This window comes from Crocodylus porosus, unplaced genomic scaffold, assembly GCF_001723895.1.
Source record: "Crocodylus porosus isolate Cpor-Errol unplaced genomic scaffold, CroPor_comp1, whole genome shotgun sequence".
Lineage (NCBI taxonomy): Eukaryota > Metazoa > Chordata > Crocodylia > Crocodylidae > Crocodylus > Crocodylus porosus.
The window spans coordinates 58,865,978-58,938,066 of record NW_017728886.1 but is presented as its reverse complement, the minus strand read 5'-3'; the positions used below and the strand labels follow the sequence as shown (position 1 = coordinate 58,938,066).

The window sequence follows — 72,089 nt, the reverse complement described above, 5'->3', positions numbered from 1 at the left end:
TATGCATCATGTCCTCTACATTTTTAGACTAATAAAGTTTTATTTTTTCTTTAAAGAGTGGGGAGATTGTGTGGCTTTAAAGGTGAAGAAATACTGTCTCTTTCTTCTATCCATTATACAAATAATATGGTCATAAATGAGGAACCTGGTTTTCTTTGTTTAAAAATTGCAAATTCTCTGATAAAAATCACAAATTCTCTGATTAAAAAAGCAAAAATCCATGATTAAAATTAAACACCACTATATATATAGGTATCAACTGAACACAATGTTTTATTTATGTATTTAGAATTTTAGAGCAATTTAGAAGCCTACCAGTGCTTCAATCACTATAATAAAATAAATTCTAAGTACCTATACATTTTGGTATGTGATTTGGGGTTTTTTATCATGGAAAAGCAGAGCTCTACATGCCTAAGTAGATCTTAGGGACCTAAGTAGATCTTCAAGTCTGACCCCCTGCCCTGGGCAGGAGAGAATACTGGGCTCTACATTCACTTACCAGGATGCAAGTCCAGGCCCCTGGCTCCCAACCCATAACCCCCCTCCCTCTCGCCCCCCAGCCCTGCTGAAGGGGGGCCCCCAGTTGCCAGGACTATGGGGTCACGGACCCAAGTATGAAGCCCCCTGCCCCCTGCAGCAGTGCCTGAGTCCCAGCTGCTGCCCACAGGAGGAGGCAGCTGTTGTGGCAGAGCGGAGCATGAAACCCAGCTCCCCGTCCCCTGCAGACAGCACAGGTGAAGTGGAGCCCGTCAGTGGGGGCAAATGGAGGCTGCCTGCTCTGGGCTTGCATTCCCCACCCTCTTGCCTTCTCCCGGGGCATCCATGGCCGAGCAGGTGGGGACACAGCTTTGCAGGGCAGAGTGGAGCTGAGTGGGGAAGCTTCTTGCCACTGATGGGAGCTCCACACCACCATGGCAAAGTGCTACCTCCCCGCCTGGCAGCAGCTAGGGGCACAACTCCATGCCGCTATTCTCACTGCTGCCAGGAAGGCAGGGGGCTCTTCACCACAGTGGTGCAGGGGTCCTAGCAGTGGCCTTGAGCTTCCCCACCTAGCCCCACTCTACCCTGCTACACCAGGTCCCATCTGCTGGGCCCTGGAGGCCCCAGGAGGAGGGCAGCAGGGCGGGGAGCCTGAGCCTGCACTGGGCAGCCCCCCCCCCATAAATCTGGGGGTGGTGTACATGTCCCCCGTGCCCCCTCCAGGACTGCACACAGTGGCAGGGAACAAGTACGACTCCCTTCTGCCCCCCGGACAAGCTGCCTGTGTCCCCAGCCTGCTTCTCACCAGGGCCCTGCAGCTGCACATTGTGGCCCTGGCCCCCAAGCCCCACATACCACCCAGGCTGGGCAGCAGCCCCAGCCCCACCCAACTCCCTCCCTCACTATCAAGGGGCCTCAATCTCCCCTCCCCACCCACCAGACCTTCAGGAGCTGCTCTCCAGGCTGCCTGGTGGTGATGGGCATGTGTAAGCATGCACATACACATGGAGCCCCCTGCCTTACCATCCTTCTCCCACTTCCGCCAACCCTTTGCAGGCTGGAAATCTGCCAACCTGTGGAGACTCTTTGCAAAACTGGAAAATATGTGTTTCTCCATTGAAATAAAAAAGCTGTGCTTTTCTCAGTTAAAAGGGAAGATCCAGGGGTTTTTTTTCCCATTTTTCCATGGAAAACGGAAAATTCAAATCCCTGGTCATAACCTAGATAGTAAAGTTTAGACAGGAAAATGTGTGGGAGGTCATTCTCAGCAAGTACTCCTCAGTTCTGGAACTCCTGATGTCCAAGCCTTGACATCTTTCAGAAACATGGTAAAACCTTCCCATATGAGTAGGCATTTATCAAACAAAGCTAAGCTGAGTTATTGTGTAGCTGGTCTTTGTTTTACATACAATATTCTAGTTCATCCTTTAAGTTGTTCTGTTTCTTACTGTAAACTTCTCAGTATTTTACAGGGGAAGGTGGCCTAGCCCCCATGGTTTTGTATTTTGCCACTGCCTGTGCATATCAATTGAGTGGTGTGGCTGTCTGAAGGCAACCTTGAATACATAAAGGGCCATATTCTTTTTCTGATCTATTAGTCATTGAAAGTTGAGTACTGGCTCCTATGTTTAAATTGCCTGAAAAAGCACTTCAAGTTTTCTCTTGGGTCTCTTGGGAAATGGCCTTCAGAGACAGGTATTTTGCTTTGAGAGAGATGATATCACTTTCTGTGCTATAAGGTGCAGACTAAATGCAAAGGGCCAAAATGTTTGCTACTGAAGTGGTCCATTTAATCTAAGATTTTTTTTTTCTCTTTAATGAATCGTTGTTTAGAAAGCTATTTTTCTTCTGGTGCTGGCACAGCTGTGCTGTTCTGTCAATTATCAGCCTTAAATGGTAGAGCTCATACATTTTTGTCTCCAGCAAATTCTACTATAAACTTCTTTACCTCTTCATTAATGGCTTCCTAATGTACCTTAGTGAAAGATGGATATCACATACTCTCTTTAAAACACTTCATTCCATAGATATTTTATATTGACAGCTCCATGTTCCACAGCTGGCAATCTCCCAGACACAGAAGCACATTTTTGTCTCTTGTAGACCTACCATGACTAAATGTTATCATGACAATTTCATACTCGAGGTTATCATCATATGGCACGGTAACAGCCACTTGTCAACCTCCTATATATAGTACAGAGAGGTAGTGGAACAGAAAGATAATGCCACAGCATAGAATTCAAAAGCTTTTAACTTAGTATCAAATCACACACATTAAGTTCACCTCGGGTTGGCTTCCCAGTACGGAACAACTGTTGTACTATACTGATACAGATGTTCCAGATGGTGCACTCTATGTAAGTTCATACTGTACTGTACATATTTCAGGTGCCTGCAGTATTACTTTATAGTTTTTTTTAGTAACCTATGCATTTATCTGTCTAGCTATATAAACTCTCTTGCAGTTCCAGGTGCACATAAAGCTCTAATTAGAGTTGTGCTTGAACAAAAATACACACTAACCATCTCCATCTCTGGAAGGTAGAAATATATGTGCTTATGCCAAGCTGCTGAATCTGCTTGTTACTTTGCAAAAGTTATGATAGTGGGATAGAACTTGCTTTCAGTTCAGTTTTCTTCAGTGGTACACAAAGCAGATTCTGTCTATTCTTCTTAAAAGTTATAGCCAAAATAATGTGTGACTGGTTGGTAAAATTTATTCCATGGCATGATATCCATAGCATAATTCTACTGATGTAAATGAAACTAATCCTTCTTTTACTGATTCCATTTTCTGAGAAATTCATTCTTTTTTTTCACCCCAAAACTACCAGATATTTATAATCTTTAATGAATGGGAATACTTTAATAAGAATGTTAATAAAATGTTACACAGATTAAAAATATTTTGGAGAAAAGTCACAGAATTTTAATTCTTTACAGCTGAAATAGTTGAGTCCCATTCCCATTAAAAATGCATTTGCTAAAGATGTATTTTCAGTTCATCCCAAAGCAGTATTTTTCATGTATTATGTCGAAATGGACTCATCTAGAATGCATTTAAATAAAGCAAACAGAATTGTGAAGTATGTTTAATTAACAGATAGAATGTTAACAGATATAGTAACTGAAGGAAAAATCAGAAAAGAGATAGCAACACCATAAAGATAAAAAATTTCAGTCAGACCCATAATGAAAGACATGATCCTGTTGGCCCGTAAGGAAAGATACAGGTCTGTAGAAGAAGTGCACTGGAAATCAGTGCTGCTAAAGGAGATGTAGTTCATATCTCAAATGCTGACAATTCAGAATAACAATTATTTCTAATCAGTGCCAGGTTTTAAAATCTTCAATATTTGGCTCTCATCAATACATCAGATCAGCATCTTTCTTTCCAACAGGATGGCATTTCTGAGAAAGACCTCAATTCTTCCATATGTTCCATCAAAAAGAACATTAGAGATTTCTTAATTTCTGGCTTTTCATGGGTACATTGGGAGAGAGAGGATAATGTGGCTGGCTAGTTCTTACAAGTGGTCAAAATGAAATAAACACATAATAAAAATCTCTGTCACCCAATCAGATTGATACAGATTTCCAATTTAATATATGTATACATATATCAAGTTTAAACCATATGCATTGCATTCCTTGGATGACATATTAGCAGACAATTTAATAGTAGTTTAATGGAGTACAAAGCCTTCACTTCCTACATATTGCAAAGTTCTTGAGCAGCTTTCATGCAGTAACGTCACTAGAAAATTAAAAAAATGTATGGTGGGTGCGTATGATTGAGAAGGAAAAAGTCCTTTATTTCACTTAGGAAGGGATATGGTAGCTAAGCAAAGTAAAAAAATATTGTTTTGAATAAATCTGGATTACTTGTAAGTTTGAGTCGTTGGCTTTTCAGACAGGCTGTTGGCAGAGCACGTACTGCTTAGACTGAAATAGTAAGTCCCAGGCCTGCAGCATCCAAGGCTACATTGTTTAGACATTCTCTTTTAGACTCACAGTTTCTATGAGCTTAAAATCAAAAACAAAAATCCAAAGCATTGTTCTCTTATTTTTGTTTTTGATTTTAAAGGGAATATATGAACACTTCACACACTGTACCTATCATTAAGGACTAGACTTTAGATTCTTCCACTCACAGCGCTGTGCCACTGCAGGGGAAGCAGTAAAGTGCCTTCCCCTGACCTAGAACCAAATAAAGCTGCTCTTCAGCCATTTATACCACCTATTTGCAAATGGGCAGGGTTTGTTTCCTCAGCAGCAGACCAGGGTCAAAAGGAAGTGGTAGAGACATGACCTTAGACTGCAATGTCTTCTGAAGAGTGACCACCATTTACTATGTGATTGCACAGCATCTTGTTTGGAACTTTTATCCATAACTGCACCATTATTCATTTAGTCAAACATGCTCCATTTTAAATAGTTCAGTGAACCATAAAGACGTATTTTTCACAAAAATTGTAATGATTTTTCAGCCAGCTATATTACATGATAATAACAAGAGGCTTGGTTTTATACTGCTTCCATTTTCGAAACTGTCAGTAAAGCCAACAGAAGTTCTATGTGTGAAGCAGTCACAGAACTGGTTATACTATACTACGTATCCACTGATCAGTAATTTGGTTAAAAGAAGCTTGTGGGGAAATGCCACGCCAGCTTACCAGAAAAAAAAGGGAATTATGTAACCCAGGGATTAGGAACAGATCAACTGTCAGAAATTGGGTTCAGCCAACAAGCTTCCCCATGTTCTTTCTCATTATTGTTGAAATAACCATTTGTACTCACACCAGATGCTTGTTAATCAAGGCCAATTACCCTTTTTTGCTCAGAAAATTTCCAACCAGCAAGATAAATGGTACAAATGATACAGAGGTCAACCAAAGCAGGAGCACTGGGGACAGTTTTGTGTGTATACAGCCAAATAAAAAGCAGACCTACCAAGGACACAGAGCTAACGATCCCAAGTGTACAGCATTTTATATATTCCAGTGTAATGAGTTATACTTGCTCGGGTGACTCAAAGACATTTGAGTTCAGATATTGTTTCAGTCACTTAAGGTGTAAGTCTTCATGTTAAATTTAGGCTAATACTGTATGCTGACTTTCATATTCAAACATGTCCAATATTCATTGGAAAACACCGTAAAGAGAACAGTTTTACACATAGTGGTATTAAACAGGATGAGTTTCTTTCCTGCATATTATATGCCTTTTGAATTAGAGGCCAGAACGTATTGTGCAATAAAACCTCTATCCAGACCCTGCCTGAGGTTCTGTCTCTTCCCTTTCCAATTCCATGGCAAAAATTCAATAACCCGACATCTTAAAAACGGCTATTGCACATCTTAGACCAGGCTAAAAAGCGGTAAGATCCTCTCTAATGTTCTGTTCCTGTAACATTTGATCTTTAAATGATGTAAGCTAATGCCAGGCAATCTGATCAAATGTTGTTGAATTGCAGATATATAATGACTAGGGAAAAGAAGTTTAAAAAAAAAATGGAAAAACCTAGCATATCTGGTGATTTGCTGGAATAATGTTTGAGCTGGCAAAGGTCTACTCAGACATTAAAAGTTCTTGTTCCTTAAATATTTTCTCTCAGTAAGATGGTGGATTTGGGAAACTGAAAGCACAGAAATTAATACCTAGCATCCCTTTTCATACCCTTTCAGTGGTGCTGAAATAATTGGCAGGCAAGGGGATTTTGCACTTACAAGTATAAAATGCAGTATCTATCATTGTCTTTTGTTTGAAATTGCCAATAATAATAACACACCCAGAATTTGTCAGTGAACCTCAATCTTACATGCTGACAACATATTCATTCATGCTTCAAAATTATTTTCAGCTGTTAAAAGGATGCTAATCTCTTACTTTATCACACTGCATTTTTCTATTATATTAAATCAATAGTGCTATACATGACAGGCTTCATTCATTCACATATAACTCACAAATACTTTTGCACCTTTCTCGGTTGATGTAAGCTTGTTAATGCACCTTACTTTTGGCCTAAGGGCATCTGATTGCATTGGAGTGAGACTGAATTCATTGTTTATGTCTCTGTATTATCATGCTCCTGTTTTCAGCACAACAGCAAATATTCTTTTCTGAGAGAAGCTAGACCACCCAAAGTAATTTCATTCAAGAACTGAGCTGTCTTCAAACATCAGTAGCCTCTGAAGATAAAAGGTCAGTGTGTTAATTCACCACAACCACCAGATTCCTAATCTTTTCCCTTTGAGAAATGAAAGGCATTTAGAAAAGATCTCCAGTGTATGAAGCTGTCTGCAGCTTTAATGTCCAGACAGGGTTGTCATAGACCTAGAAATTTGAAATTCTTAACTAGACAAAAAGATCCATCTTAATCCTCTTAATACCCCTCATACTTCTCTACTTAAATGTCATGTATTTTGCTTCTGATCTTGTGCATCGTGTAAACTGCACGTTGCATTCAGAGAAAGAAGTATTATATGCTTGTTGGATATTTACCAACCTGCGGCTGGTGCCTGAGTGATACATGGGGCGGCTCCCTGTGGAACTTTAACATGCTAAAAGATGGCAGGAAAGTAGCAAAACCATGGTGAGGAGAATAGCGGGTGAAGAGTTGTTTGGCAGTGGAGCATAGTGCTGATACACACAGCTTCAAATAGGAAAAACTGAAGAAGGGCACTCTCCCAGAATCCCTGGCGCGCAGGTGTGATGTTACCAGTTGTGTTTCTCCTTTTTAGGCTAGGTATAGGCAGTCAAAAAGCTCAAGGCTTGAATCAATTCAGTCTTTACAGGTTAGTCTAAGCTGCAGAGATTAAACTGAGAAACAACAGGACCCACATTTACTTTTTATACAGAAAATGCAGCCACGTGCCTGTAGTGGCTCAGGCCAGAAGCTGGGGGGTGCTAGACCACACCTCTGTGTCATATAGCTATCATGGGCTGTGTGTTTGCTTCCTCTTCCTGCTGCCCCCAAAGTCTCTGGGATTTGCAGTCCAGAATCACAGCACCAGGACACTCCCGGGTTGCTCATCATTTCCTCCTCCTGCTTCCAGGTGTCTCCGGGATTTGTAGTCCACAGTCACAGCCAGCAGTAAGAGTCAGTAAGTTTAGCAGGAGGGAAGCTTTGTACTCAGAGGAAGGTGAGTTTAACTTTGATGTTGCATTCAGGAATCATCTTCTTTTTTGTAATTACCATGCATTCTGTTTTTCTGCAGTTGATACTTAAACCCTTCTTCTCACTTTCACTAACAGTTTTTCTAAAATTCCTTGCAGCTTCTCTTCTGAATCAGCTATTAAGATTATGTCATCATTATAATGCAAGTTGTTCAAATTCTTTCTGCCAATGATCAGCCCTGGTAAATCCTCAATCTTCAGTATTTTTCACTGTACAAATTAAACAAGTTAAGTGAAAAAACACAGCCTTGCCTCATGCCTCTCTCAATTTGGGTAAAATCATTTAGTTTTTTTTCGATCTTCACTGCTGCAGTTTGGTCCCAATAGAGATTTCTTAAAATTTTCAAGTCTTTACCATCAATATCCATTTCTTCCAGCATTTTCATTAACTCCTCATGCTTGACTCTATCTAAAGCTTTGGTATAATCAATAAAACACATGAAAAGGTCTTTCCTCATTTCTATTGCCCTCTCTGAAAGTATTTGAACATTGAAATAGTGTATACGAAAAATGTTTAACATAATTTTACAGGCAAGTTTGCAAATTCAGCCTCAAAATATACTGCAAAATATATTCTATGTACATAAGGCATGAGAACAAGTATTTGTTACATCTGGTTTGGATTTAGGAAGCTTTAAGCAGCCTAACATTAAACTGGAAGCAGGGCATGTAGGTGTTCACTGCTGCTGGGAGCAGTGCAAGTAGCCTACAGTAAGTAACTTGGGAGTGGGGGGAGGAGGGAGTCTGGTGGGTCCACGGGGAAACTGGTAAGTCTGTGAAGTGGATTGATGAGTCAGTGGCAGGGGTGGTAGGGAGCATTGCTCAGTCTGGGAGAGGTAATGGGGGGCTAAAAATAGCCTGGTTGGGGTCCTGGAGATAGGAACAGCACATCCCTAGGGCTGGAGTGAATGGCTGGACTTTTCCAGCCCTGGGGCTGTATTCTGAAGAGTTGGGTTAACCCTTTTGTAGATCAGATTAACCCTTTATCAATCTAAAGTTAGTTCACCTCCTGAGGTGAGTTCTTGAGGTAAGCAAACTTAGATCATGTGTGCCATATTTTCGGCAACTTAAGCCCTGTGAATACCTGCACAGCTGGGCATTTATATCAACCTATTCTTGGTTAGGTCAAGCGAAATGTAATGTTTGTACATACCCAAAGACAACTTTTAGAGAGAATTATATACTGGATATGTTGTAAGAAATAAACATTCCTTATTAAAATAAAACAATGTGAAACATATACAGCTGTGTATCATACAAATTAACACTGAGTCTTGGCAGATGTATCTTAATTCCTTTCCTTTTATAAAAATTTCTGAGTAGCACAATGCTAAATATTGAATTAATATGCACATTGAAAGTATGCCAGCTGGTTTTTTTAACGCTACTTCCATGTTTTGTGTTCCAGTTGTATTTCAAAAATATAATCAAGAGTTCATTCAATATAAACCTATGTAGGACTGGTGTGAGAAATATCAAGGAAATCTAAAGCATCCTTCAATATCACAAGATAAATACTCTTGAATATCTTCAGCTGAGTACAGTGAATCCTCTCTTATGGGATACATTTAGTTTTAGACATGCATTTTCAAAGAGCTGGTAGTTTAATTGTTGGCAGGACTGATTGTTTTCTTTGCAGGAAATGTATGTCAGGAAGTGAATGAAATTACCATGTTCACAAAGATGCAGCAGTTTACATGTTCAAATGAACAATGGCCAGCTTGACTGAGGACTTCCACTATAATTTCAAAAGCATTTTATTTGGGCACATCAATTCAGCATGGATCTTGATTATTTTCCTTGTGAAATAAATTTAAGCTTTATTTATAGGCTCTGGAATTAATGAGATCTCCGAGAAAAAAAACTGACTCATGTACAAGTGCTTTTAAAAGGTTTGAAAACTATAATTTAATCTTGTAATTTGATAAACCAAGACAAATGAGGGAATTGATAAATAGGTATTTCAATCACAATGCTACCATAAAACCATATAAATAATAAACACATGCCAGGTCTAAAAGACACGTTCATTTCAAAGTGCTGATTTAATAAAAACTGGCAAGTTATAAAGCTGATTGAATTACCTCTATATTTATATGTGCTGCTTGCATGCAGTGTTTTCAATTTTAGAGTAAGAAAACTGAATATGACAAAAGCAAAACCTTTTCATACTATTAACAAAAAGAGAGTTTCTATTAGGTATCTTTGTCATTAACCTAATCATTTTTTCATGGCTACAAGTCAACTGTTGCTAGCTTTGTTTCAGTAGTGGTTGTGAATTTTCTTTTGATGATTTAAAAAAAAAAATTCCTGAATTTGACTAATCCCTAAAGAAGTTTCAACTTTTGAGAGTCAAATATCTTCCTCTAACTTGTAGTCAGCATTTTATGAAACAGGTCCTATTGTTATGAAAATGTTTCTCCAGGCTTTTTGTTATGTGCTTTTATTTCTGAACCCGGCTGTTTCTATCTTTGCATTTTACTGTTCAAAGGTCAGGTCAAAGGTATTGAATGTTTGACCATGGCTATGTTGAATGTAAGTGAACCCAAGAATGGCCTTTCTGATTGATCATCTATTTAAACAGTGAGATTGTTATGCCTTTGGATTAAAATGTAACCCAGGGCACTAGAAGACTGGAGCCACTAGCTGTTTGGGAAATATGCATAGAGAATTCTCTATTGCTTGCAGTGTTTGATGTGGGTCTGAAATTCTGTGTGAGCCTTTTAGGTCTTCTTCCCATAACCTCTGTGAATATCTTTTCCTTTGTTTTTGCATTTTCTATACACATCCAATTTCAAAATAATTCTTTTAATACAGTGTAATAGTAAGGAGCTACTGTATGTGCACACAGAACAAATTAAATATGGAGCACTTAACACAGTCTTTCCTAAATGAAGATTTAAGAGAGAAACAAATTTTGAGATCATAATTTTAAATGGGGACTTCCACCTAAAAATTGAGATAATCTGATCTAAGAACTTGTGTCATTCGGTGTTAATACTATGTGCTATTTTTTTCCTGAAAGCTGTTCTTTTAAAAATACATTTGACATTTATGCATGTGACAGTAATAACTGGTCTTACATATTCTTTCCTTGGGGTTTAATGCAGTACATTATACCAAATGTAAAACAAAGGCAAAATCTAATACATGCTGAGAACATCAAGCAGAATAAAGATCAGTGGTAATGTTCACTCCTACCTTCTGCTGTGTCATTATTTTTGCCGTTAAGTAGTTATAAAATAGCATGGGTGACACTAGTATCTGTGCTTGTGCATTACAGTCTCACTTAATGAAACCTACTTGGATGTAACAACTGCTGCTTTTAATGGTTTCTTTTACTTCTGCAGACAAGATTAAGTCACTAAGAGGAGATAGGTCATCATTCTCAAATTATTAATTTAAAAAACTAAAAATGTCTTGAGCTAATTCCAAGGTGGTAGGTCTGGGAATCAGCAAGTTGACAAGGTATTTCTCATGGCTTTTAAAACTGGTATTCCTTTGTACCAGCCAAGAAAACAACAATAATGCTGTAAGTATCTTTTGGTTGGTTAAGTAGAATGAGTCTGATCCAGACAGATTCAGAGAGCCCGGACAGCTCCCACTGAAATCAGATTAAGAAGTAGTGATAAAGTCTTTGGTACTTTGTTTCAGAAACTGTCTTTCATCTTTGTTACCTGGTTCTTGGTTTTATTAGCATGGGAATCAGTCAATGGGAGTTTCAGGATCTGGTCTTATTTTTTTCTACTGAGAATGATGCAATGGCAATTTATAATATGAGTAGTCCTGGTCTTTGAATATTCTTTATTCCCACTCCAAAAATTGCTGAGGACATGACTCCATTCCACCTGCCACAATCAGTTATGCCAGCCCAAGGTGGCTGCAGAGGTGACCACTGTAATTTGGTAATCTTTTATATCTATGTTGCACTTCTATAAATGGCTATACATAATGCTCAGCCATGGAGAAACAGACTTAATCATTTTATATATGTGTGTGCATGTGCGTGCGTGTGTGTGTGCGTGCACGCAAATGTACATAAACTAGTGTTTATGATTCAGGTGCATTATTTAAAGAATCTCCTCTTGGCTAGCTCGAATACATTCCCTACCCTGCCTGTCAGCTCCCATTCAATAATGATAGGTCAGCTTTTATCTCTGATCAGCTCATGGTGACAACCTCCATCACCTACTTAATAGATTTACAAACAAGCACCTCTTGACTTTCTTCCATTTTACCCCTCACGCTCAGGTTGAGCTCTACAAAATTACCTCATCCACCTTCAATTCCTATGTAGTATCGATGCTTACAGGAGGCTATTTCTGAGACCACCACCTATGATGCCATCTAATATTATCTCACTGTCCCCTTGAACTCCTTCATACATGTATATCCATTTCTTGACTTTTTCTCATACTTACTTGGCAGCTCTTTTGGGAAAGGGCCATCTTTTTGTTTTGTGTTTACTTTGTGCAGCACGATGGGGTCCTGGAAAAATCATGGAGCCAGGTCCTCAAGGAATCCATTTCTAAGCACTTGGCGCAAGCCTACATGTGCACTTAAATGTGACTAAATTTAATGTGCATTAAGTTGATGCACATTAAGCAATTTTTGGCAGGTGGCTACACGTGCAGAGACTTGGCATTAAAGCTAGCTCACTTGGTACTAAAGTTAGTGCCAATGACACTATTGTTAGTGCCAAGTCCCTGCAGCCCTGGCATGTGCCCCTAGCAGCTGGGCAGACCAGCACTAATGTTAGTGCAAGGTCACATCTACACTTGAGTTAATGCACTTTAACTAATCATACCTAAATTTGATACCTGCATTTGAAGATATCAAATTTAGACACAAATAGCCTAATTTAACCATTTTTAATGCATATTAAGAGCATGCACGTGTAGACGTGCACCCATAATGTGCATTAAATTAGGCTAAGGTGCATTAATGTATGTCATGTAGATGAGCCCTTGGAGTAGATAAAGGTGATTAGGAACAGTCAGCATGGATTCACCAGGGCAAGTCATGCTAGACGAACCTGATTGCCTTCTATGGTGAGATGACTGTGCCCAGTTTTGGGCCCCCCACTACAGAAAGAATGTAAATAAATTGAAGATAGTCCTGTGGAAGGCAAATAAAATGATTAGAGGGGTACATGACTTCTGAGGAGAGGCTGAGGGACCTGGGCTTATTTAGTCTGGAGAAGAGAAGACTGCGGGGAGATATAATAGCAGACTTCAACTCCCTGAAAACTGGTTCCAAAGAGGATGGACCAAGACTGTTCTCAGTGGCATATAATAAAACAAGGAGCAATGGCCTAAAGTAGCAGCAATGGAAGTTTAGGTTAGATATTAGGAAAAACGTTCCCACTGGGAGGGTAGTAAAACACTGGAACAGGATACCCAGAAGGGTTGTGAAATCTCCATCCTTGGAGGTTTTTAAAACTTGGCTAGACAAGTTTTCCATGAAAATTCTTTTTGTGATTTGATGTAAATGCCTTGAAGTGGAAACATTTCTATGAAATATTTTAGTTTCAATTAACAGTTATTTCTGATGAGAACTGGTTTCATCCTAAAATTCCCTAACAACTCTGTTATAATCTATTTTATTTAATAGGGAAAATAGAACTGTAACATTGGGATCAACCTGAACTGATTTTTTTTGTCTTGAATTTTCCTTTGTGGAGAATTTAGGACATTTTGGGATTTACTTCAGAATGAAAACAACTTTGTAGGTCTTCACTTCTTTTGCGACTGCTGCCTTGTGTGTAGCCCTAGTCACAAGACAGGGATACTTCCCAAGTACTCTATCTTATTCTAAGACCTCTACATGCTCAAACAAAACAGATTCTCTTCAAAAGATAAAATGATATGACAATTTAGATATTGTCTTTGAATGACCTCCAAAATAGATCAGGAAGTGATTACCAAATTTGATTTGAAATGTATGTATTACAATGACTGGAAAAAAAATCAAATGAAATATCCTAATAATAGAAGTCGCCAGCATTGAATGAGATGAGAAATAGGGAAGAGATACAAACATTCCTATTCATAGGTTTATATTGTCTTTTCAATTTTCATTAAGCATGAAAGTCAATGAATACCAAGGGATTTAAAGTATATACATATATTTTTGCAAACCTAACAACAGTAATAAGCCACAGTGTAATAGGGTGAGAATTGATTTTTTTTCTCAAATTGGTATGTAACATTTTTTTCAGTATCCCAATAATCTTTCCATGATTATCTTTAGTTTCATAAGCATTTTGTGCTCTTTACCTTGAGCCATTTGATTTCAAAGCCTGATTGTATCTCTCCAACAAAACACACACTATTTATCCTCTTCCCACTATAGCTGGAACTCTTCAACTAAAGTGTTGCTACATGCTCTCCCATTTTAAAAACTTGCAGATCAGGACATTGATCTAATAGTTCAATAATGCCTTCTGTGTACTATTTTGTTTCCCCCTAGGGAAAAAAAAACTTTGCTTTGTAGGAACATCAGGAAACTCATTACTTTTCAATAGTGTTTTGATCCCAAACCATGTCTAGGGGTCTTAAGAACAAAACCATGCTTTATGAAAGACAGCATGAAACCCACTGCTCTACTTACTGCTCTTTTTCTGGGCCTAAATAATTTCCAAATTCAAAATGAATCATTAATATGAAAACTAATAAGATCCAGGAATTTTTCTAAACAACTTTTCTAAAAACAAATCATCTGAAGTTTTTAATCTTTTCATTTCAGGCCTGAGAGAGAATTCACCTGTTAATTGATAGACCAGCATGACACATTTGATTTTTTTTCATTGTTATAGTGTGCTGGCAAATGGCGCAAAATGTGCACCTGATCAGAATTGCATTGTCCTTCCTTTCACTTCAGTGAGTTTTTGATCCAGATTTTACTATACTCTGCTTTCCATTTTCCTATGACTCAAACAACAAATGTACAAGCAAGCATCCATGAAAGGAAAAATCATTTTAATTTCACATGCCCCGGACCCTATGCTGATACAACTCCATTATTAAGAACTGCATAGAAGCCAATTGTTGTTCACTGCAACAAGTTGTTTATTCATCTTATAAAAACTTGGAACAAGGCTACATACTCTTGGGCTCCATCTACTGGCACCTTTTCTATTTACTGTCTACACACAGTATATACAGGTCACTGCCATGACAGTCATCAAGTAGACAGTCCTGAAAATGAAGATCACACAGGAGAGCTGCAACTCCCTGAATATTCTCAGAGGTGAGGCAAGCCCCCAGAAGATATGGCTGTGGGTACTTTGTAAAATATAGTATCTTCATAGAATATTTGCACATGTCTGTTTTGTTAATCCAGTCTCCAGTAACACAGTATACTTTGAACTAGTATAAAGACAACTGACAAGAGTATTGATCAATTACTATTATTATTATTCATTTGTGCTGAGTTAGCCATGGGATTTACAAGCATGTCTCCCTTTCAAGGAGCTTACACTTAAAGGGATAGGGCTGAGGTAGATAAAACCTCATCTTGTACAAGTAGCGTCTAATTTAAAAAATACATATGTATTTTATGGGAAATCTTGATTTAAGGACAGGATTAATAGCAAGGTGTTGAGTGTCCAAACTGAGGCATATGGAGGAAGAGTCAGTGACACAATTACTACTTGAAGCAGGAATAATATAGGGCTTGTGTAGGCATAATTGTATATTGATTTTCTTTACTCCCAGCACTGGCAATATCTCTGCTACTAAGGGTTATTTTTTTCTCTTCAAAATTATATTTGCTTACAGCATACACCCCTGTGGTTTCTCTGTCATTTCCTACCAGGCTACCTAACTATATTAATACTTTGCAAAGTGCATTGAACAGGTTTCTATTTGGGTTGTGGTATCCAATATCTTTCACAGAGAAGACCACAGAGGTCCATGCTGCTTTAATGCAATTTTGAGCATATGATAGACTATGGATGGAGAGAAGCAAAGACATTACACCCAAGACAGCTAACTCAGAACTGCAGTTCCTCTAGAGCTCTCCTAACACACAACAAATGCTCATGCTTGCTGGTCTCTGCTTTAAAAAAAGATCTAGATATCCATAGTTATTTTAAATGCAGAATCAGCTTAGATAGAAAGTATGAGAACAGTTAATGTATCTCACAACCAATCAGGCTAGCAAGGGGTTAAAAAACTGCAGCAGGAAGAACTGCCAAAGCTGTCAATCAGCTGCAGCTGTGGCTCCTTAGTGAGGGATTACTAAGAAAGAGGGCTGAGCTAATGCAAGAGGATGTATTTGTAGGATAGGCTGAAGGAGGGTAGCTTGCAGTCCTGCAAACTTAGGCTAGGCTTTTTGTGAAAGAGTGCAGAGAGGCAGTGTTTGCAAGTAGAGTGCTAGAAATAGAGTGGACAATTTATTCTGAAGCCTAGTGTAGATATTTTTCTGAGCTCCCTTAGAAGGGAATGTTCTTACACGGCTAGGGAAGCTGCCTGAACAAACAGCTTGATGCTCCTCTGTAAGGAAGGGGGGGTTCAATAATCCTAAAACTATCTGTCAACATAAACACTGAGCACTGACAGAGAATAAAAACCCAAGGTTTATTTAGAAGGGACTTTTCTAAGAGCTGCTCAAGATGGCAGGGTTAGATTGTTAAAATCCAATTTGTTAAACTCTGACACAGTCACTAGCTTAAAACTAGAAAACTGTGACAAGGCGGCTTGTGTATTATGATGACTTATTTTCTGGTAGGAGCAGCTCTATCTGATTAGCCTGTCCTATCTATCTGCCTAGGGTGACTATCACTTGAGTACTTAATATCTAGAGGCATCTATTCTAAAATAGACACGGATACCTAGGCTGCCTAGTGCATTGCAGGTTTGTTGTGGTGAATTGCTATTGTTTGTGTGTTTTGTTTTTGTTGAATCATCTTGTCCAGTGTGTGACAAACTGCTAAACCTCTGAAGCTGCAAAAGGCTGTGAATAGCTAGAAATAGGTAGATTAAAAAAAAAAGTGGAATCTAACTAGGTCTGTATAAATCCCTACTGCATTGCTGTCTTAGTTCTCATAACTTATAGGAACAAGTAAAAAGCAGAATGCATCCAACTCAAGAAGGGTAGGTAATCCCTGTCCTGGGAAAGCTCTACTATTTTGAATAGACATCTATTAAAATATCAGCAGACTTCTCTCTATCCCCACCTTCTCCCTACCAGTCAGGCTTCCACCTGGTGTTAATCTAGGATATTTAGACAACCTGAGAGGTAAATGAACCTCTCATTCTACTGTTTGAAAGCAAAGCAGCCGAACACAAAACAGTCAGTTTTTAAATGGCAGGCAATATTAAGTCATGTAAAATTCACTGTGGAGTCCTCAGATCACAAAATTGTAGGGCTGTACGAAGCTTCGGTCACTGATTTGATTTAGCTGAGATTTGGCCCGATTCGGTGGCTGAATCTCTAAATCTAAATTGAATCAGGAGACCCTTTAACTCTCTGAACTGAATCGGAACCCTCCTAATTAATTTGGAGAGATTTGATGATTTGGACACAGACACAGCTTTACATGTTTTTTTCTACATACCTCAAGGTACCAAGCAGCGAATGAATGCTGAGATGGTGGGGCAGATGGAGCGTCCCATGGGAGCATGGGGGCGGTCCCCAGTGTGCTCAGCAGTAGCCCCGGAAGCGGACCAGAAGCACTTCCGGCCCACTTCTGGGTCCACCGTGGAGCACTCTGGGGGCCCCCTCATGCCCATCACAGAATTCACGAGCCATGCCTGGTACCTCGAGGTGTGTAGAAAAAACATTTAAAGCTGTGTCTATGACCAAATTGCTGATTCCCTGAATCAGCATCAAATCTTCAGATTCAGCCAAATCGAAGTGGGACAGCGATCCAAATCAACTAATCGAATCACTGTCCCCACTTCAGGCTGAATCCAAATCTAAATTGAATACGGCCTGTTTCGCACACCTGAATTCCCCTCATCTGTGCCTTCGTATTTAAACACTTATGCTTTGTATTGATAAAGGAAGAATTACTTGAGAGAAAATAGAGCTCATTGGCAGGAGATGAATGTAGATAGCAAAAGGAACTCAAACGCTCTCAATAGGAATTCTAGAGCAACAGTCCCCTGTCAGTGGCTCATGGGCAAATTGTTGCCCATGAGAGCTCAAATGTCAGAACCACAGGAAGCTGTTTTCCATATGTCTCTTTCTTCAGGGTGACTGGGGCAAACAAAGCATGATGTTGCCTCCAGGGTGTTCTATGCTCAGTATTGATGCCAAGGTTGGGGACCACTGATTAAGACCTTTCTAATATCCCTTATTTCAGGGGGCTCGACTTATATTAGACCCAGAGTTAGCTCCGTGGTATCTGCACTTACCATCCTATCACTTTTTGGAGATAATTATTTGTGCCAGAAATGGCTAACTATGAGTGGAGGTTTCAGGAAGAGTTGCTTACACAAAAATGAACCACCTCCTCTCCCCATCGCCAGCTTTTTAAGTTTCCAGAATGAATTAGTTTTGGGTAGTCTTTGTTACACATTGCATCTTGAACTTGGGCCTTGGTGAGTGGGAAAGCATGATATTCTTTAGAAAGTACCTTTGCCCATTTAAGTCCTAATGGCATATATATGCAAGTAGGTAGTCATATGGACAACGCTAACTTTTGCTACAGTGGAACTAGATGACAGAGTAAAACTTTGATGGCAGATAATTACTCGTGGATCCACCATTCCTACCACTAAAAATTCTCTCATGTTATTGCTGACAAGGCCATCAGTGCATCACAGTGAGGTGAAATACCAAAGCTCTCACCTTGGGAAAGGTTTGTTCAGCAGCAGTCACAGCAGCTTACTTCTCCCCATAAAGCTTTATTTTGACATAACCAAGCTGAAAATATTCTGGCCCAAAATGTCAGAGTTATTTAATAGTTATCTCAGTCAACAGTGTTACCACTATCATAACGAGATGAAAATCGCATCCCAATATTAACACTTCATACAGTATATGTAATTCAGCCTATATGCTCACTTCAGAAACATTTGGGATGATATGATAACTTATAGGCATGACGTGATAACTCACCTTGAAAGAATATACATTCTAACTGGAACAAGTCATCCCTCTCCCTTTATAGTCAATTCCATCACTGTTCAAATAAGTTGGTAAAGATGCCCTTTCTTTTAAAATCATTTTATTAAAGCAAATATAATTTTACAGTTAAATGTTAAGAAAACAAATCAAAATTTAAAATTGATCTAGAGACCATCCAGATACATGGATACAAAAAGTGGATAAATGGGAAATACAACTGTTGTCCCTGCTTTCTTGGTAAGCTGTTTCTGTCTTCTCAACAAACGCTACTTCAGCAAGATGCTGTCTTTTGTCTTGGATTCCTCCTTAGCCACACAAAACAGTTTTGACTTTCTATGAAACAGAGGTGTGAAGACAGTAAAACATTTCATGCCTTTTAGTGCAACGTTAATTTGATGAAGTGGAAGATCCAGGCACAATCTCACTAAAATTAATGGCATGAGGTCATCAGTTCCATTACTTCCAAACCAGCTGACTCCTCATAACAGAACAGGCTGCTCGTCTGCCACTTGGTCGTTTAATGTCTTTGTTCAAGATTTCCTTCCTTCCACCCATTACAGTAAACTGTATTTTTTTCAGCATATGCTACAAAATGCTGCACTTTTCCCTAAAAGAACAGCATGAAAAGAAGAAATATAAAGAATGAACCTCAGGAGGAGATGGTGCTGAGTGCAGAAATGTTTCTGAATCAGATGAATTGCCTCAACACTCTTAGGCTGAAGCTGTATGTTCTGCCAGTAGCCAGAATATCAAGCAGTTCTTTAATGAACTGGGATTTTGTTAGTTAACATGAAAGAAAAGAAAGCAATAAAGGCATTTTAATAAATCTAAAATTCTAGAGAACTAGAAAGGCTTCCAACATGTACATCCTGGGCCTGAGTAGTCCCATTAAAGTTGATTTATTCATGTTCTTAAAATGAAGTACAAGCTTTTGCGCTTTGCTAGGGCAGGGCCAGACCACTCAGAATGTGGCAGGATTGAATCCTACAGCAGTTTCTTTGCCTAACTAGGCTGCCTAAACCTGGGAAAATATCTCTCCCAGTGCCTCTCATAGGTTGTCATCACTCCTTAGTAAAGCCTCCCTTCACAGCTAATATGCTGTTAAAGAAGAACTAGGGCATCTTAGGAATACCTCAATTCATTAAAACTAATGTGATGAAAGGAGACAGCCCAAACACAGAAGACAGCCACAACAACCTCCACCCAGACTCTAAATGTAAAAGAACACAGTGTATGTATTAAGGCACATTAGTCATTTAGTCATTTCTGGCAGAGAAATAGATTTATTATTTTTGGTTTACAAGAGCGAGATGCTTGCCAGTTCAAAAAAATAAGGCAGGTGTCATTTCAGATTGTTGATAAGGCAACAAGGGATCTACAAATAGATGGAGAATTGGTGCTTAATCTAAAATACTGTGTATAGGAATTTAGTTCCTTTGTGTGTTTAATTAGGCTACAATGGTATTTTAGGATTAATTAATTAATTTTAGGATTAATTTATCCCTGCCCACTGAAAAACATGCAAGAAGAGGTTAAGTTAATCTTATAACACTATGTATGTACTTTACTATGATGTTTTCCCCTTCATGTGAAGAGAGACTAGCCTGTTTAGTATTTGCCACCCACTATTTACACATTTCCTTTTCTTTATGGTGTTTAGTGGGTGGTAGAACACGTACCTCTAGTGCCATGGTTCTCAACCTTTTTTGTACCAGGACCTGTTTGTAAAAATCAATGGCCAGTCCTAGTGTGTGGGGCAGGGTATGGGTTTGTGGGGCAGGAGGGGTTCGTGGGGGGCATAGGAGGCCTCAAGCAGCCCCTCATAGGCTGGAATTCTGCCAGCCTGCAGGGGAAAAGCCATGGTTTCCCATCTTTTTCTCCTTTAAAGGAGAATCCATTTTTATAGTTTATTCATGACCCTTTCATATATTCTTGCTACCCAGTTTTGGGTCGCAACTAACAGGCTGAGAAATGCTGCCTAGTACACAAATTACCCATTGTACTGTATATTGATGCGAGTGGCTTTGGTGAGTCCATCCTTCTTATCTGTCTCCACGTTGTGCCTGAGTTGGTCTCCTCAGCATAGGTCTAGAAAAGAACTCAAAGCCTGAGAAGTGCTGGACAATTCACAGTTGCTAAATTTTGTACTATTGTCAGAAAGCAACCAATGAACAAATGATGTTGAAGATCAATGCTTGTGAAAGTAAGACTTCCATGTTGGTGATATATCCCATTCAAATCTTTATTTTTTAGATTAATGTTACTACTGAAGTTGTTTTCCTCAGACTTCTAGTAGTGTCCTGCTGCATAACATTCCTACAGTAATTCTGATTACAAGCTAGAACTCTACCAAGTAATAATCTTCATTTCAGCAATTAGTCAATATTTTGTAAAACTTATCTTAGTGCTTCTGAGTGTCACTTTTGACACAGCCCCTCTGACTTCACTCAGACCCACATTCGTTGGTCATCATGAGATGGTGGTAGCATCATGACCATATTAAAGATTAAGGCAAGGCAGAATGGCTCCTTATAGACCAGGGGTGGGCAAAGTCTGGCCCGTGAGCCAGCAGTGGACTCCATTTCCCAGGAACCCCTGCCTGTATGGCTGGGGCTGGTTTCCATGGAGACCCAAGCCACAGCTGCACTGTGATAACACAAGGCTGGGGTTGCCATGCAGACCAGCCCCAGTTGTGCTGGCAGAGTGCATGGCAGGGAAGGGCACGGGGGTTCTCTGGAGCCAATGGGATCTTGCAGCAGGGACAGTTTGGTCTGGGGCCAGGGCAGAGCTGTGATCTGCAGCCTGTACACTCTAGGCGGGGGCATGCAAGGCAGGGGATCATGGCTCTGCCCCAGCTCGGGACCAGGCTGTCACTGCTGCAAGAAGCCAGGGCAGAGCCGCGATCCACTACCTGCGTGCCCCTGCTCGTAGTGTCCAGTTTGCAGATTGTGGTGCTGCCCTGGCCCCAGACCAAGCTACCTCCACCACAAGATCCCAGTTGCTCTGGAGCAGCACCCCGCCCTGCCCTGCCCTGCCATACGCCCTGCCAGCGTGGCTGGGGCCAGTCTCCATGGGAACCCCAGCCTTGTGTTATCACACCGCAGCTGTGGCTGGGGTCCCATGCAGGCAGGGATTGCTGGGAAATGAAGTCCAGCTGCTGGCTGAATATGACATTTTGCTCACCCCTGTTAAAGACTAATTTGTTCAGACAGGCATAAGCTGCCATGGGCTATAACTTACTTCATCTGTAGCCTACTGTAGTCAATGAAAGAGTGTGCCTGTCTGAACAAGTTAGTCTGTAACAGTAGTTTTCAAACTGGTTTCTGTGGAACCCTATGTTCCTGCAATATGTCCTCAGGGGTTCTGCAAAGAGATTGGGGATAATGGAAAGCTGACTGGGAGGTAGTGTGCTGCTATTGCTGCGCCGGGTCGTTTAGCTCTGTATCAGTCTTTATAACAGGGATAGGAGTTCTGTGGCAGAAAAAGTGGTACGAAAGGGTTCCTTGACTTCAAGAAGTTTGAGAACCACTAAGCTATAAGGTTCTGCCCTGCCCTGCTTTCTGCCTAACTCAGACTAACAGAGCTACTACCTCTCTCTATTCATGCAAAAAATGACTTCTGCTGATCAGATTGTGATGACATTTGCTCGCGTCTGGGTTTAGCACCTTTACTAATGTAAACCAAGGGTCAGAACAGTTTGGTCTTCATAGAGAACAACCATTAGCTAAGGGAATGAGGAAAATCATGAATTTTGTCAAGCACCATCAGACGTGGCTTCAACTTTTTTACTTTTATTTTTTAACTCTGTTTTTACAGATTTCCTCCTTTTATTGCTTTTCAAACACTCACTGTGTGCAGGGTTATTTTCAAAGCAAGTAAACACATGGTCCTGGGCCTGAGAGGTGTATGAGGTGCCTTTAACATGATAGATGTTGATGGAAATGAAAGAGAGAAAGCAGAAAGGTGACAATAAGATCACATAGTTACCCAGTATGCTGCATGCACTTCCTGCCTTCCCCATTGCAGACAGCCAGCAGAAGCACATACTAATTTTAGGTGCGAAAGCAAACAAATAGAAACCCAGTCTCTTCATGAAGAAATAATAGGTTTGTATTAACTCAAAAAACCCTTTTCTGGCAAGCTATACAATTTTTTTCCAGCCTCAGCAACTTTCTTATCTATTAATTTATTCAGTGAACTCTCTGTCTTAAAAAAGAAACATTTTTCTTTTTCTCTTCTTGGATGCACATATCTCCAGAGCTAGCTGAACAGCAAAAGCTACGCAGTAGGGATCAACTATCCAACTCAAGGTTTCTCTTACTATTTACACTATTTTGGCTATGAGGAAACACCAGTAGTTAGACAAAAAATAAAAAGCTGCCAAAGGAGTCTTAAATCAACAGGGATAAGTGAGATCTTCAAACCAAGAAAGGAAGCCATTCAAAGACACTGTCACAAGCCACATGAACGTCATTTTCCAGCTAACATATACCACTGGTTGCATGATGTCAATTTTCACTAAATCTTTATTGTGTACTAATGTTTGTGTTTGATCTTTCACTCCTTTTCAGTTAAATTATAAAATATGCCTATTCTTGCACGATAGTATGATGTTACAGTCATACATAGTATGATGTGAGCATATTACACATGTTGGGGGGAGAAATATATGTCATTTTTTAACTTAAGTTGTTCATTTGCCTCATTGAAATAAAGTTTGATCCCACACATAAATTGGAACAGCTTTTCACCCCTGAATGCTCTTTCCTTCCAGATTCCTGTGAAAGGGAGAATACAGTTAAAGAAGATTCCTTTAATTTTTTATTGGTATTTAAATATTAAAAAGAGAAAATCTGCTGAAACCAGTAATACCTTTAGCTGTGGGTTAAATGAACATGTCTTAGTCACAGATATTTTGAAGATAAACAGAACTTGTGGACAATGCAAAATGTTTTCTTAAATAAATATTAAAAATAGAATATAGATTTTGGCAAACGGATAGTCAGTTGTCCTCTTTGCATCTCCAAAGCAGGTGTTTTAAATTCTTTAGCGAATTCAAACAAATAAATATAAAGGGACACGGCAGCAGTTCTGCAGCATGGATTATGAGCTTCATAAAGTGCTTTGGTATGAAAATGTAGGAGTGATTTCTTTTTCTTTCAGTGCAGCCTATTTGGCCTATCTCTCCTCAGACACCTCAGCTGTTAATTGCCACCATTTACTGGTTCAGCAAATCAGAATTTACATAAGCTACAGATCTTCAATATATTGAAAGTAGTTAAATAAAAAAAAAATGACTAACATTTTCAAGAAACTGATAATAAGAGTTAGCATGTTTATGTTTTATGTGATTTCAGTACTATCCTCACCAAACCCACATTACTCACATTATGTAAGCAGGAAAATGAATGATTTGTCAGGGATTACAAGGCAGACAGTGTTGAGGTCTTCACTGGGACATTGGACAGGCCTGAGCAGCAAACAAGGGTGCTGCTATACCCAGCTCCATGCCTTCTGCCTTGAATTGCTATAGAACCGCCCATAAAAAAAAGATTTTCCAGCTTGTGGAAAATCCTAGGATTTAAACTCTTTTTCCTTCCAAACCAGAATGGAAAGGGGGAAAAATGCCTCATGAAATGCAATTTCAATTTTTTTAAAAAATGTTGTTTGGCGCCAAGTGAAACATTTAATTTTACCAAAGTCAGAACAGTTCTCATCTTAATTTGAGTTTTAAAAGCAAAAAAAAAGGTTTTCAGATTTTTTCATATAAAAATGATAAATCTTCACTTGGAAAAAACCCATTCCAAATGAAAACATCCCATTCTAAACATGTTAAACTGTAACATTTCAATGTATATGCCATGTTTGAGGGAGGGGAGCTTTTCAGAGTAAAATACCGCTGAAATGGGCTATTTTTTCTAAAACTATTTTATGGCATTTTTCATTGAAAAACAAAACCAAACCTCTATTTGACCATAAATGTCCAAGCAGCTCCCTTCCACTGTGCTCAAAGTGGAGAATGTGATCCTCACAGACAAATCTTTAGGTGTCATATATTGACATAGCACGGCTGATGTTTTATACCAGCTGGGTATTTGCTCCTTAGGTTTTATCTTGAAAGGACTGTGTTAGCCACTTATCTCTGGATAGCTACAGTACTCCCACATAACATAAGAGCTAGCCTTTAATGGGTCAGACCATAGGTCCATTTAGCCCAGTATTGTCTTTCACAAAATGGCAGAATGTGGACACTGAGCAGGAGCGTGAACAAGGCATGTCCAGAATTTTCCTCCTGATGCACCTTTCCAGATATAGCTTCTAGCATTTCTGTATTGTATTTATATTTTTGGTACAGCTATTTCTAAAGTTTTGTGCCTTAACACATGCTTCAGTCTACAGCTTTCCAGGTGTAGCCAGCATTTCAATAAAAATAAACTGACCTCTGAGGACATAAGCAATTACTTTGTGAGGTTTTAAAATCTGTTTTCATCAACGCAGAAAGAAGACAACCAGAGTCTTTTTGTATGGGATTTACTTTCCTTAATGGAAGGTATATTTAAGGCCAAAGCAAGATTTTCAGTGTTTTATTAAGCTTTTTTTGTTTCATAACAGAACTGATTTCTGTGTACCTATTAAAATGAAATAGATTTTTTTTTTGTTTAAGGCCATCATTGGAAAGTGGAGGAACATAATCTGCAAGTCTGAAAACCAAAGATAGGTGAGTAGATTAAGATAAATATCCTAATTTAAAAATTATTTTGATGGGGTGGGAAAGGGCAGCTCAGTATTGTCACCTCTGCAAACAACCCCACTACATGCATGACTGCTCTCATTGTTGAGAAGGCTGCACCCATCAACATTTACATTAGCGCTCAGCAGTTACTGTAGACAGAGCAGCTGCAGGAGCTTATAGATCCATCCTGTGCTATACTAGTTGTTCTGTTTTAATTGGAATGTAAAGATTAAAGTCTTCATTAAGTTCTCTCTGAGCCCTGCCTTCTTCTCTTATAGATCAACTGCTTGTCCTCCTAACCAGTGGACCAGCAAGGAACATCTGCAGCTCAAAAGAAATGCATATGCAACAGTGATCTTAGGATTAAAGGTCAACAGACTTCTTCGATACTGAGGATCCTCTCTCCTTTGCAGGGTGTCTGGTGTCTTTTACATCCCATTGTTAGAAACTCTATACTTCCTGCCAGCCTCTTGCCTCTTTATTCAGTCCAAGGGCTGCAGTCTTGTGCAGGGCATTAGCAAGCTGATCAGAGCTATTTTCACGCAGCGGCTGTCCACAAGAGCACTGGTGCTGCCTGAGGCAAATAATCAGACCCTTCCCTAGGTTTCTGATTGCAAAACAGAGGGAGAGGACGACTACAACAGCTGCAGTGCTGGCTTGTTCTTGACAAATGGTCCTGTCACTCTTCTTATTGATTAGCAGTGTTATGACATTTCCCTTCAAAAGCACAGATGTGGCACAGGCAGTGACAAGAGCAGCGCTCTGGGAGGAAAATAAAGCTTGCTATTTTCCATTTTCCTTGCTGCATCTGTTCATATTCACAGCAATAGTTTCTGTGAAACTGACCGTCTGTATCAGGAAGTGGTAGGAGCAGGTGAAACCTTTTGTTAAAGGCAAATCCAGTTTGTCAGTACAAGGGACAAATTGCGGATAACAAGCCTGATGCTTACCTCACGCTGCTACTGGCACAGCACTGTGGTCAATGGAGTTTATGGGTGTACGTGGAGAAGAGAATTGAGACCAATGAATCTGTACATGATGTCAGTTTCTCATAATGCTGCTGGACCAAATTCTTCTTTCAGCTCTGGTAATACAATCCATAGGGCAAAGATGCACATGACACTTATACCATACTAAATCTGTAGTGTTAACGTTGGAACATTCTGTGAGGAATCGCACATTAAAGGTTTCTTTTCATTTTAATTTCTTTAATTTAACGTTTCTTGGCTGCACAGCTCTTACTTGCCGCTAGAGGGTAGGTGAACAGGAGTGTGGCCAGGAGCCAGAACACTTGGGCTCTATCCCTGCTCTGAGTGTGGGAGGGAGAGGGGAAGCTAGAAGCAGTGCATCCTGGGGTGCTGAAGGACTACAAATTGCTCATTTTATCTCCGTGGAGTAGATTGACAAGCTAGGTTGTACCGCCCAGAGCTAACCCTTGGCTGAAGCAATATAAGTATGCGATGCTCAGAGGGCACTTAGCACAAGTTAACAAACTTTAACCTATGGACGCTTGCATTTTAAGTGTCCTTAGTATTGTCCAATGTAACATGTAACCCTATAGTAACTCCAGCGAAGCCTTTGGGTCTGATCCTTAGGTTCTGCCCAGCTGCACTCTATGTAGATTTCAGGTGTTGGTTGCAGAGAAGAGGAGGGAGCCAAAGTCAGGGGAGGGTTATGCTCCCAACCAGATTCTGGCTATGAATGCAAATTAGAATGAATTCTGATGCAGGTACCATGCACAGGGTTTTATATCCTCTCAATCGCAACGCAACATCCTGTTCTCCCCTCCCACTAGCCTGGGCAAATGTAGGCTACATGACCATGTATACCCTCAGACTATATCAACTTCCACCATTTCTATATCATATAAGCCACCATGCACAGGACCCCATATCCACGGAATCCCTACAAAACAGTGTACCTAATTGTACTTATTTTTAACATACTCTTAATAAGTTTTATATGTTAAGGAAAGGCAAAGGACCCCTTTAACTCATATCATCCTAATGCCCAAAGCAAGATTGGTCTAATAACCACTGTGAGCTCTGTCAGGATCACCAGACTACAACAGAAGCCTAGACATATTGCCTCACTATTGGGGGGACTGGTAGAAATAGAATAGCTAGCTATGACCCACTGCCGAATTGTAAGAATCCAGAACTAAGTCATTCACCCCTTTTCACCTCCAGAGAAAGTCCCAATTAACATCACTAGGACTTGGGGTTGAAGCCATTCATTTCAGTAAATCTACTCTAGTGTAGATTGTACCCAGCTGCATATCTCCATCATAACTGATTTCAGGGATGCAACAGAATAAGGTCACTCAGTATTTAAAGGTCATTGGGACTTAAATAAAATAACTGTGGTTCAATGGGTCCAAGATGGACATAACAAGACAGCACCTTGGATTTAGCCAGGCTGTGCTCAGTGCACAGGACTTGAAGTGGAGGACAAAGGCAATCCAAAGTCACCTTTTTGGTTCTCTGATACTGAAGATCTGTATTAGAGCAGCCTGGAAACCTCTAGTTATGCTGTCATGAGTAATGAGTGACCTGAGACATGCCATATTGGGCCAGGGCACATTTGGGAGGTCCTGAAATCTTTTATCAGAAAGTTTCAGGATATCTAAGGTTCAAAAGGACCACTCCACCAGCCCATTCAGCAAGTGGCTAAACTGCTCATCCCAGCTGTCCGATATGTGGGAAAGTCTGCACATCTGAGCTTTGTAGAACTTCCAAGTATCTTCAGCCTCTCACTAGTTCTGAAATGAATAGCCATGGTCTGACCCTACATCCTTTTTATCAAGTATTAACAGTAATGACCAGAAGTTATTGTAGGGTTCTTTATGCTTGCAGTGAAACAAATGAGAGCAAATACGCAGTATATGCCCTTAATTAAAACCCATTTTTTTTCAGGCAGTTTGGACTGCCTATTCCTGCTTCATAAATGTATTGCTTACTCAGGAGTTTAATTGGAAGAGCATATGCATTTTCCAGTCCAAAATATTGTTCCTTCCTGGTTTGAATCATAAGTACCACTGCCATATTTTTGCACAAGAAATGCCTGAAAAGCTGCTGCATATTAACGCTGCAATTACATTTGCTTTTTGGTATATGTAAAGAATTCTTTTATTATTTGAAGCAGTAGCAATAGATACAGCTTCTTGTCTTTATACAGTATATCAAAAAGGTTACTATTGAGCTAATATGGCTAAATTGGGCTAATCCAGATATTTGATTTAAATGACCCTGAAGAAAAACACACACATAGGAGAAAAGTATGGGTTTGCAGTCCCATAAGCTGTAGACTGCAAAGTAAACTGACAATGGAAAGCATAGCAGTGAATATGTTTTGCTGCTGAGAATTCATACATCTTTCAATATATTTTGTAGGAAAAAGATATATATATGGTGGGGGGGAGGGGAGAAGGAGAAAAATGCAACATTTTGTACCCTCGGGCAATGCAATGTAGATTAATATGAGTTAAATGGAACGTGACCAATATGTAAGACATTTGGTTTGTATCTTGTGAAACTGAAGAAGAGGTCATTTCCCTTGCAAGCAAAGCCAGCCTTAGGCTACAGGCTCTAGTCGTCTCTATGATTGCCATGGGCCACCTCTCTTAATGTACTAGAGTATCCCAGAAAGGTTTCTATTACATTAATGTTGCCATTCTTTGGAAAAAGCCTTCATTAGTTCAAACATAAATATATATTGTGAAGGGCAGGTACACTTATTGTAGTGTAATATTTTCCCAGCAGGTATTATTCATGCAAGAAAACAGTTACAGTAATCCTCCACTGTATAGTATATTGGGATTATGCAAAGTATTAATTATACCACAGTTGCCAGCATTTTAACTTTTTTTTTTCTATAAGAAAAATTTTCTGGCTAGACTAGGGACCAGAAGCTACCTTAAGTGTGTAGATGAAATGGCAGCAGCCCAGGAATGCAGGCTCCACTGAAGGAAAAAAAAAGTGGCAAGCCTTATTTTTTCCCCTTCTCCAGGAGCCTGCCTGCATGACCTGCGTAGGGACCTGGTCCTTCTCTCCACGGCTGCGGTGCTCCCCGGGACCACCTGAGCAAGGTGCCTGTGGGCAAGTGCCTCCTGGGCAGATCCACCGCTGCCATGGAGGGAAGCACCAGTGCTCCCCCTGCCCCCAGCCACCAGCCCAGGGACTGCTCCACCTGCTGGCAGCCCTCCCTCCCCTCCCCACTGCCAGAGAGGCAGGTAAGACACAGGTGTACACAACAAGGGGGTTTACTTCACCCTAAATTAAAGTGGTGTTTTTAAAAACCCACCACTTCAATTTAGGGCAAAGTAAGCCCCCATTTTGTCTACACATGCCCTTAAAGCACATAAATGCCTAATAGCTGTGCCGTCACACAGAAATTCAGAGACAAAACAAGGAACAGAACCCATGAGCCCCAGCTGCTCACAGCTACCTGGTTTGTTGGATGCAGCTATGCTCCTTGAAGTTCTGCTTTACCTGACCCAAATCCTACCTGCTACCTGCTCTGCTCTGCATAGAGAACACAAATCAAGTAGAAGTGTATTCAGGAGAACATATCAAGCGCAGGAGCTCAACTTTGGTATTTACACCTCCATCCACCTCCCTTATTATGGTTTATTTCCTAGCCTTCTCAACATGGCCTGAAGAAATTTCCCAAAAGCACAATTCCAACAAATAACTTGTATGTGACTTTCATCCTCTTAAACTTCAGAAAAAAATACCTGTCATTTCTTTGGCAGTCATCCATTTGGGTCTGTGGGCAATATCATTCAGGAATGTTTGGTAGCTATAACAACAACATGTTCTGAAATAGTTATACTCATTTGTTTGACTAGATGACAGGGAGGAACAAATAAAGGTCACTTCTTTCTTTCTTGCTTGCTTGCTTGCTTGCTTTCTTTATTTTAAGGAAAAAATATTCCTAAAAAATGTATTCCCAGAAGAAAATGTTTAGAAATATTAAAATAATATTAAGAAAACTTCTAGCTCTAAATCTAAGGCAGTAGAAAAAACTTATATGAAGGGCCTTTGGACACACAGGAGAAAATTGTTCTCAGGTCCAGCTGGCAAAGGCATCTAGAAGATTTGCAACCAATAGTTGAGGGCATGGAGAAAAATAGCAGCCCTGAGCAATTTGGTACTCCATCTACAGTAAATGTGAATGCAGTAAGGAAATCCCCATGCCATCTCCAGCTGCTACGCCATTTTTCTCTTGATCTAGGGATGATGTGGCCATGAGGATAGCTCTGTACTACAAAGTGCAGTACTCGATTTCTTGATTGTTACTAGAAGAAATGCAAAAGCAGCATTTCCACAGTACTTGGGGCCCTGAGTATTCATGGAGTAAACTACAGGATTTAATTTAATAAATTTGCGGTGTTTTGAAGAAGTAACATGTGCCCAGTGCTAACTAATAGCATGGTTTGCTATATTTACTACTGTTGTTGCCTTATGTGATACCAGTTCATGTTGCACTATACCTGTCACAAGACATACCATACTGTGGTAAATTATCTGCTCACTTAGAACAGATTTTCCCTTATGTAATTCATTTGGCTTCAGTGAAGTTGTTCCTAATGTCTCCTAGTGTAAATAGGAGTGGGATATGAATATCTATCAGCCCACAAGGCAAATAATGGAAGCAGCTGACAGGGTTCTGGCCTTCACATTTGTCCTTGTCCAATGAGGAGAAATCCAAAACATACAATAGTTTCCTACTGAGGATAAGACATCCCCATGCTACAAAAAGAGGAGGAATGTAAGGGCAAGGACTACTATTCCTTAAACTCAAAGGAGTTCAATGGTTATGTACCATTGAAAAGAGTATCCGTTGCACTGCAAGAAATCCTGTGATCCTTTTCCTCCTAGACATCCTTTCTATTCAAACAAAACTAGACTTTGAGCCAAAAGCATTCTTGCTAGAGATTGATGGCACTTGGGAGACTGATGCCATTGAATTTATTAGTCTCTCTCCTTCATGGCACGATTGAAATTGGTCATCCTACAGAGCCAACTTCTTTGTCGCTTTATTTTTCAATAACGTCTCTAATTTTCCTCCCTCCTCCATTTTCCAAGGTCTATTCTACATCTGTTTTTACAGTGATAACCCTACTTTAAGTCCAGTCAGGAGAAAGTAACATTAAGAAGGTAAGCTGTTTCTTAAGAGGTAACACTGGGATGGAAGTAATCCAATTATGTCCCTAGCCTGAAATAACTCATAAAAGTATGAACTGTATGAACCTTCTTCTGATTCAGCAACAAAACCTTAGAGCTAGGAAGGATAATTCAGCCACAGTTAGAGTTGGTGTTAAGCCAGGGCCTCCCACAGATGAGCCTGGTTGGTCAAATGCAGGAGCTCCAGTATCTTTAATGAAGGACGTTTCAACTAAATTAAAGTTGACCCTCATATTTCTGGCATCTTAATTACAACAGTAAACATCCCTCCCACCCATTCCCCTGGAAAAAACAACAATCAATTTGTATTCAAAAGGTGGAGGGGACGTCCCCCTCCTTAACCTTTACAGGACAGTTGGATGTGTGTTAATCAGACAAAAAAAAAAAAAGATGTCTCGTGCCAAAGGGCTGTAAATGGTTATATCGCACAGTGTGATCTTGCGGAGAATCTGTTTTTTGCGGGGAAAGAACAGGAGAGAAAGAACCTAAAAAAAGTGCATGAAAAATGATGAAAGCTGCTTTGAAGTGAGTCTGAGAGCTGTAGTGCTTTCAGCAGCTTCCCCCTAGAAGCCCTTGAAATTCTATCTGCAACAAGAGTTACCAAAAGAAAACAGCTGGTAGGAGCTGTTAAAGTGGAAACAGTACACAGCAGCTCAAAAGAGATAAATATGATGGGAAAGAAGAAGAATGAAAAAGAAAGCTATAGAACTTCTACATGGTGTGAACACCTACCGCTGTGCAGAGTTCAAATGGCTGGAGACATGTCACCTAGCACAAGTAAAAATGGAGTGTGAGAACCAAGTTTAGGGTTCAGTGCTCCTGGGCATCAGCATTATGTTTGTTGGTGGCTTAAGGTTCCTGGACTCTGGCCTGGCCTGACCTGGCCTTGGGATCAGTTAGAGCACAGCGGAGGACAGGTGACTTTACAGATGTGAAGGGCTGTTATAGCAGAGCAGCAGTCCCTTCTCCCTTTACCTGTGCAGCAGAAAGGGGACACCTAGCATAGATAGGAGCCACTGACCAACCTAATGTCAAAAAAAATTCCTCTTCACTATGGGAAGTCTCTGGTGCACAGATATGCCAAATCCTCCCAGTCCTTGGTGCCTCATGAGCCCTGCAAGGGGGTCAGGTAGGAAAGGAGAATCTGGCCTGCAGGGTGAAGACTACTAACAAATATAGGGCTTCTGCCCTCACTGGCCCCCAGTATAAATTAACTCCAGTGGAGTTAATGGACCTATTCTGCAGTCTGAATCGTCTCCCTGTACTACACATGCTTTTCCAACTAAAAAATATTGTCAATGGGACACTGTATATGCAAATTCAGTTCTCAGCTACCACAGTGTAAATCTGAGGTAACTCCATTCACTCCAAATGAGTTGCTGCAGATTTCTACTAATAGGATGGAGAGCAGAATAGGACCATAAGAGTGTAAGGGCTTGGCTAGTGCTGCCAACTGGCGTCACTAATGAACTCTTTTTTTTTAACTCCATAGACCCAATTCTGCTTTCACTTTTGTATTTCTAAGAAAACACAGCAATATTGGTGTAAAATAAGTATAAGTGAGAAGTGCATATGGTTCTGTGTTATGGTCATTAAATTACAGCAGAATCTGAAAAGGCAAAGACTTGAACCCCAGGCAACTGTACTGAAGTTAGTGGAGTAGGTGTATGAAACATACATTTGCACAGCATTGTGCTCTATATGATTTCAGAAGCAATATGAGATTGATAAGAGAGGCCAAGAGAATAAAAAGTGGCATGAAAATCTATACTTAAGAGTTCAATAAAGCAGACTTTGGCAGTCATATCCGTGCTGTTGCAATTTACTACCTTCCTGAAGTAAGGCAGGAAGAAGAAGAGAACTGAGATTTCCGAGCCCTTGGGTCCTTTGCTGGAATGCTCATCAAGCAATACATGTTTCTTACTGTGGCTTGCATCTTTGTGGCACATTCTGGAAGTACTACTCAATTAAAACCAGTTCTGTAATCCCTAGTTCTGTTGAGTAGTGCCATAAGTAATCCTTCTGCTGTTATTGGGATTATTAAAAAAATTAGGTACTATTCATTGGAAGAATGGCAGTCAGGAGCTTTAGGCGTGTGTAGACAAAACAGGGGCCCTAAATTGAAGTGGTGGGTTTTAAAAAATACCGCTTCAATTTAGGGCCGATTAAACCCCCATGTCATGCACACACCCCACTGACTTACCTGCCTCTCTGGCAGGAGGTAGGGAGGGTGAGCTGCCGGTGGGAGGAGTGGTCCCTGGGCTGTGTGGGGAGCAGGTGCTTCCCTCCGTGGCAGCAGCAACACCACCTCCCCCCACCCCCGGCAACACTGTCCTGCACTTGGAGGAGTTTTAGTTTGCTGCACCCCAAATCATTCCCAATGGCTCCAGCAAGATTCCAGTGGCTCCAGGTTGGGGGTAGGGCTAGGCGGGGAATGGATCAGGGGGCTCAGGGAGCAGGTGGGGGATGGGGATGGGTGGGGAAGGGATCAGGGGGGACTTGGGGGAGCAAGCGGGGCCGGTGGGAGTCACCCCCATGGTCTCCTCTGTCCTCCTCCAGCCCCCCAACCCCTTACTTACCGACAATGGAGCCTGGGTCCAGCTCCCTGCTGCTGGCATGCTGCCTGCCCTGCATGAGCAGGCAGTGTGCTTCAGCACCAGGGCAAGGGCCAACCATAGAGATGCTCTGGCAGCCAGCCTCTGGTGGAGGACCCTGCTCTGCTTTTTTTTCTCTGCAGGGTTTTTTGACCCCTGGATATCCAGGGGTCTAATTTTGCCCCCATGCTTTTGCAGCATGGGGAACATTGTGTTGTTCCTGCATGTGCCTCTTGCATTGTCTCAAAGGGGTTTGAGATGCTGCCAAGAGGCACATGTGGGTTCAGCTGGACATGCCCATCAGGACCAAATTTGCTCCCAACAGGCACATGTTCAGATGTGTGCCCAGGCGCAGTTTAATGCACCTGAATTTTCTGCACAGGAAATTCAGGTGCATTAATTGCACATGTAAACATGCCCACTGTGAAGATTCTGAACCTGATTCTCTTCCCAGTTATAGCAGTGTTACATTGATTTTCTTACCTATAAGGGTCTGATCCAGCCCATTAAAATCACTAAAAGTCCTCTTGTCAGCTTTAATGGATGTTAAATTAGGCCCTAAGAGAGAAGAATTAGGTCTATGTGATCAGTGTGACAATGCTGTCAAAAATTTTCATTAAGAGCATACGTTGAGATAGAAAATGTATGATTTATATATTCACTTGGCAGTGTAATGAAGGTAATACCAGGAATGAATAGTCCAAGAGCAAAGTGAAGTATTAGAGAGAACATTAAGGAACCCTTTAAATATTAGAATCTTACCTTGTGGTTAATACAAATTTCAAATTCTCTATAGACTTTTAAAGAATTGCATAGCAGTTAACAGAAGATCATGCTATTGTTATACAATTCTAGGCTGATTTTACAAAATGTATAGAAAGGATATTATTCTCTATTAAATTCTATGTTTTTTTACAATAATACCTTATGGACCTCTAGAAATTTTCTATGAATCTATAATGCTTTTATTCTTACAGTATTCTTCAAGACATTCAAAAGTATTTAAATAAATGATTGCTCAATGATATACTCATAAGGAGGTTCTTTCCTAAGTCCAGGTAGCAAGCCCTGAATTAAAAGATTTTATAGCCCATATAAAATTGCATCCAAACTAAGGAATAAAAGATGCTATTCTTAATGCCTGTATTAATATCTATTTTTTTTAATCTTAATAATTTGTCATACCTATCATATATTGTAGGAGAGAGTTCCACAGGTAACTGTGGTGGGTTTGGGTTTTTTTTTCACATTTCAGGGGTGTTTTCACTTCCCACTAGTGTAAGTAAAAAATGAACCATTTGAGAAAAACTGTATCTTTTAATCACATTTACTTCTGTTGTACTGTAATTTCCCTTTTACATTATGGAAAAGAATGTAAATATGAGTGACTGAAATATTATTTCTAATATTACTACTGGTGCAATAGCCAGCATTCCCTGTAAGCTTTGCAGCCACACAGGCATGCTCATGCCATGCTGTCGGGCACACCTGCACAACTGTGCATGCCGCACAGCTTAGAGGGAATGCTGGCTATAGCACCTTGAAGTACCAGCTTGAACCAGGACATCATTGTTCTAGGTGGTGTACAAACACAAAGCATAAAGACAGGCCCTGTCCCAACTTTTTTGCTTTACTCATTTGACATACCTCCATCTTGTCCTTTATACCTGCTGTAAGCAAAATAATCATTGATCTTTTAAATCTCTGTATATGCAGGGGCCTTCCCCTTTCCCTAATATTTTCTCTTTCCCTGCTTTATTTTACTCTCTTTTTTTTCTTTGTTGACTATATGATGAAAACTGAACACAGTTTTAAAGAGGATAATAAAAAAAGATTGTGATATTTTTGCCAGAAATTTCTGTCCTTTATGCTTTATGCTTATAGCTTGGGGATTTTTTTTGTTTTGTTTTGTTAATTTTAGTACTGATTCACAGAACGTTTTTTGAGACACCCAGGATGCAGACAGAAGTGCAGCTCCCTGCTGTACCTCAGAACGCTTTGCAGGAAGTGTTCTGAGTCACAACAAGCCCCCAGACCAAACAGAAGTTCACTGTTGATTCTAGGGGGAAATGGTATCTAGCTGCTGGCTTCAAGCCTGCAATCAGTTTCCCCTAGCAACCCCTCCTCCCTGCCAGCCAGCACTGTTTTCAGAATGGGAGGGGGGAAAGGGAGCAGAAGGAGCATATTCTAGGGGTTCCACCACCAGAGCTGGAGGGTGGGGTGGGGGAATTGGAGCCCCCCTACCTCAGGGGGGCTCCAATCCACCTGTCCCATCCTCCAGTGGGGACTGAAAAAAACCCAGACCAAACTCCCTCCATTCCCTTTCCCCCCTCCCATTCTGAAAACAGCTTGGAGGTTGGCAGGTAGACGGACACAAGTTACAGAAGACACTGTGTTTTGAAATATCTTCATCTGAACCCTCATAAAACAAGGGTTCAGATTTTCACCAGATTGGCCATTATTGAAGTGTTCTTCAGCCATGTGCTTGTGTTTGGTCAAGGCTATAGACCATTTTTGTGGCCACATCAGGCAAAAATTGTCACTTCTGTCTGTGCCCTAGTTTGGTAAACACATAAGGCACAGACAGAAGTGACAATTTTTTCCCAATCTGCCCACAGAAGGCAGCTTATAGCTGTGACCAAATGCAAGTGCACAGCTGCAGACAGCTTCAAAAATGGCTGATCAAGAGAAAATCTGACACCTCTTTGTATGCGGTATCAGATGAAGAAGTTCAAAATATAGCATTTTCTGTAACTTCTGTCTGCATGGCCTGCCAGCCTGTCATGGTTTTCAGAATGAGAGGAAGGAAAGGAAGCATAGATAGTTTAGTCTGGCATTTTTCAGCTCTCTCTGGAGGGTGGGGCAGGTGTATTGGAAACTCCCTCCCACCACACACACACTCCACCCTTCAGCACAGCTGGGGAGCCTAAAGAACAAGTTCCCTCCACTACCTTTTCCTCTACCATTCTGAAAACAGTGAGCACTAGCAGAGACCCTTGGCCATTGCTATGGGAACATTGCTGCAGGCTCCCAACCAGCAGCTAGATTCCCTGTCCCCCTGGAACCAACAGTGAACTTCTGTTTTGTCTGGGATAACATTAAGTCAATGCTTTGCAGAAAACATTCCGAGTTACAGCTGGGAGCTACGCTTCTGTCTGCACCCATAATGTATTATTGGAGTTCTTCTCTGTGATTAGAACCAATAACGTGTATATGCAGTTGAGTGCTTGGCTCCTACACGTATTGCTTGGGGTCTTTCATTTCTCTAGGCTGAATGTCATCTGTTAAATATTGGTTTATTGTGTAAATCTTGGACTTGTTCCTCAGAAAAGCACTTACCACCTCTCAGAATAAACAGAGAGAGTACTTACCAGGTATCTTTCAGGGTTGGATCTTACTCATCGTCTTTCACGGTTGGATCTAATGATTAGGCAGTACCATAGCAAGGACAGTGCCAGCAGTGCACTGTCACTGGGTGTCCTCAAACAGGGGAGGAAAGTGGGACACCAAATCAAATGGAAGTAATATTACATAATAGCACATGGGGAGTCCCTAGTCAGTCCACACACAGTGTTAATGTACTTTAATGCCTGGCTGCAGCTTTGTGTTCAGGACTTTCTGAAGTTTGTTACAATTGTGTTTACATTTCATGAATTGAAATACTTAAATTACAGCCAATACTAATGGTAGCTCTATTATTAGGCCCACTGAAAACAGCGGGGGCTCCATAAAGCTCTTTAGGTTAACCATGTTCAGCTCATTCAGCAAGTGCTCCCTGTCTTTGGTTTGTAACTTCTAATGCTGGCCCAGTGTATTAGAGGACAATAACAAGCAGATACAGCCTGCATTAAGGCTCAGTTCTACAGCTGCTCTGTGTGTAGGCTCCCACCGACTTTAACAGGAACTCTGTGTACTGAATGAAAATCAGGCCCTCAGGCAAAAGCCTGTGGAACTGATTTAGTTTGAACTAGGAATGACTTCATTGTAACCAAGAGATTTACATAGGTGTAAACATTTTATAAGTGCAGAATCAGGCCCCATAATCTTATTACAACTACTACCTTAATTTTATTCCCACATAAGCAGGACAATGGGAAATGTAGAGTGATAAAATAATTTAGGCCAAAAAAACTAAAAAATATCCCCAAAAACTGTTCAGCCTGTAAAAGAGTCCTCTGTCCTGTCATGAAACCTTCTTACTGAACACTGGTAATACTTTCTTTCTCCCATTACATGTTGGCAGAGAATGGTAAGGAGACAGTAAACAAAAGGAAATAGTAGACATCATGGTCCAAACTCTTTGCTTATTTGTAAGTGGAGAGGAAAATTGAGTCCACCTTACTTTATTGAACTGTTCTGCACAGGACATGAAATATCAGAGCTCTGTCTGCTCTGAGGGGACATTAAGGCTAACTACAGACATTCAAAAAGCCTGAGGCAGAATCAGTCTAAGTTACACAGTTTTCTGTAAGTGGCATAGGTTAGATCAGTAGCCAACAGAACTCATATTTGCCCTTTGGTGGTGGGGGTTGGGGGGATGCAGGCTGCCTGCACTAGCTTTGACCAGCATACTGAGGGTGCTACTGCATGACTTCCAGCATGCCGTGCAAATACCCCAGGCTGCTGGAGATTGCTGAGCACAGCCAAGCACCCGGGCCACCCCTGATTGGCTGCTGGGCACAGGCGAGGCCATCTCCCTCCCCCTGCCATGTCATCTGTCAGCTGCAGGCAGTGTGGAGTGGAGGGGAAGGGAGGTGTCTGTGTCTCTGCACAAACCTCGTCATCATGAAGCACACCACAATGTACACACAGACCTGACACTGAGCCTAGGAAAACCCCCATGAGTGGGCACAGCTCCACAGAGCCCAACTGGGCTGCCAGGCATGGGTGAGCATTCTCCCTTCCCACTTCTGCATTGTCTGCCTGTGATTGACATCTGGCTGGAGACAGGAGGTGGGGCTGTGGAAAGGGCCTGTGCTGACTCAGCTCTGTGACAACTCAGGGTTGGGGCCTATTGGGAGCTCGGCCAGAGCAGTCAAGTGTAGGGCAAGTGCCAGCGCATCTCCCTGTGAAAGAGGAGATAGCGGGGAGCTACAAAGGTACCTGGGATGCTGGTAGACAGCGGCCTTAACATGAATTGATAGATGATCTAGTACAGAAGTTTGATTCGCTGGTCTCACCCAAATCAATTAAGTTTGAGTGCACATTGATCCAGGTCTATCTTAAACTGAGTTCTGCCATTTTTAAACCAGTTTATGTGCAGTGAACTTCTGTATATAGTTTTTGCACACAAGCTACAAGTTGGTATACCTAAATTTGAGGCAGGCAGGAACACACAAAGACATACATGCTTAGTGTTGAATAGGTAGTTTTAAAGAACTCCCTTTTCCAAAGGTTGGAGGGTTTTTTCAATCGCAAAAACAACTGTTTTCTTCTTCCTTCTGTTTTGCACCACAAAAGAGGCTGACTTGCAATGGAGTTATGTAATTTAACTACCCTGAGAGGCTCAAAGCTGAAAGAAAAGAATGTACCATCTGCATAGAAAAACCACAGGTGTAGCATTATTTGCAAAAGATGACTACTTTTGTACTTAAGGGCCACATCTACACACAAGCATTTACAGTACAGTAATCCAAATTACTGTGCGGTATGGTTGCGCATGTATACATACATGCCTGTACTGCACAGTAAATATGGTGACTTACGTCAACTTGAGCATAAATTTGAGACCTGCATCATGTAGGTATCAAATTTATGCCTGGCTAGTTACTGCGCAGTAACACATGTATAGACCCTTTACTGCACAGAAACACTGTGTGTGTGGACTGACTTGAAACTAATTTCAGTCTCAAGTCAGTCCACACACAGCATTTAATGTCCTTTAATGCCTGCACATGTAGACACTGGCCTATTCCCACTTACTGTGTAGTAAATTTAAGCCACTGTAAATGCACATGTAGACACACTCAAGTACTTAAAAAAAATCAGTGTATCTTCTCTAGTCCAATGTATATATCATCATCATGTTTGTGGCTTTTGTTTCTTCATCATTGCACCTTTCTGGTTTGTGCCTTGAGAGGATTGTGGGATTGGGTTGGGATGGGAGGGTAGTTGATAGAGGTTCTGTCTTCTTGTGATAGGACAAAATATCCAAGAAAGGGTTAAGAGCTTGCCTCTGTCTCACATATCCTCATAAAATAATTAAGGCCACTCTATTTCTAGAGTGGCCTCTTCAATAGGTTGCTGCTGTTTAGAGAAGCAAAGAAAAACCCCTGGGGATTGCAGTATGCATTAGGCAAGGGAATTGCTTTGTTCTTGGGTTTGAACAATAAATTGTCCCTGAGAGAGAGGTCTGAAGTAAACCTGGGTGTGGCACTAGTTTCTTTCTGGGCTTCAGAGAATGATTATTCTCTTACAATCCCTTCATGGGTCAGAAGTAACTAGCCTAGCCTGGCAGTTCTTGCAGAGTAACAGATTATGGACATATACATTTCTAAAGGTACTGTAAAAAATAATACTATTAGTCTTTTGGTAAAAAGGAAATGAAAAGTTTGTGAGGAACTCTATCCTGAAGCTGAAAAAATGGAATTTAGTCATTTATGCATAGGGACCTTTAAATTTTTTTTAAAAATATATTGAGTAGCTGCAACTCCATTTGAGCATTTGTGAGAAACAGATATATAACACTTAGTTACTGTACCCCATCATGGTACTTTACACACACCCTGTGCTAAATTAGGGCCACAACTAATACTAGTTTCAATATGACTGGTTTCAGCTGGGATTAGTTATGAGTAAGTCTACACGGCCCATGGTTAATTTGACTTTGAGGTCTTGCAGATAAGCTTTGTTCCAATGCAGACAAAGACTCATAGGGGTATCAAGTAATCTATAGAAGGAAAGGTAGGCAATCTTTAACATGAACCTTTTTTTGTTTGCCAATGTGACTGATAATGCATCCTGAGCACATCTAAATGAGACATTAAATCACCATAGCAATGGGCTACCATGGTGTAGCTCATTGCTACACCAATGTAGTGTCAGCAGGCACTAACTGTGACACTGCTGCTACTGCTCAGGAGTAACATTGCCACTGTGCAGTAGGGTCAAAAATGATCTGTGCACTGCTGGGACTGCACAGTACCAGGAGCATGGTAGACGCACCCTTGTTTCCACGTAGCATCATAATTTTCTGTCCATAGTCCTTCTGAAAATGATCTGGGTGAGCTAGCTATTAAGGAGACAAAATGACAATTGGACATTATTATCCAAAGGTGATACTATATTTGTTGTAATAGTACACTACAATAGATTATCAGCAGTTAAGCTGATAAAAGTAGCAGCAAAAGTCGATAATATTTTTAATCTTCAGATGTATTTCACTTTTATATACATATTTTCACATATCTTATATAACTTCCTCTATTGTTCACCCCAAGCAACAGTAATTTCCTTGGAAACAAAGATTGCTACACAAAATTTCTGGCATTTTATGTGAGCAAAAAAAATTTTTTTAATGTAATATCAAAGTGGCTTTCAGCGACATGACTGAAATGATGGTTTTAATTTATTATGAAAAAATTCTCATCTGGTAATATTTTTCCATCCCATTTTAATGGCTCTAAAACTGCTGTTGCATTCTAAAATTATCTTTCACCTTATATGAACTATGGACATTTCATAACTGCCACCACATGAAATTTGGGTTTAAGCTTATTATTAGTGGTACTAATAATATGCATTTAAAATGTCTTGTATTTGATTTGAAAAGCAATTTAAGGAAAATGGAATTAATATTAAATGTAATCCTGTAATAATTGCTTATGTTACAGTAGCAACTAGCAGTTTCACTGAGATTTGGTATGTAGTTGTGGTGGCCACTGTACACATGCATTTCTAGAGAGATTTTTTGATTTAAAGAGTTTGCAACCTAAGTGAATAAGACGGGGAATGGTTGGAGAGGAATTATAGTTACTGAGAGCAGCAGTGACTTGGCCAAAGTTTTGTAGCAGGTAAGTGGCAAAAGGAATAAAAATCAGAGCTCCCAAGTCCTAATTCAGTGCTGTACACATTGTATTGTGTTGCCTTTTAATACAGTGCTTTTTGCAGTAGGCCAAATGGATCCCAATAACATGGTAGAGTAGCTTAAAGCAATAGTGATGGCCAGTCACTGATTCAAACCAAGCGATTCAACACTTTTTCTTCTGATTCTCAGTGAATTCTCCACAAAAGAATATCCATAGATTTTGATTTGAATAACTGTACTATTTAATTTCAACAAAATACTGCCTGGTGAGGTTAAAAGGAGCTGGGAGCCTGGAAACTCGGAAAAGGCAAGAATCTTGGCACTTGAGAACCAGGGCAACTTTATTCCTCATTTACATTCAGATCTTCAGACACAGGCAGAAGTGATAATTTTCACTTGATCTGGCCCCTAAAAGTGCTCTACAGCCATGACCAAACACAACTGCATGGCTCCAAAGTGCTTTAAAAGCAAACCAAAAACTGAACCCTCGTTATATGAGGGTTTAGATGAAGGCGCCCCAAACCAGAGTACCCTCAGTAACTTCTGTCTGTGCTTGCTGGGAACAGGGTTCAGCTGACACAGCCCAGGCCTGCTGCCAGAGATGTTTTCAGAATGGGGGAGGTGAAAGGGAACAGAAGGAGCTCATTCTGGGGGTTGCCCAGCTGATACTGCAGGGTGGTCTGGGTGGATTCGAACCTCACCCCACCCTCCTATCCCCCCATCCCCCCACTCCAGTGCATCTGGGGAAAACCCAGAACAGACCTTCCTCCACTGCTTTCTCCCCCTCCCATCCTGAGTCAGCACGGGAGTTGGGGGAGAGGGGGTGGAGCTAAAACATCCTCTATTCCTCAATGGGCTCCAAATTGGAGCTTGATCTCCCACCCACCTGACCCAAAAGCTAATGTCTGTTGCATCAGGAGAATCGGTCTAACTCATGGCACTTTCTGTAAAGTGCCATGAGTTAGATCCAGAGGCTGCATTTCTGCTTGCACCTCAAGTAAGGTGTCCTAAAATCTCTAATTTAGACATACCCCAGTCTGCCTGGCAGGGAAAAGCAGACCCTGGAAACCTGAGTATCCCAACATAAGTGAGTATGCTGATGAGCACGCAAGAAGGGTTACATAGGAAACCTGCCTGGTTTTTGAAGGAACTTGGTCAAAGTCAGAACCTCATCACAGGATAGTTTGATTTCAACAAACTGACTAATTCTGACTGAAAATGTTTTCTTTGAGATTTTTTTCCATTTTGCCCTACACAGGAGTTCTGAAGATAAAGGCAAATCTTTAGAGCTTCTCCTGCTTTGGTCAAAATGTTGAAAAAATAACAATCTACAAAAACTGTTACGAAATGTTTGAGGAACATTGTTTTTGTATATTATATTGTATAGTTTATCCTTTAATTCACTACTTGTGCATATCACTGCAATGGAAAAGACAGCCTGGTTCTTTGTTGCTCACAGGCATTTTTATTTGGGTTTTTTACCTGTACTGGAAGAAAGCTTCCAGATTCTGTCCTCTAAACTTACTGAAAACAATCCAGTCTTTCACCTACCAAATTTTTTGTAGCTCCAAATGTCAAAACTGAAGAAACACATTGGACTGAAGAGATTCTGTGCCATGGCCTCAGCTCTAGGGCACACTTGACCTTTTCAAACCAAGAACTCCAAGATAAATTTTCAAGCTAAATGCCCATGTTTTATTGAGAGACATGTACAGCAGTTCAGTCCCCATTTCTGGCTATTCAGCCCCTGGCCTCTCTGTGGTGGTTGCCAATGGGAGTGCCAATTAGTGCTAATTACAAAGGCGGTTTTTTTTGTAATGTAGACACTTGTCTTCTAGGCACTGAACTCAGACCATCAGTCATGTCACACACACCATAGGCCATCAAACAGCTGTTAGATGACCTAGACATTAAAGGCTCATAGCCCATAGCCAATCCCCAGAGCTATCCAGTCCCCATTCCCTGAATTATTATATAAATCCTGATAACAGCTAAACACATTGTAAACAGGTACAGCAGGCTCTTCCGCTGCCTCCAGAGAGCTGCCACAGTGATATGATATCACAGCTGGTGTGGTGTACATCCCATGATACGGTGTTTGCCTCCACCCCCACACTGCAACAAAGAACGCACCTCTTGGGACAATGACAGGAGGGGAGTGCTTTTGTAGCTGTTTGCAGTAGGAGTGTTAGTTAGACAGATGGCTCCCATGGTCAGTGCTTTTCCCTAGAATGAGGTAGACAATGAGGGGAACCACTGGAACCTGATTTCTATGCCAGCCAAACTGATTCTGGATGTGGTAGTTTCATGGATAATTTTCATCAAAATGAAAAGGGCTAGATTGTGGCAGAGAAGCCATACTCCAACATGAAAGAGGGATGAACCCCCAGCTCTGGCACAATGGGACAGACCCTCATCTGGTCTAAATTTGACATAGTGCCATTACAATCAATGGACTAGTGCCAGTTTTGTACCAGCTGAGGATCTGGTCCAATAGGCACTTGGCCAAAGTGACTTTGCTATACCCTTTCAAAGGCACAGCGTGTGCTCCCCCCATTAGCCCAGTGGAGAGGGAGATACGTATTCATCTTTCCAGTCCTTTGAGAACATTATTGCCATTATAAGTGCTAGCTGACTTTGCCCTAACAGAGTACAAGGACTGTGTAATTGTTACAATTTCCTGTGAGGGGATAGGGGGAAGGGCTCTGTCCTACCACACACACACTTGTGACACCTGCACCACAGTAGTCACAATCCTGCCTTCAGTGAGCCCTAAAAGTAGCTTTTGTTTCTCTGTGTGCTTTAGAAGTGGTTAAAGTGCAACACCTAGTAAAAATCAGCATCTGGCTAACTAAGATCTTAGTATTGTGTGGAGGGTAACTTGACTGTTGTTGTCTTAAGGATTTGCAGTCCTCTTACTTTGCTAGGAATTTCTGCTGTTAACTCCCCTGAATGGTAACAGATCCCCTGCTCTATAACTGTGTGCTCTGGATATTTACCAGTAGACTGGTAGCTCTGCTTTTAAATGAGTGGACTTAAGGAGTTTATACTGGTTACTAGTTTGCCATTTTTTTCAATGTAATATGTCTTAGAATACTAAAATACTTTTATTTGCATATATTAAAATATTAAATAGTATTTAAAAGTAGTCGCATTGATTTTAGTATGCATCGATTCTAATAAATTAGGCACATCCCACATTCCTTTTACATCCGCTATTGACTTTAATTAAAGTTGCAGGTACAAATACAGGATGTATCTAATGAATGCAATGCATATCCTTCCATATGCATTGCAGTCTAACTATAGATTCATTTAAAAATAACACAGAGAAGAGAAAGATAGAAAACATAAAATATTCAAGTCTACCTAGAAAACATTATGTGGAAAGCTGCACCAAGTAAATTTAATGCTTTCTTTAGTAAAGGGGAGGGTATGAAATACTACAGTAGAGAAAGGAAGAAAGGCGTGAGGGACATCTAAATCTACTTCTGATTCTTTTCAGGGCAGCTTTGCAAACAAGAAAGTTTTGTATTACTGCATTGTCACAGGCAATGAATTAGCCCCACCACCTGGAACTTTTCAGAATTGCTGTTGTTCCATTTTTGCCAGGCTATTGAGGTGTTTGTTTGTTTGTTTTGTTTCTTAAAAATAAAAAAGAGTATTTGAAATGGAACAGACTGTAATGCAGTCATATACATGTAGGTTTAGGATAGTATGCCATTTTTCCTTATAGCGCTCTCCCTTGCAATAAAAAGGAGTGCTGTTTTTCAACTGTTTCATCATAAGCTGTTCTGGAAAAACAATATAAAATCTAAGCAGCAGAACTGGAACTTTGGGATCAGTTTATTAAGGAGATGCTATGAAATGGGTTGTTAGTCTCATGCAGATTTCTCCTTTACACTGCTTTAACTCCATTGAGCTCAGCGGAGTTATTCCTGATTTACACTAGTATAAATATGGACAGAACCAGACCAAAATAGTCTACGCCTCTTTCTAAAATACAGGCAGACACAACATTTTGATAAGGATTTATTATTTTGGTTTTTGGTTTTTTAAGATATGCAGACATCCCAAGCTCTTGTGCACCCTCCCTTCCATTAAAAACAGCCCATGAGTTTACTACTAGCAGCCAACAGAAAACTTGCCATTACCCTACATGCAGCCACTCAACCTTTCCCAAAGGCTTTAATTAAAATATGGGATTTGTGCCGTTTGTCAAAGGTCAATGTATCTTGCCTACGTATGTGTCATTCTATATTGCCTCTGAGTAATTATTAATTGGCCACAACTATGCGGTGCTGTTCCTAGACTGCTCCCCCACATACATTTTTTTCCTATCAGCTTAAGAATTGTCTTTGCCACAGGCAGAAGAAAAATCAAGATCCAGGTCCTGCAAAGCTTTATTCTTATAGCAGTCCCATATATTTAGAAATATTTTTCATGTATATGGAGAAGATTCATTATATGTTCTATATGTACTTTTTATAATAAAGAAGGAAACAAGACTTCCATAACTGATTGAGGATATTTTCTTCCTAATGGTTCCACTTCTAGCCAACTCACACTACATGGAAAAACTGTGCATGACTGCAATACATATAGATGGGAAATGGCACACAAGCTGCCTCAGAAATCTGGTTGGTGACTGCTTGATTTTTTCTGTCTTCCAGTTTACCTGCACAGCTAGAATTCTAGAGTGATCCCTGATATTTGTTTAAACTAAATGTGATATATGCTAGCAGTAAGGTAGGGTCTGGTATGGTATGATAGAGTTAACTGATCATTGAGGAGTTGAAGAAGCAAAGATAGGTGCGGGTAATGCTGACATTTATGTCACAAATGAAACAAAATCCTTATTCTCTTTATTGTACATGATAAAAAATTCTCTAGAATCATGGTGGAAACTATTATAATTGCTTTAGTTTACCCCCAGTTACAATAACATGTTGGTGACCTTTCTATTTGTAATCTAATTTTTAGGATAAGCACATTACAACTGAAAACAAATGATTCCTCACAGGAAAAGTATTTCCTTACTCCTTAGAGTTCACAGAGCAACTATATTCATGATAAAGTCCTTCTGAATCCTAGAGCCTTCTTAACTAGTGGAAAGATGGATTGAGGTTATGGAAAGTAGCAGGGTAATTCCATTCCTGTATCACAGAACCTAATGAATCACCCATTGACTCATCTCTTCCAGCCCATTGGCATAAGTAAAAAGAAGACCATTTTATTTAGATATAGAAACCATAATCTAATGCTCTGAAGGCCAAATACTTCCTCACCAAAGTTAATGAAAGAAAGTTCAGGCATTTTATCCCATACAAACCAACTATTTGTTTTTTTCCTGATGTTCCTGATGCTTAAAAAGTTTGTTCAGAGGACAGGAGACCACTCATTCAACAATAGCAATTTTTCCTTCCAGTTCACAGCCAGTTGTTCCTTAGCTGGACAACACTGCTGATACTGGCAACCCCAGCATATTTACTATAGAATACCCCTCTTTTACAGCTGAACACCCCTGTGGAGTTTCATTTTTAAGGGCAGTAACATCACTAAGGCGGGGAGACTGGGACAGTAATCATGGAAGCTGACTTTGGAAGGAGGCATGAAAAAATAACAGGCATCTCCATGGTCACACAGCTGTGCCAGTGGCACTGTCAGCCAGAAGTTGCCACTGCTCTGGGTTTCCAGCTGCCCAGTTACAGCTCTTCTTAACAGTTTTGCAGCCAGATCCTATAAAGTATGCTTACCAGTGATGGCTTAGAAACTGCTCCTGCTTTTTTTCATGAAAGATCACCCACAATTCCCTCAGAGACTATTTCCCTTCTGGTCCCAGGTTCATCCTCCTCCATCTGCCCAAAAGAATCCAATCTGAAATGACTCAGTGACTTCAGTCCTCTCCCTTCAGATAGGGCCAAGTGGGTTTCCTCCAACAATTTCTTCAAAGGATAGTGTCTGGTGGTTGGTAGTGCCAGGCCATCAAACTTCTGAAGTGAGTTGGGTGTGGAGATAGGCAGATGTCCTGTTTCCTATATTAATCATCAAGGAGTGTTACTATGGAGCAGTTCTGTATCTGCACCACTTACTCATCCAGGCTGCGTCCACTCATGCGGGCATGTGCAGCTGCAGCAGCTCAAATAGCAGTGGCATAAATTTGTGCTTGAGATTTGTGCCTCAGCAGACGTGCCTGAACATACATTTTGCTGTGGGACAAATGGTGCCACTCAGGGGAAAATGACCCTGCCCAACCCCTTCTGGATCTGCAACCAGGGGGAGCTGAAGGCTAGGGCCAGCACCTGTCCTGGCCCCAGCAGTATAATAAGCTTCCCTGGCAAGCAGCTCAGGGCTACTTGCCTCAAGAGCTCTTGAGGCCTGGCCGGTTGATATATGGGGACACTAGGCCCCTGTGCCAGCTGGACTGATGCTGCAACCATGACCTAGCATGGCCCCTGTGCCCCTTAACAACTGCAGCAATCTGGCAACAGGGGTTACTGCTTGGCTATGACCTACTGCCACCTGCAACAGCATCTGCCCCCTTCAACCTGCAGCCCCATGTTTCCATGCTTATCAGACCTGATGGGGACTGCATGGCCACCTGGGCTGTGGCATAGGCACTGCAGCAGAGCTGCCTGCACCTCTGCACTAGCTGCCAGTGGGCTGTGGCTGTACAGTTGGCCTTCATGAGGCACCGCTGCCATGTGTCCTCCCACCCTGTCATCTGGGCAGCTATAGCCTGGAAGATGTGCTCGTTGTGGTGTTCTGCTTTGAACTGTTGAAGCATGTCCTCCTGGCCCCAAATGGCCAGGAGGTGAGCCACCTCATTTACCCTCTAGCTGGGGCCCTGGGGCCAGCCCTGGGCAGGCTCTTCTGCCTTGGTCCTGCCACTTGCCTCAGTAACAGAAATCCTGGTGTCCCCTGTTTAAAAATTGTAAATTTTCTGAGAAAAAATCCTAAACTCACTCATTGGTCCTCGGGCTGTCCTATTCAACATCTTTATCAGAGACTTGGAGGTGGGCTGTCCAAATTTGCTGATCACACAAACTAAGGCCTGACCAGTGCTGCATAGAGGGGAAGGATCACCTCCCTGGACCTGCTTGTGATGAATCTGTAGATGCACGACGAGGTGCAGTTAGCCTTAATGACCAGTTCCTTACATTGGCAGCTCATGTCCATCCTGGAGTCAACAATGACTCCAAGATCCCTTTCAGCTACTGTGTTATTGAGAAGGATATTCCCCAGCCTATAGGTATGTTGCAGGTTCCTTCTCCCTAGATGCAGCACCTTGCACTTGTCTGTGTTGAATTCCATTCTATTCTCATCTGCCCACCTCTGTAACCTGTCTAGATCTAGTTGGATTCTGTCTCTCCCCTCCAGTGCGCCCACTTCTTCCCACGTCTTTGTGTGATCAGCAAATTTGGACAGCCCACCTCCAAGTCTCTGTTAAAGATGTTGAATAGCACAGCCCGAGGACCAAACCCTGGGGAACTCCACTGCCCACATCCCTCCAGGTCAAAAATAACCCATCCACCACCACTCTCTGGGGGTGACCATCGAGTTAATTTGCCACCCATCAGACTGTGTAGGCATCAATGCTACAGTCATCTAGTTTTTTTTTGAGAATGGGGTGAGAAACAGCGTCAAAGGCCTTCTTGAAGTCCAGATAGATGACATCCACCTCAACGCCCACATCCAAGGACTTTGCGATCTGGTCGTAAAAAGAAACAAAGTTAGTCAGAGAGGATCTGTCTGCAGTGAACCCGTGTTGGTTGCCCCTGAGCATTACCTCCCATGCTGGGCCCCCGCAGATGTGTTCCCTGATAATTTTCTCAAAGGTCTTCCCAAGGACCAAGGTGAGACTGTTACCAGATTTTCCCATCACCTTGGGGTGTGCTCATTTATTAGGGATACGTTTCTAGGGTCTTGGTAATTCTATTAATGTGCTGCTTGTTTTACTTTTGTTTCTATATGGAGCTGTATATCTCCCTTCTGCAAGTCATCACCCCCAATGGAGCTATTTTGCAGGACTTAGTTTCAATGGGGCTGGGTTCCTCCAGTCACCAAATCAGTCATACACACACAAACACACACAGATTAATGTGACACGCCTGACCCGGCCCAGTTGATCAGCATGGACAGGCTGACACCCTCATATGCCAAGAATCAGTTCATCAGAGCAACAATAACTACAGTCACACAGCACACAGGTAAACAGAATACCTCTGAATCTGTCTGGGTGTCCAGCTGACACCCTCATGGGCCAGCATTTGGTTCATTAGGGGACGACTGAGCCAAACTGGGTCAATCAGCCTGTACAAGCTGATCCCCTTATGTGTTTCAAACTCAGCATGTTACAATCTTTAGCCTCTTGATAAGCAGACCCCACAGTATTTTTGGGCTTCACGGGGATCTTTAGCTTATGTAAAAGGAGCGTTGCTGCAGAGCAAGTGAGGAAGGAGAAGTAGAGAAGGAAAAATATACCCAGTTACTACCAGTTTGACTATATAATAAATAAAATAAATAAATAAAAGTTATTTATTGCTAAGTATACGAAATATATAATGGTACTAATAGTAATAGACATGCAAAGGAAAAACAAACACAAACAATCAAAATACTACCCTGGTTTCACTAAGTATTTGGGGAAACTTAGCTCAAACTTCAGTCATCCTGGGAAAAGCATGACAATACTTGTGTTCAGGGCTCCAGTGGGCTGAATGCTGTGATGAACCCTTTTCCATTGTTCAAATGTTGCCCATACCCCCTCTGACTCATTCTCTTTGCCTCATCATTCCCTAACCTGGCAACCAAGTTTTAGTCGATCAAGTTTAAATAGGCCTCCCATAGTGGGACCGGGGAATGTACAGCCCAAGATGCCTATTAAACTTTTACTTCTGCTTAGAGGTGTGTGTGTGTGGTGGGGAGAAAGTCCTTTGTAAATCCAGATTAGAATTGGTCTGATAAATGCTGAGCTGGGTGTGTGTAAATGTGGCGTAACTAGCATTTGGAGCACAGATTCCCCATCATGCAGTGCTCCCCTGCTTATCTGATATCAGAATTCACTGCAGTCTTTGTTTCGGGCTTTCTGTTCTCCATCTCCCATGTAAATGAATGGTCATCTGGTTCCATCTTGGATGCAAATGAGACCTAGGACAGTTTCTCCCTTATCTGGAGGGCTTTAGGTATGGTTTCCACTGCATCATAATCAGTTTTGTTTAGGTTGGGGGGCAGGAATTCTTTGTGAGTCAGACAGGCTATGTCCTGTGCCAGGGTTCCCCAAGAACATGGAGCTGAGAGGTAACAGAGACTATAGTTACCCGGGTCCTCCTTCCTCCCCTTCTTGAAAATGGGAACCACATTGGCCCTTTTCTAGTCCTCCGGGACTTGGCCAGAGCACCATGAGTGCTCATACAGCCATGCCTGGGGCCCTGCTATGACCTCCACCAATTCCCTCAGTACCCTTGGATGAAGATCATCTGGACCTGCTGATTTATACACGTTCTACCCCTCCAAGAGTTCCCTAACTAGATGACCCCTAACACTAGGTATGATGTTGTGTCCCCTCAGCCTGCCCGTAATCCTAGCGGGGGAGTTGTCCCAGTCCCTGTTCAGAAATACGGAGGCAAAGAACTTGTTGAAGAGATCAGCTTTTTCCTTTGCTGCAATCACTAGATTGCCAAACCTGTCCTGTAGGGGCCCCACATTACCTAGTGCCTTCTTCTTACTCCCTATGAATTTGAAAAATGAGTTTTTGTTATCCTTAATTCTGGTTGCCAGCCCTAGTTCTGTCTCTGCCTTGGCCTTCCGAACTGCCTCCTTGCAATCATGAGCAATGGCGGTATAATCTTCCTTGGTGATTGCCCCTTTCTTCCACTGATTGTATGCCACCTTTTTTGCCCTCAGGCCCTCCTGGATGCCTTTACTGAGCCAAGGGGGCTTTTTAGCACTCTTGCCCCCTTTGGATCACGTTGGGACTGACTCCCTCTGAACTCGGTACCAGGGCCTGCCTCTTGTGGCATCTCAGACTCCCTCTGAACTCAGCATTCATGTCATGCCTCCTGTGGCATCTCAGATTGCTTTGAGATGCCACAACAAACACGTGCGCTCTCATCTGAATACAGCCCTGGTCTCTTACACATTGTTTCAGTAGTTGCTATATTCAAGCTAGCCAGGCAAGAAATAGTATTGGGATGCTGTATTTCCTTGGGCATATGCAGCCCCTGGGTCTTAAACTAGTGCCTCAGGACAGTATTCAAATACTTTTTTCCTTGCTGGATAAGATGTTATTTGGATAAGGAGAACACCTTTTCCAGTCTCAATTCTGAAACAGCTTGCTTTCCAACTTAGGAAAAAAAGAACACTGTGACTGAAGAAGAGGAGGAGGTGGAAATTGGTCTGTGCTAGACTCACCAAACACCAAAAGCTCTAGTGTAGATGGTAGTTATAGTATGTAAAGCTCAGGGAAGTGGCATAGGTTGTCCTGGCAAAAGATCTTTTTTGGCAAGATAAGCAGTGTCTATACTAGCAAGGTTTGACAGTATAAATCTACTAGAAAACACCCGTTGAATGTAGACAAAGATTGGAATAAACACTATATCACTCCATCCCAGTAAAAATATATGTATTTCTTACATATTTACTATGCAGATAGGATAAAAATGAACTTGTACCCAAACTGAGATGCATAATTATTAGTGCAGGATCTATTATTGTCCAGCCAAGATCCTGTAAGATATGGGGGTATGGGAGCACTTACAAGATGGTGCAGCAGAGAACCATTTGGTTGGAGAGAACGTATTGCCTGTTCTGGAACACCTGTGGAGACGGCACCTAATGTCAAGGGCTGCTTACAGATGTGAAAAAAAAAACAGCACTTTATTTTTAACTCGGCACATCCCTGCACCAACCACAGGGCATGCCCAAAAAAGGCATTGTGTTAGTTTGACCCAGCTCACCCAACCTTGGTATAGATTGGGCACTTCAGCAGGGCTTTCAGGGGCTTTTATCTAATAGCTGATTGAATCGGCTATTAGACAAAAGCCCAGAAAAGCCCCACTGAAGCATTTGATCTGTACCAATGCTGGTACTGGGGAGCTGGGTCAAACTGACGCACTTCTTCTTCCAGTAAAACACTGTTTTGTTTTGGTTTGAGGGGTTTTTTTTCATGTCTGTAAGTGCCCAAGGCGTAACAGAAACTAAAAATAGATGTTGGGCTTTTCCCAAGACAAAGGTTCTATCCTGGCATTTTACAGAGGACCAATCCTATTGTCCCCCATTAAGTACCTGTGAAGTATCCAAACTGAGGTTAATTTCATAGAATCAATGAGTCGGAAGGGACCTAGATAGATCATCTAGTTCAACCCCCTGCCATGGGCAGGAAGGAGCGATTTGAGTTAATTGCCATTCAAGATGCATGTGTAAAGTGTCCCACACCTGTTTTGATAAGAGTTAATGCCTGGGACAACAGCCTAGGATTATACCTAACCTCTGTTTTTACTGAAAGGTAATAGGTCACTGTCCTCTCTCCCTATGTACAACAGTAGCAGTGGAGTGTTCTTGAGGGAACAAAAACTCTGTGCAAATGTCATTGATCAATACCTGACTGTATCATCAAAGAATAGGGCCTTGGTTCCAAGTGAACTTTTTGCAGAGTCCTAATTTAGTTGTTTAAATACTGCAAAACTGAGCTATGTGCAGATAGATAAAAGAACTCCAGGTTAAAAAAAATAATCCCTAATGTTACCAGAGGCTTATGCCACTAGAAAATTATTCTATTATATATTTGGCATAGAAATGGTTCCATAAACAGATGACAAGCTATTAGAGTCTTTCTAAGTAACCACCAGGGAAAGCACCTGCTGCAGAACAGAGAATATTGTTAGAATTGAAAAGATCTGATTGAAAAGTAATTTATATTCCATGCAAATACATGCAATTAGAAAATATACTGTCCAGAGCAGAGCTCTCTGCAAAAGAAAAAAGACACACACTGACAATGGAGAGTAGTTAATCCCATGAAAATAATATGCTGGAACCAGGGAGAAACTGAGATCTGAGAATACACACTATCTAGTCAAAGTATGACTGCTTCATTTCCATGAAACATAAATCTAGTCTCTCCTTACCATCATACACAAACACAGTATCCCATAATTTAGAGTACTATTCACTTCCTATCTACTGAGATATTGACTTTGCCAAATTCATCATCGGTATAATTTCAGTTACTTCAGCACATGGGGTTTTCAATGTTTTGTAACAAATGTAGCCCTTCTGTCGCAAAGTTTCAGCCCCCCTTTATATTTTTTCTTGTTTTTAAGTGGGGAGCAGATCTAGGCCCCCATGGCGAGGGAGGGAGTGGGGCTGGTGCAGGCACTGCATAACTGGGCCAGAGTGTGGGACAGCCGAGAGCGGCTCGGCCGTGGGCTGTGGGGAGGGGAGGTGGCTTCCACCCCTGAGCATACCCCTGGAGGGCATGGGGGGGGCGTGTGCCCCTGGATCTGTGCATGGGTGTGGGTGGGCTGCGGCTGGCACCAGGCTCTTCCTGGTGGGGGGCTAAGCCAGGCCGCACTTGGGGTGTGCAGCAGCAACACTAGGAGGGGCAGTTGGAGGGCCAACCTCCCCTCCCAGCACAGCTCAGTGCAGCACCTCCACCATGAACAACCTGGTGCTGCCCTGACCCCAGCCCGCAGCGGCCCACAGCCCACACCGCCCCATGAGTACATCCAGGGTCACCCCCCGCCATGCCCTCCTGGGGCACATGCATCAGTGGGAGCTGCCACCCCCGCATCCCCCGGGTGAGCTGCCTGCAGGTCCATCCCATGGTCTGCCCCAGCTGGGAAGTGCCTACCCCAGCCCCAGCTCCAGTTCCACTCCCTTTTTCACCATGGGGGCCTACAGGAGCAGGGTTAAGGTCGGGGGGGGAGCTACAGCCACTCCAGAATTTGTCATAGCCCTCCAACCTCCCCCCCAGTGCCACCACCACCTGCCTGCCCTGAGTACAGCTTGGCCCAGTCTCCCACCAGGAAGAGCCCAGCACAACCTTGGCCCAACACCCCCACCACGAAGAGCCTGGTGTGGCCCCTAGCCCCAGCCCACAGTGACAGCCTGCCCTGCCCTGCCCCATGCACAGACACAGGGGCACACACCCCCTTGTCCTCCCAGGGCATGCATAGCAGCAGGTGCCACCCCCCATGTGGGTCATTCTGAGGCTTGGTACTATGATGTCAGGGAAGCATTAACTGTCTGTGGGATCTGTGTGAACTTATGCGAATTCTGATTTGATTTTATAACTTTATTGGTCTCTTTCTTTGTATACTTGCAGTTGGGTTGGAGCATTGTTCTGTCTATGATCATCCCTTTGAGCACAAGGATTGTAAATTCAGAGAGGCAGTGGTTGTCCTACGAAAAATATATGCCTATCGTTGTTTGTGTGTCTCTGTCTTTTATATACCTATATATTTTTGTAAGAGTTCATTCTGGTGTGTAGTTCCTGTCTAATTTCACCAACATAGTTGCTGCAGGGGCATCTGGTACATTGGATGAGATTATACCACATTGTGTGATGTGTCTTTGTAGGATGCATGGATTTTGATGGCTTTGTTGTGATGGGTATTCACTGTTGTAGCACTGGAGATGTATTGACAGATTTTGTGTTTACGGTTGAGGGAGGCTTATGTACCATTTGGAGTCTGTTGACTGAAGGGGACTTAGCTTCTGATACTAAGTTTGAAGGGTTGCTTGAAGGCCAGGAGACAGGCCTATGAACAAAAGTCCAAAACTCGACCGGACAGTAAAAAAATCTGGTCTTAATATAGACAGTGGCTTTATGGCTCATTAAAACCTTAAGGAAAAAGACAGTCAAAAATCCTGAGGCTGAATTGATTCAGTATTTGCAGGTTAGTCTAAGATGCACAAATTAAATTGAAACAGAAGTGAACAGTCATTCACCTTTGACTCAGGAAATGCAGCCACATGCCTGCAGTGGCTCAGGCCACAAGCTGGTGGGTACTATAGCATGGCTCTCTGGCTGTATGTTCACTTCCTTTTCCTGCTGCCCCTGAGGTCTCTGGGATTTGCAGTTCAAAATCCTGCCAGCTGGACTCTGCAGGATTGCTCATTATTTCCTCTTTCTGTTCTCAGGTGCATCTGGGATTTGTAGTCCACAGTTGCAGCCAGCAGTAAGTTTGAGGGGGAAAGGGGTGTTTAACCCACCCTCCCTCCCCAGCCGGGGTTTGCCTTGGGGTGGAAGGGCAGTCCCCCCACCCAAACTAGGCTGCATTCCCAGCTGAGCTTGTCCCCACCCTTGTTAGCGAACACTCACTGCTCCAGCTAGGGAGCAGAAGGGTGGGGCCAGCCCTGCTCTCTGAATCAGACAGCACAGCACAGCCCAGGCCTGCAAAGCATGCTGGGGGACTATGATTTAACTTGAACCACAAAGGGGTCTCGGGCAGAAGTTTCATAAACCAGTTTGACCCAAAATCAGTTAAGTCTGATACTACCATCTAACCAGGTTTATCCTAAACTACTTTCAGCCATTTTGAAACTGGTTTATGTGCACTGAACTTCTGTTCTGTTACAGGTTTAAATCAGTTTCTGATCGCTTAAACCAGTTTATGTGTAACTTCTGTCCCTAGCCTGAAAGTACTGCTGATCTTTCCCCTGCACTTCACAAGTAATAAGTACCCCATTCTGGAATGGTCTTGCCCTGCCAACGTGGCCAGGCATCCAGGGTACAAGAGCAGTGGCAATTTCTTCCAGTTGCCTCCATGCCACTAGTGCAAATGTGTGGCTGCCAGCAGCAGCCATTTTCATCCCTCCCAAATTAGCAACTGAGCCAGTTGCCCCTGTTCCCCCACCCTAGTTATGCCACTGTCTGCCATCAACTAGAATGTATTTCTACTGCTCTTCTTTTATCTTATAATGGCTCCTGTTTACTCCTCTTCATTCACAGCCCTCCACTATCTCTCCCAGAAGACTGTTTACATTTGCATGGAGTCTTTTCTTTCATATTTAGTTCAGCCTGCCTCTGCTTCCCCTTGAGACCTGAGGAAGGGCACCTGAGGCCCAAAAGCTTTATAGATTCATAAATGTTAGGGTCAGAAGGGACTTCAGTAGGTCATTGAGTCCAACCCCCTGCCCTGGACAGGAAAGAGCACTGGGGTCAGATGACCCCAGCTAGGTGCTTGTCCAGTCTTCTCTTGAAGACCCCTAAGGTAGGGGAGAGCTCTACCTCCCTTGGAAGCCCATTCCAGATTCTGGCGACACTTACTGTGAAGAAGTTCTTTCTAATGTCCAACCTAAATCTGCTCTCTGTCAATTTGTGGCCATTGTTCCTAGTTATTCTAGGGGGTGCCCTAGTAAATAGAGCATCTCCTATTCCCTGCTGCCCTCCCCTGATGAATTTATAGGCAGCCACAAGATCACCTCTCAGACTTCTCTTGTGAAGAGATCTAGGTCCCTCAGTTTTTCCTCGTAGGGCCTTGCCTGCAGGCCTCTGACCATACAAGTTGCCCTCCTCTGAACCCTCTCAAGATTCTCTGCCTCCCTTTTGAAGTATGGCATCCAAAACTGGATGCAGTACTCCAACTGCAGCCTGACTAGTGCTGCCTAGATGGGAAGTATCACCTCCCTGAACCTGTTCATCATGCAACTGCTAATGCATGATAAAGTGCAGTTAGCCTTGTTGCTCATTTCATCACATTGACGATTCATGTTCATCTTGGAGTCACCTATGACTCCATGATCCCTTTCTGCTGCTATGCTGCTGAGAAGGTCATCCTCCAGCCTGTAAGTGTGTTGGTGGTTCTTTTTGCCCAGGCACAGCACTTTGCACTTGTCTTTGTTGAACTGCATCCTATTTCATTCTGCCCGTTTTTCCAACCTGTCCAGATCCGCCTGGATCCATTCCCTACCCTCTAATGAGTTAAGTTTGCCGCATAATTTGGTATCATCTGCTAACTTGGACAGGCTGCTCTCCATGCCCTCGTCCAAGTCACTGATGAAGACATTGAATAGCACTCATCCAAGGACTGAACCTTATGGGACTCCACAGCCCACATCTTTCCAGGTTGATATTGACCCAACCACAACCACTCTCTCGGTGTGACTCCGAAACCAATTTGCCACCCACAAATGTGATCCTTAATAATTTTTTTCAGAGTTTTCCTAAGGATAGAGATGAGACTAACTGGCCTACAGTTTCCCAGTTCCTTCCTCCTCCCCTTCTTGAAAATGGGGACCACATTGGCCCTTTTCCAGTCCTCTGGGATCTGACTGGCGCACCATGAGTGCTCGAACAGCCGTGCCAGCAGCTATAGCATTGGCCAATTCCTTCAATACCCTTGGATGAAGTTCATCTGGGCCCGCTGACTTGAACACATCCAGTCCCTCCAAGTGCCCCTTCACTACATTTGCACTAACAGTTGGTGAGCTGGTGTCCCTCTTGTGTCTATATGATCCAGTTGGGAGATTTGTCTTGGTCTGTGTCTAAGAATACAGATACAAAGAACTTATTGAAGAACTCAGCTTTGTCTCCCCTCTCTGTCACCAATTGCCCTAGTTTGTCCTGTAGGGGTCCTATGGTAGCTTGCGCCTTCCTTTTGCTCCCTATATACCTGAAAGACTTTTTGTTGTCCTTAATTTTTGTCACAAACCTAAATTCTAATCCTGCTTTGGTCTTCTTAACTAATTCTCTGCAAGTGCTAGCCAGAGAGGTATACTCCTCCTTGGTAGCTACAGCCTGTATACCTCTTTCTTTGCCCTTAGGCTTTCCTGGACTTCCCTTTTCAGCCAAAAAGGGCTTCTTGGCCCCTTTGCCCCCTTTTATGCACAATGGGATTGTCTCTTTCTGTGCCTGTAGGATCACTCCCTTGAGGAACGACTGCCATTCCTGGACCCCCATTTTATCAATGCTTCTGAGCTTTAATGCCTCACTAACTAATCTCCTGAACACACTGAAGTTAGCCTTTCTGAAGTTTAGCACTTCAGCCCTTCTGGTTAGTTTGGCAGCCCTTTACTGGATAGTGAATTCAGTCAACTGATGGTCACTATCCCCTAGGTTACCTTGTACCTGCAGATTCCCCAGCAGGTCATCGCCGTAGCTAACACCTAGTCCAGCAAGGTGTTTCCCTTAGTGGGATCATATACCTCCTGCATTAGGTGGAGGTCCTGTATGCAGGTTAAGCACCTACATGAGCAGTTAGATGTGGCTGCCTGCTCTTCTCAGCAGATGTCAGGGTAGTTTAGGGCATCCACGACAACGGCCTCTGAGAGCTGTGTGGAGAATTCCAGGTCTAGCTCATTCTCCTGGTGTGGTGGTCTATAGTAGATCCCCACTACCAAGTCCCTTTCCCCCTGACCCACTTGTATCCTGACCCACAGTACCTCGGTGTGGCCCTCCTCTGATCCCATCTTGATTGTAGAGGATGTATATTGTTCCTTAACATAGAGAGCAACACCGCCCTTTTTTCCCCACTCTATCCCATCTGTACAACCTTTAACCCTCAATGCCTGCTGCCCAATTGTGAGTTAGGTCCCACCAAATTTCAGTTAGTCCAAACAGGTCAAAGTTGTAGCTTCCAAGCAGGAGTGCAAGTTCCATCTGCTTGTTCCCCATGCTCCTAGCATTAGTGTAAAGACATTTAAGCCCCCTGATAGGTGCCTTTGGTAGCCCCCACCCCATCCTGATGTCTATCGGGCTCCTTAGTGCTTACCTGGGCTGATCTAGTACATGACTCACGGCTCACTGATCCTAGATTCTCCTTATCCTCTGCTACCCTGTCCCTCAACAAACCTAGTTTAAAGCCCTTCAGAGGAGATCAGCCAACCTGTAAGAGAACAGCTTCTTACCTTTCTGTCTCCACCACTTTGCCTAATACCAAGGGCTTCTTCATACATGTAAATGCAGCATAACTGAGACCTCAATCACCTTGGGTATGTCTACACGAGAAGTTTAATGCACAGTCAACTAATTCTACTGAACATTCACATGTCACAGCAAAAACTGTGCTAACATATTAATGCACAGTAGAATTAGTCGACTGTGCAGCAAGCATCACAAAAAGACTGTGTGCCATTGCTACTGCACATTAGCACCGGCTACTGTGCATATATGTAGTACTTCATATTAGTGGTACTAAATAATGCACATACCAATGGCACATCAATGCATAGATACACCCCTTATAACCAAAACTGTACTTATAAGCAGGAGAACTTCTGTGCATAAAGAATAGAGCAACAAACCAGAACTTGAAGACAAATCATGGCAGGAGGAACAAGGCTGTGGAAGATCGTGACCTTTCTGGAGCCCAACTAGGACTCAGGGACTCTCAGGACAAGTGAGGAAACCAAGAGAAAATTCTGTATCTACGTGTTTTCTTTTTCTATACATCTGTATATCGCTTGAGCTTGGTCTATGAATAAATTGTTTGTAAATACTACATACATATAATCAGTGTGATATTTGATTATTGTATGACAAAGTTCCTCAAGGATGAAACAAAAATCCAGAGTATCCACAAAATTTTAGCGTTGGTAAGGGCAGATATGAGCTACTAAGAAGGTTCAGAGAAGTCTATAATGATCTTGAGACCTACAGAAGTTGGACCATTGTCTCCTGCATCCCAGCAGTGAAGTTTGTATTTATGCCTGAAAGATGAGAGACAGAGCCAATTGCTCTGATCCAGCAAACTTAAAAGCCAGTGGGACCCAATGTCTGTGTTTAATACAGCCAGGTGACTATCCATGTCCACAAAGGAGAACTCATTAGGGGTGTGCAAAGCCGGCCCTATTTGATTTGGATTCAGATTAGGTCTGAATGAGGTACAGTGACTTGATTCATTGTTTTGGATCACTGTCCCTGATTCGATTCGGCCAAATCCAAATCTGAAGATTCAATGCTAATTCAGAGAATCAGCGATTTGGCCATAGACACAGCTTTAAGCGTTTTTCTACATACTTTGAGGTAGCAGGCACGGCTCATGATTGCTGCGATGGTGGGGCGCATGGAGGACCCCACAGGAATGTGGGGAGGTCCTCTACGTGCTCAGCAGCAAACCCAAAAGTGGCCCAGAAGTACTTCTGGTCCACTTCCAGGTCTGCTGGGGAGCGTGCTTCCCCCCCCCATGCCTCTCCAGCTTGGTGATCAGCTGCAGGGGGGACTGCTGGTGCCCCCCACCCCAGACCCAGGAGGCACCAGTCGCCAAGCCATGGGGTGCAGGGGGTCTCTGTGCCCTGCACACTCCCCAGCAGACCTGGAAGTGGACCAGAAGTGCTTCTGGTCCACTTCCGGGTCTGCTGCTGAGCACACTGGGGAGCGTCCCACATTTTTGTGGGACACTGCATGCACCCCAGCACTGCAGTGTTCACTAGCCACCTCCTCCCTGGAAGTATGTAGAAAAAACATTTAAAGCTGTCTCTATGTCTGAATCTCCGAACCTTTCCAAATCTCTCCAAATCTATTCGGAGGGTTCTGATTCAATTCAGAGAGATTACAGGGTCCTCTGATTCGATTTGGATTTGGAGATTTGGCCACCGAATCAGGCCAAATCTCCGCTGAATTGAATCAGGGACTGAAGCTTTGCACAGCCCTAGAACTCATCCAAGGCAATGAATGCTAGCCTGAGGCAGCACATTTTTCTTTTATAAGGCTTAATTCACAATTCAGTAACACCAGTTAAAGGACTCCCATTGATATCAATAGGATTTCATACCAGCCCCTTAATACCTGTTCAAGATAGAGCAGACTGTTAGACAAGTGCATGTTTCCTACTTTTTGAATACTTTATAGACAGAAGCAGGAAAAGCACTCCCAAAATTGTAAGAATAGTAAGACTCTGACTGTTATCTGCAAACCTGATAGGGATGCAAAGAACATATCATCTTCTTTGAGACTAGGATTGAGTTTGACACAAGGATGCTGCTAACCATGGTGCACAAACAAAAGAGCACTGGAAATAATAATCTTTAAGGTAAAACATCTGAAAGAAATGACTGCCTTCGCATGCTAAAACTCTGTTAGTAAATATAGAGGCCAAATGCATTTCAGGAACAGCTCAGCAATGACTACATTTAATTAAATGATTATATAATCAGCCGTTGGTTTTATGAGGCAATAATTCAATTCAACAAGCAAATCCAATCACAGCAAAGAAAAAGAGAGGGGTGATGATACCGCTGTTATAATTCTTAATTAATACAAAATTAATAAACCTTGTTTTTAATTCCTAATAATACTAGACCTGTCAAGTTTAGAAAGTGAGATTGACTTATCTTTTATCTTGAGATTACCATTGGTTATGACTGCTGAGTATGTTCAGGAAGATAGAGATGTCACACAAGTCTGTTTATGGATAAAGTTGCAAATATCATTTTATCACAAAGCAAAATGACCCTGTTGCTGAACTAAATAGACAAGAGTCTGTATTATACCATAAGTGAAAGATCAGCCAACATAGATTCATTGCTAGAAAGCCTTTCTTAAATTAGGGAAGGCTTGGGCCATGGGGCACCAGTCCAATTGGACTAGACACTGTGCAAGCATAAAGGAAGACACAGATCTTCAGGCAGCAGTGTAGGGATGTGGCTGGGAGCCCAGGGCAAAGCAGAAATGGTAATCCTGACCACGCAACTGTTTTTTTTTTTTTGCCTTCTCCCAAATCGGCATCTGGGGAGGTTGCCCTTATTGTGCCCCCCAGCCCCTTATACCACAGTCTGCAGGTAATATAAAATTCATGTTGCCCTTAAATCATTGCATTTATACCAGTGGGATATGATGCTGAAAGGGCAGCGAAATGAGCAGGATGAGAAACAGAACTTGTGCTTATATCATTATCCTTTTTTTTCACTATAACATGTTATAGTGTGAGTGGAAAGCTGCTGTGAAACAGGGCCTATGTCACTTTGGGGTGGAGCAGGCCAATGAAGAGCTAGCGAGGAGGTGTCAGAGGCAGGCAAGACAAAACAGTACTTGGCATGCCAATGCAAGCTCAACCAAGTTTGTATGTGCAACTTCCCAGAGGGTCTGCCTGTCGCACATCAGAATCCTCAGCCACTCAAGAAGTGGTGGTGGTACCAAGTAACCTACCAAGGGCACAACCCCCAGGGTTTCCTAAGACCAATGGCTGCCAGTGATGAATGATGATGAATAACATGCTTCTTGTGTTTGTTTTATGATATAAAAAAGCAAGTTTTTTGGAAGCAAATCAGGCTTGAAATGGGAAATGAATTAATTATTGAAGTCAGAGAAGGGGAATCAGAATAATACAAAAGCAGCAGGTGGGGAAGGAAAAACAAAGAAAAGAAGAGTGCTGACTGCATGCAGGGATCAGATAGGGATAGGATGAAAGAGAAGCAAAAAGTAATCTCAGCAGAACAAATGAGAAAAAAATTATGTAGATTGATGGTTTCAATGCTGAGTAAATAAAGATGTCAGGTGGAGGTGAAGTTCCTCTCTTACACTGCTTCTGCTCCCCATTTGTCAAATGTTACGAAAGCCCTTATGCCAAGCAAAGGGATTCAGCATTTCTGTAAGTTACTCTAGAAGAAACAGGCCCAAACTGTTCTAAATCTTGGGAACAATTAAAAACAATCCATGATCTGTTTCACTACAGTGAATTCCAGTTTTACAATGGTATGAGTATGTTGGATATTGTATTACTGCTGGGTTCCCAGTACTCAAGCTGAACAATTTACTGGCTATACGCAGCATATTCATTGATTCAGTTCCCTGATATAGTGTTAATATGTATTATAGTGAAAGCTATTGGGGAAAATAGTCCTAATATGTACCGAGGTTGGTTACTAAAATGGAGAAGAAGCTATTAGGCTGCAGTCATTTTATATCAGAAAGTGTTCTTAGCAGAGAAGGAAAAGGAGTTTATGTTCCATGTAGAAGAATCCCTGTGGCACAGTTTCAGCTTATTAGTGCTAAATTGACCACAGCAAATGAGCACTGCCATTGTCAATGACCTGGCATTTTATAAGCACACTGGGGCTAAGTTTTAAAATATTTTACACACATAAAAATGCGATGTGGAAGACAAAAACAAGGCAAGCCACCCAGCATTCCCCATTTCATAGAATGCAGCAGAAAAAATACTCTCAGTGGTATACACATAAGCACAATTAAATTTCCCAGAGTTTGGTCACTGGCATTGACATATGAGGTTTGTAGCTAACATTCCTTTACAAAGATATTGTTAAGAGTCCATGCAAAGGACTAAATAATGAAGAAATTAACCCTTCTACAAGTCTAATGGAGGATGTCCCCTAACCAACTGAAAAATGTGGTAACGGGCATTGATGAGGGGATAGACTTCAGGATTTAATAGGTCTCTCTCTCTTTCTTTCTAACATATATTATATAATAATTTTACAACTTGGCTAAATATTTCTTTTAACATGCACAGTGTGAGAGTGGACTCAGACTCTGAAATGAACATGTTTCTACACCACGAGTGGGCAAAACGCAGCCCACAGGCTGAATCTGGCCTGCCAGGCAATTTCATCTGGCCCTCAGGTGCCCATCCAGGCCTTTTGCCCAAAAGGGTAGGAGCAAGGCTTCCACATATACATCCCTCCCCACATACCTTATTGCGCCTTCCTCCTACCCTTGTGCATGCAAGAGCCCAGCCCAGTCAGGATGCAGTTTGTGGACAGGGCTGCTACTGCCACTACTGCAGCTGCTGGGGGACCTGCTTGGTTTCCCTGGCATCCCACTTACCCCGGGCAGCAGGTAGGGAAGCAGCAGGGGCAGGGGCTGGGAGGGAGATGCAGCTGGGCGGGAGCACAAAGCATGGGACTGGGGCTGGCAGCAGCCCCTGGGGGGTGGCAGGAACAGGGAGTTTGGGCGGTCAAGGTGGAGGGGTGTGGAGACCCTCCACACACTCAGTGGGGAAGAAGGATCTGGGGCTTCCCTCTATTTCCATTAGAGTCCCAGGACCTGCATGGCATGGGGCAGGGAAGGCAGCCAGCTCCATCATGCAGGAGCTGCATATCCACCACAGGGAGCCCTGTGTGATCGAGACAAGCTGGCCAGGCTGTGCTCCTCACGCCCATGTACAGCATTGGCTGGAACCACGCACTGCCAGCGGCAGGGCTGCACCAGACAAGAGTGCCCCACACACCCCTGCCTGCTGCTGCTGCTGCTGACAGAGACAGTGCACCATGAGGGGGAAGTATGTGGGGGGTCTGGTGCCAAAGGTCAGGGATTAGGGATGGGACTTCCAGTCCAAGATGGTGGCCAGTGGGCAGAACACCTGTCAAGGGGCAAGGCTGTAGTCCTCAACAGCTCACCAAAACTCATTAAGCAGCCATCCAGCTGAAATAACTGCCTGCCCCTGTTCTAAACCAACTAGGACTAGTCACTGTTTCCAGTTTTGCAATTAGAAAGCATAGTTTGTCTGATGCCCTTCTTTGGAAAATGACAGTCTGCAACCACCCTAGCCTGTGAAAACAGTACTTCAGACCTCTGAACCACTTCCTCCCCCTTTATCACTTATAAATGCTTCCTTCAGCTCTCTGTTGCCCTTAAAATGGGATAGTTAATGTTTTAAGAGGATCGACACAACACTTCCATCAATATTTAGCAGAAAGGTATTATTAATTAGATAACAAGCTTTTAGGAAAATGACAGGTAAGCTATTGTAGTGCACAAATAAAACAAGCCATAATCAAGTCCAGTATATTTCTAGCCATAACAGTGTTTCCTCACCATCACCGGCAAGGAAGCAGTTCTGACCATTACAGCTTTCACCGGGTGTGGATCTGTTACCAAGGGTGGTCAGCCGGGCACAGGTTACAATAGGTCAATGTGATTCTTCTTTCCTGGGATGAGTGCTGGCAGCTTTACTATTCTCTTATACTCATTCTTCAAAGCATATTTTCTTGACGGACCAATGATCAGAGCCCAGACAAAGTCAACATGATGGAGGGTCATGGTCCTCTGATTGTATTGTAAATGTTAACCTTTTGGATCCATCCCTGGTTGTTGTTGGTGAAACTGACATGCACAAAACCCTTGTTTGCTCTGGATGTTTACTATTTGCTTAACTATAACAGGGCTTGATTACTTGAGTTCAACACCCTAAACCCAAGGTTTACCATTTAATTAATTTCAATACAGCTTGATTAATTGAATCAAGCACATCAGATCATGAATTGTGAGGCACTGTATATGTCACTGTTACAGCAGGATAGATCCCAAAATATTTGCCAACAAGCATAGGTGCCTAGATTGCTAAGGAAAGTAGTAAGAAGGGAGGTGCAATTACTTTGAAAGGGGAACCTATTCATAAGTGATCTAGGGTAGTTAGGCATGAGGTGTACTCAATACCAAAAACTGGAGATGAAATTAACTATATTGTTGTATTTTTGGTGGTCCCAATCACAAGCTTGCATTTTTGTGCAAAAGGCACTCTTATTATGATTTAGTTATTTAAATTTTGCTTGTAGGTCCAGACAAGCTTTGTGTCCAGCAGGCCTCACCTTGATGCTTATAAAGTATTTATATAGCATCACCAAGACATTCCAACATTACCGTCAAGGCAGGTAGATACTACTGCCTCAAGGTTGCATTGTCTTGTCACTAGACGTGCCTGTGTACTATAATTTACGTTATTCATATTTGAGTCATGAGAGCTCATAGCTCCGCCTCGTGAGTGCAGGACTCCATTCTTACAAGCAGCTGCCTGGTCCCACATGCAATGATACATTGTATCATTGTTAACAGCACACCAATGCTTAAAACCAGCACAGTGGGGTGCACGACCACATTCAGAATGTTAGTCAAGGCAGGGGACCACCCAAAGAGGTTTTCTCAACAACGATGCTGTGTGGTATCTTTGGCAGTATCCAATAAAGGGATTAGAGATTTGCTTACACATTATACAGTGACAACAGCGTGTTTAGCTGAAGCGTGGACTTCCTGGAACTTTTTACGCAGGTGTGAGTGATTGATTAACTGTTGTAGTGGTTGATACTTAAGAATGGCCAGGTTTAGCATATTGGTAGTGACTTTAAGCGTTGACACAGTTAACTTTGCCCAGACACCAGTTATGTGCTTCTTTATTATTTCAGGTATATCTCCCCTTAAGGCTTGGTTAATTACATCTTCGCCAATTATATATTGCCACACCTGCGCCTGTACACATGTGGGGGTGGTTGAAATGTTCCCTTCTAGCCATAAAATTGCTTTCGCTATGTTGGCAGTGTCTGAAGCTAGAGAATCACTTAAGCTCTGACCAAGATCTGCTAATTGCAGCTGTAATTCACTAACTGCATGAAGCCTTTTATGCAAAGGGATACCCATCTTTTGTATAACTGATCACAAATTACTTAGTTTGTTAGCTATTGTTTTGGAATTAATGGAGTTAGGTACCCCTAAACCATTTCCTGGAGCCCCAAGGATGGTGTTTAAGGATCTTTTCTTCCTTTGTCCCACATTAATGAAAACTTTCCCTTCTAACCATTTTCCCCAGCCCTTTTGTAAGGGGTGTGTGAGACTTAAGCACTGAGGCTTTTCTTGCTGAATGACTATGGAAGACAAGTTGATTGAAATGTTAAGTATGCAAATTGTGGGTTGGATCCCCACATCCAGCTGCACAGTGGCAATGCATAAGGGGTGCACAGGGATGCTTGTGCACCTTCTGAGAGCACTGGTGCATGCCCTGACAGGCCATGCTCCCCATTTAGGCAATAAGCAGGGTGGGGGCAGGCAGAAGCGTCAGTGCCCTCCCTGGGAGCGCTGGCCAGGGCATGGGAGCACCGGATGAAGTGCTGAGGCCACTTCTGGGAGTGCTGCAGCTGCTTTCCAGTTGGTGAGATTGGCCCAGTCAGCATGATTGGCTGCAGGGGGACCCTCTCCCCTCAGTTACTGACTGCTAGTTGGGGGAGCACATGCCCCCCTGACTAAGGTGGCACCAATAGCCCATGAATCTGCACATTAGTTTTTGCCACTACCAGACATATTTTGTGTGTTGCTTCTTGGATTTTAACTAGTTGCTATTTTGTCATCCCATTGAGACCCCAAAATTTCCAAATGCCACTATTGGAGCTATTTACTGTGAAGGTTTGGGTAAAGGTGGCATTGATCACACTGTGGGTTTCAGTATGTCTAGCCTGTGGGGTATCAGTTCCCCACACACAGTTGGACTGAGAGGAGTTTGTATTGAGGATTAGAAATACATTAACTTGAGCAGCAGGGATCCAGCTGGGTATCAGGGACCAAATTAACTGCCAATAGTTAAGATACTTTGGCACTGGGAATAGGGAGGGGTCAAATATGAACCTTAAGGCTATCATGGAATCAAGCATATTGTCTGGGTAAGATTTATCCTTTTCAGATCTGGCAGCCAGGACAGTGTTTTTACTGTTTTTACTGTGTTTTTACATGGCAGGAGCCATTATGGTGGCCATGAAAGAAACTTCCCCTTTTAATATTCTATTATATTATACACTGACAAGTCAATGCCTGGGAAGTAATCTGTTAGCATTAACTTGGATTAATGGCAGTCTTCATTATACTGCACCATCATTCCTAGGTACCTGATATTATTATACTTAATTAAGTAATCAGTGCCCCATATATCATTTCCCTGGATCCTCTGGCACCCGAGGGGAGCCATCCCCTCCTTCCAGCAGGGGAAGGAATAAGTCCAACTAGCCATTGTGAGGTAGGTTACCTGAGAACTGACCACATCACATGGAACTCCTTTTGATATGTATGTATATTAACAGGAGCACAAAGTTTGAAGGACACAGACATTGCATGTTGACAGCACCTGAAAAATAGACAGAAAGCATGGGGTCCATGGACCAATTAGTAGGACAGTGTATAATTTCACTTCCATTTCTTTAGCTGTGAGGAATGAAACCACTTCAGAATTTTTCTTTTTTCCATCTCGGATCTCCACTTGATACATGGTAGAGCTGGCTTTGTTAATGATATAGACTGGGCCTATCCATATAGGAGTGAAAGTAGTTGGGTCTGAGGATTGATACATGACACAATTTCCAATTTCCTACTCAGGTCTCAGCAATGGACCCAATTATTTGTCCATTTTTTGTTTATTGAGTTTAAGGGTTACTGCAGTTTGCCTGTGAATGGTGGAAACTGCATGTAACAAGTTTCCAACCCACTTATCATTTAGGATGTGCAGTTGCAATGAGTCAGGAATTGTGTCTCCTAACCACCACTGCTCAGGCATTCTCTTCTTTCATCCTATAAAGTCTTCATGAGGGGAGAAGCCATGAGCAACCATGGAGCTTCACACAGTCATTAATACAAGTGGTAATTTCTCATCCCAGTCCTTTCCTTCTTGCTCAGACACCTTTTTTAACAGCAGTTTTAGTATCTGATTAGTTCTTTCTACTTGTTCTGAGGACTGGGGAATGTGTGCAATGTGGAATCACTGTTTCATATTTAAGACTTAACAAAGGATTTTGCACACATTCTGCAGTGAAGTAAGAACCTTGGTCAGAGTCAATTTCATCTGGCAAGCTGAATCTGGAGATTTCATTTATCAGGATACTTGGCATCTTTTTTTGAGTTGAGATTGCTTCAACCCATTTAATAAATACATCCACAGTGACAAGGCAAGGTTTAAATCATTTTTTACTGTGGGGAAGTTCTATATAATCAATTTGTATCTGATGCCAAAGTTCTTGAATAGGTTGGTGTGCCAATGATCCTTTTATAATCTCGGTTGTTTGCCATGCTGGGTAGACAATTATAGATAAAATGTTCTATATCTTCTCTCATATTGGGCCACCATCTTGCTGCTTCCAGTTGTTCCATGGTCTTTTCAATCCCAAAATGCTCATCTCTGTGAGCTAGTTCGATCATTTCCTTCCACACCCCCTTTGGAACTACCCAAACAACATTGTCACTTCCCTTTCTTGTTGCTAACACCAGACTAATGGTATCTTCCCAAATGTCCCGGTTTTGATGTTTGCCTTGCTTTACCCATTTCTGGGTTTGGGCGCCAGCATCCCGCAATGTTTTTAAGTCAAGAGTTTTATATTTGCACTGTGAATGGCAGCCATGAGCGGGCAGTCATCTGGGACTCTCCAAAATGTGCCAGTCCTAGCTCATACCTCTGCCTCTTCGTTATACTGGGCACCAAAACTTTGGGGGGTTTTGGTGGGCTTTTGCTTTACCAAGTTCTGTACATCCTGTTCTTTGTTCTACTAGTTTACAAACATAGTGTAACTTCCTTCCATGGACCACAGGTTTGCCATCCGATGTTTTCCAACCTCATTTTTCCCATAAAGGTATCCCATAAGTAAGTGCCCTAATTCAGTCTGAATCTGAAAAGATAGCAACAGATTCAGTTTGAATCTCAAAATATAGCAACATTTTGTGATTGGTCTCTGTTCTCTACAGCAACAGCTACAGCCACAATCTTAGCAGCTTGAGCTGAGTGCAGGTCATATTTACCCTCTATCTTTTGTCCAGTGTTAGGGTTTATGATTTAAATCCTGTATGAGGCTTGCCTTTACCATAAAAATAGGATCTATCCACAAACTACACTACAGTGTTTTTTGGTGCCTGTTCTGGCAATTGCTAAAGGGACTCATATTTCTGGGATCACTAATGTTCTGGGGCACTCATGGTTGTTATCATGACTCTCACTGTCCCCTTCTTCTACTGGCTGTGCTATTACAGCATAAGGGATAAGACACGGGTAGGGAGCCTTCTCCGTGTTAACGTTCATATTTACTAATATCAACATCCAGTGGGCTAGACGTGGGTTAGACACACGATCCTCATTTACTTTTCCAGATAAAACAAGTCCAGTTTTGACTTTTCCCAGACCCCTGGGACACTGATTGCCATGTTTTTAGCATCAGCAAGCCACTCAGGTCATTCTAAGGGTTCTGGCACTTTAAGAGCTGAGCAGTGATGCACAGCATGAATAATCACTGTTTCTGGCTTTTGTGTCATTGTCTCACTCCTGAGCTGAACATAGGTCACTGAATTGGGCAGGTCTATTATAGCCTGGAGGGTGCTTAAGGCACTCATGCCCAGGATCTCAAACCCCGCAGTGGGATGAGGGCAAATTTGGCTTTGCCTGCTGATAAAGCAGCCAGTTCACTGACCCAAAATGGCAAGGGAAGGGAGATAGGGGCAGCTAGGGAGATTGAATGTCTGTGGGATCTTTCTAGGTTTACAATGTGGGGTCCTTTAAACTGAGAGGTTTGGAGTCCATGACATCTCAAGATAGATAGCGATGTGCCTGAGTCAAAAAGCATTTGCTGCCTCAGTTTCCTTGGGGAGACTGGATCTTGTAAAAAGACTCTTTCCACAGGTCATCCTCATTGATCTCAAGTTATAAGAACTTGAATAGTTATAGGATGGACAGAGGAGACCAGGCTGACCTAGCATTCAGCGTGAGAGGACATTTTTGATGGGGCATTATTGGTGCTGCCTGGATGGCTTGGCTTTTCACATTCAGCTATGCATTGAATGAGCTCATATGTGGGCAATCTATCAATTACTTCTCTAGACTTATATTGTAATAATTTACACCATACACATACTCTTTTAAGGTCAGAAACTTTAATTTTCAACACATCCTGGTTGGCTGGATGGCTGCATCTGAATCCATGACCACCACCATGCTAGGCAGCAACCTTTCCTTTAGGCTTCCAACTGGTCATTAAGGCAGAGGATGTACTATGAGCACCACAGAGTCAAGTAATCATTTTGTTTAGAGAAATACCTTCTGGAAAATTAATAGCCACCAACTTCATTTTGCTATTCAAGGAATATTTTATAGCTGTTTTGAATTCAG

General features: G+C 42.1%; 1 long non-coding RNA gene across 1 annotated transcript; it reads left to right on the top strand.

Annotated features, from left to right (window-relative positions):
• Positions 1–11,674: 11,674 nt before the first annotated feature.
• On the top strand, positions 11,675–20,711 carry LOC109321701. The gene is made up of 4 exons (XR_002104155.1): positions 11,675–11,686; positions 15,267–15,275; positions 17,275–17,281; positions 20,553–20,711. It is a non-coding gene; the product is annotated as an uncharacterized LOC109321701 (long non-coding RNA).
• The last annotated feature ends 51,378 nt before the right edge of the window (positions 20,712–72,089 follow it).